The sequence below is a fragment of the Procambarus clarkii genome, chromosome 48 (assembly GCF_040958095.1).
Source record: "Procambarus clarkii isolate CNS0578487 chromosome 48, FALCON_Pclarkii_2.0, whole genome shotgun sequence".
In the NCBI taxonomy this organism is placed as follows: Eukaryota; Metazoa; Arthropoda; class Malacostraca; order Decapoda; family Cambaridae; genus Procambarus; species Procambarus clarkii.
In genome coordinates, this window is record NC_091197.1 from 20,356,880 (window position 1) to 20,428,968 (window position 72,089).

Genomic DNA, 72,089 nt, shown 5'->3' on the forward strand with positions numbered 1-72,089 from the left:
TTGGACATTTCTGTTACTATCCGAAGATTCCGTTTTAGTTAATTTTCTTGTAATATGATATTGTTACAAGTATGTACCACTTGTAGATATGTAATGTCATGCAAGTAGGTCATACAAGCATGTAACACTTGTACTCCTCCAAGGATTTCTTTAAAGGATGATTTGTATCTGTAATAATGTGTCTACATTATTTATGATGTGATGAAGCATTTTGTTTTCTATTTCTCGGCTTTGCCTTTTCTATTAAGTAAGTCTCTTTGAGATGCTTGATTGTCTTCAGATTTTCTGAGGCTGCTTTCACTCCAGTGAAAGCATGAGATTAGGTGGTCAAGATTATATTCTGGGATTAAGATAGTTGTCTTAGATGAATGATAATACTTGCATTGACATTGTCAATGGGCTGTTAACCTTAAGATTGTAGATTAGTGATGAGGGGTTGTTTAGCCATTCAGATTGTAGATGTGAGATTAAGATTGGTCTAAATCCCCAATGGTAGACTATCGTACCCAAGTGATGAGGACATTTGTCTTTCACCTGATTTAAATGGCCTGTAGGCTGTAGATTAAGATTAATGATTTGCTGTTTAGCTAAGTGATGACTTTGTCATTCAATTAATAGAAGTGGCCAGTAGGCTTTCGAGTTTCTTGATTAGTATCCACTGTACTTATCATTGTTATGGACCCGAATCCAGCGTCCGAGCCCGGAGCAATGACGACCACGCCATCTGTGGGTCAGATCCCGAAACCCCCTCCGAATGGACGCCGCCACCTAGTGAGGACGAGATATACTAGCCCCAAGGGTTAGTTTCCCGTCCTATTCAGCTCATAACACAGCCGCTGCTGACCTCTGGTGAGGTGGAGCTTAGACAGCAACGCCATCTATGGAATGGATACGTCGGGCGTTTGTGTCTAAGCCTGTAAGTGAGGTGCTTTAGAGTGTCCCTGTTACTGATGACGTGTCTGATTACAGAGTCGACCTGGGACTGCTGTAATGGAAGTTGGATCAGTCTACCCAAGGCAGCTGTTTCGTCACCAAGTGTTTGCTGCAGCAGCTGTGAGTCGCCCCCCAGATGAACACTGTGGTGTTACCCTGCCTGTGAAGTGGCAGTTGAAGGATTGTCATACCCGGGACTGACTGGTGGAGATGCTTAACCACTGGGGTGTTGTGGAAAGGAGAGTGACCTTAGTATCGATCATGGAGTGGCCTAGCCAGCGTCGCTGATTTGAACCTGCCAGCTACCGGCTGGACTTGTGGTTGATGGCCTCCACGATGGTGCCCCCAGTGGAACTGTGCTTTGGCTGGCCTGTGGCCGGGGTAGACTCAAGATTCTCGAAGGATTTGTCGTGAGGCCACAAGAGCACCAAGAGCTTGGCATTGTGAGCACCGTGAAGATCCAGAGTCTTCAGAAGAAGACAACAGTGTATATAATAGTGTTTATACCCCCCCCCCCCCCCGTGTAATCTTCTTATATATATTTATTGGTGGCGGTAATTATATTATTAAGTTTTTGACTATATTTCCCTTCCCCTTTAATTTAATTGCGTTACGGATCTTATCCCTTGAAAGCCACTACTGGCTTGGGGCCGGATACCCTTCCTCTAACAACATCAGAGTAAGAACCCGGTTGCGACCCGAGAGGGCCGTAACAATCATGTAATAATTGTTTGGCTTGATCATAATCTTCATCTGTTAATGACAAATTTGCGGTGCTCTGCAATGCCTCTCCCCTTACTTGGCCTTGTAAATATAAAAATTTAATCGCCTTGGTGAGAAAAGTACTAGAGTGTATTAAATAATCAAAAGATCTCCAGAAGGCATTCCCATTTTCTTCTTCCTTGTCCTCAAAACATGGCAATCGTACCTTTGGGAGCTCTGATGCTACATGTGGGATAGTTGAGGTACCAAACTGAGTGCATGTGCTCACATTTGGTTGGGCTACTGCTGGTAATGCAGGTTTGATTAAATGATCTAGTTGATCCTTGATTTTAATTTCATAAATTGCTGTTTCAGCTCTGATATCCTGAAGTTCCCTTTGGATTAAATCAGCATTAGCTCTTTCTGATAAATAAGTCTCAGAAATGTGTTTGATCTGATCAAATTTTTCAACTGCAGTTTTAACTCTGTTATTCAAGATGATTATATCAAGAACTACTTGATTAGCTAACTCTTGGCATCTGTCAAGCTGTTGAGTCAAGTTATTTTTTAGACACTTTATAAGTGTCCTTTTCTTTCCTGTTGCTGTAGCAGGTGAAGAATTAGAAGTCATCTGGATTTTTCAGAGTTTCTGAGATATTTTTCTTTTTGGTAAAAACATGTTTAAATGTTAACGTATTTTGATAAATTAGCTACTAAGGTAATGATTCCAAAGATCGTCATTCCTTTCCATCCTGGAATCTGGATGTAGTAGGCGCTCAAATATCAAAAGTGTAATAATTTGGTTTTTCATCCGAATGCATCAAATCGGTAAATTTTGTATTAATTGTTTAAAAATAGTAAATGACACTATTTTTGCAAAATTATTACAAGATCTATTACCCTAGTAGGGAGTTTGATAAAGTCCTGTAGAATGCCTACTGATTTTACCTGAAATAGGGTTTGATACAGTTGATTATGGATATATTGTAATGAAATGCTCTTAGTGTTAAAAAAACACTTTTTTAAAGAGTATTTTGTAATGAGCAGCTTTGAAAATCAGTTTATTAAAGATAATGCTGGATAATACACTTATATGTATGTATATAATGTTACCACAAGTGAGGTATATACAATGGTATATATGAAATAAGATGTAATTGTGTCTGTGACACTGATAAAATTAAGTACTGTGGTTTTTTAACACAGAACTGTTACTAGTATGCTATGAATGTTTACTAGGTAATGGATATGGTGGCCTTAAACCACTACAAACAATTTGTTCACTTAGATGTACAGATATTATATATATTGGCTGTTAGCTAGGTTAGGCTAGTATTATGTATTAATTATTCCATTGCAAAATAAAGAATTTTCTTATGTATTTGCTATTGAAATATGATTTAGTTTCTTGACTATCTAGGCTCAAAGGACCATAAATGTGGGAAAACCTGTTGGGATTCATATGAGAGGGGAACTACTAGGGACTTGTAATTTACTACATTAAAATTTACTGTATGCAAAATTAATTCAACTACAGTCTCTAGCTAGGGTCATAAATCCTAGCTCCTCTTTTCCTAGTGACAGACTGTGGGCTGTAAGGGGCAGGAGGGGGTCCCTCAGGATGAATGGAGAAGTTGATTGAAGATCAACAATCCACCTGCAGACAAGTATCTCACATCAGCTTGTATTGTTAATACAAGGATAAGATTTAATAATTCAGTTCTATAACTGAACACTGGTTCTGTTTAAATCAGGGATCTAAACATGTACACAGTCCAGCCTAGCACAGTAACTATAACAGCCAATATTCTTATACTAATAAACACAACAATGTATATTGTAGAAATATGATATATATATGAATATGCAATCAAATGACCTTAAATGTGGTCGAAGTGCTGTTAACTCTAGTACAAAAGATTATATTCAATAGGATAAACTTATATGATAACTAAGTAAGCTATTGTTAAGCTAATTTATTATCAATTATATACAAATATATTCAGTTTGTATGAAGAGATTCAGTCAGGCTTGACTTCCCAGACAAGGGACACTCATGAGGCGGTGTCTACCTCAGAAGTGTCTGGTCAATGAAAAGAGATTCAGTAACTACTATATTAATAAACATACGAGGCGTTGCCTCACCCTGTAATGACAAATAGACTTATTAGATATATCAAGGTTATAAAAGCATGCAATTGGCCAATTAACACTCTAAAATAACTCGATATACTTATGTCTAAATGCCGGGTGCCTGTCTGACAAGTGGCCAGACTGAATAACTCTCTTGTAGAGTTTAGGCACGATATTTTATATCAAAGCTTTGCTGTATAACGTTCTGGTAGCGTTGATAATTGATTATGTCCTTAATTGCGTTTGCAGTAGGCTAGATAGGTGTAGTGGAAGTGGAAACGGCATCACACTGGGTGAGTGAGCTCCACACTACACTCTTAATTAGATAATGTGCTAGGATTTTCCTTGTAGATATTGTCCAGGTACTTCCCCAGTTCTAGTGAGTAATTACTGGTGATAAAGATAATTTAATAAGGTGTCCTAAGCTGAATAATGTTCTCAAGGGCTCCATATCACTTGTTCATAGTTTGTAAACACATGCGTTCTGCCTTGTAGAGCTCCCATAGGTCACTTCTTTCGAGTTTGGCCCCTCCCAACTTGAGGAAGGTAGCCTTCAATGTATATTGATTGATTATTTTTTCTGTCTAGACATATGATTGAGATAAGATGTGATTATAATATAATTAGATATAGGATATAAAGATTATAAGTAGTTCATTCTAGTACTACTGATTCTTGTCAAGGATTTGATTTATTCCGTACCGGAAATCGATTGAATGTTCCAGTAGTTTTTTAATTAAGATATTCTTCTGGAAGCTTCTAGAACTTTGAGAAATCATGCACAAAGTCACGTAGGCAACCAAGGGCCCTTTGGTGTACGTGATCATAGGCATTGTCATGTAGGATCCAGATGTAGGATTTAATGAATCTGTAGTGATTCTAATATGATTTTTACATTGATTTTGGTATGATTTAGATATGAAATAGAAATAATACATTTCATAGATAAAAATATAGATATAGATGGTAAAATTTCTCACAGAAGACAGTGTCATGAAAAAGGAGGAGGGCGCGAGGAAGAGGCAGAGAGGAGAGGTCAGAGAGAGTAGCACGGAGAGTGAATAGGTTCCAGTCAGCTTTGGCAAACTGCCACCTAGGAAAGGAGAGGGGAGGGTGAAAAGAGAAAAAGGAAACAAGGATGGGGAAATGGTCACTGTTATGGAGGTCAGCAAGAACCCACGATGTTAGATCTAAGTAAAGGGACAACGTGCAGAGAGAGAGATCAAGACAGGAAAGGGTGCGAGTTCGAGAGTCCACATGAGTGGGCTCATCAGAATTCAGAAGAGACAGGGAAGAAGTGAGGACAAACGGTTCGAGAAGGCGGTCTCAGAACATCACCCCAGAGGGTATGTCGACAGTTGACAGCACCCAACAGGAGCACTGGCTCTGGCAAGGAGTCAAGAAGGTATTTAAGATCAGGAAGGGAAAGAGGGACATTTGAGGGAGATAAATGGAATAGACTGTATACCATTTACTCACAAAAACATAGACAGCAGGACAATGGATAGGCGATGGAAACAGTAAGGGGACGAAGGGAATATTCGTACGAATCAAGAGAGCAGTAGAGTTATGGGCCCCAGCAAGAGCTGGGGGGGGGAAAGAAAGATATAATAACCAGGAAAGTGACCAGGACGAGCACCAAGCATCGACTCTTGGAGACAAACACAAAGTGGTGAAGGCTGTGTAGTCAGATGTTGGAGTTCATGGAAGTTGGCATAAAATCCACGAATATTCCATTGAAGAATAGACATTATCAAAAAGAGAAAAGACAGCAACAAAGAAAATGAAGAAACAAAGGGAAAGAAGAACACAGCATATTAAATAAGCTCAAGATCAGACACAGGATCAGGATCAGGATCAGGGTCAGCAAAATCAGGGTTAGGGGGCATGGGTAAACTTAGTAAGGATGGAGGGAAGGGAGCAAGAGGACAGACCAGAGGCAGATGGATGTGGTCCGGAGAAGGGGGAGACAACTGAGAGGGGCTGTCAAGGACAGCAGGAGAAGGGGAGTGTAGAAACTAGGGAGCGCACCTCAGCAATGGTAGCAACCGAGAGGGAATCGGGGGCGAAAAAAACCTCCATATCTGGAACAGGGGGCCCGACCACCGAAATGGGAGGGGACGAAGCAATAGAGTCAGAGTTGGGGGACGAGGAAGAAGGCGATGCCTTCTTACCCGCTGGGGAGTAGGAAGGAGAGGAGCCAGGCTTACGTTTCTGACTCAGAGTGACAGGTGTTCCAGCAATAATGTACTGGGCGACAGACTCAAGGGTCTCAGCAGGAGAAGAAGAACGGGAGTGACCAACATGAAGATTGCTGGGAGGATGATGGATATCAACCTGGACAGACAGGCGGCGTGGAGGGTCAATAAATAGTGGGGAGGGACGGGAAGAAAGAGCGGGGGAGGAGAAGGAAAAGAAGACACGGAAGATATGGCGAACAGGGTAGGAAGGGGAAAAACTCCAGAAGGAGAATCAGGAGGGAGACCTTCTGGGACAGGATGTAAAGGAACAGGGAAGAAGGTGATGGGTGTGTCCGGGTCAAAGGCCTGGAAACGGTTGTGGGACTGAGGAAGGTGGGAAGGATGAGGAGAGTCGCTTGAGAGTTGAGTGTCGCTCCGAGGGCCACTCCAGGTGGGGGATACTGGGGAGAGCACTGTGTGGCTGTCCTGGTCAACTTCTCTCGTCAGCAGAGCAGCCCTGAGGAAAGCAACATTCATGCCACGTCACTTCTACATGGGAAAAGAGGTAAGTAATCAACATGAGAGATAGCTGAAGGTCTGGGAGACGTGCCAAATTCCAGTGGGATCTTCAAGGATCAGTCGACGGCCGTTTCAATAGTCGACGTTCTTCAATAGGAATACGGCATATTCAGTTCCCTTCCCATTTTCCTTGTTTGATAGGAAGTGAATATAATTTTTTTTTTATGAATGTGGACTGATATTCTTGAGCGAGAGAAAGCCATGTTAAGACATTTAAGTATATTTATAAATTACTGGTTCACTAGAATTTGCTTGATCGAGAATAATTGTATGTTATTGCTGAGGAGATCAAGGCAACTATTATGTGAATGGATTTATAGTAATATTCTCTACTTCAAAACGTTTAGTAGAGTAAAAGTCTAATGAGGTCTGATAATAATTGTTGAGAGGTGTTGCCATATAGAAACGGTTAATATATTTTCATCTCTAAGCAGTGTAACTTGATTTCTAGTAAATAATTTTATACTTATATTTATTGTGTTTCGATTCATTCCTATCTTCACCCTATATATTTTTTGCCTGGGGGTTGGTTAGAATATTGAACACAGTTAAGAAATCTATATGTTGAGGCTACTGTTGTGATCGCCATCTAAATAACAGTCCTTTCCGGCCTCAAGAGTCATTTTTACCCCCTCTACAAAGATCGCAGATGGCTCAAACTGTAATTTAAGTTAAGAAGGAACGAGTCTTATACACGATCTTGCATAATATTTGGCTGTAAAAGAGTAAATTGTGGCAGATTGCAAATCAAAATGACACCTGGGCAGACAGCGGGGGCATGGTGAGGCGCAGCAACACATGCCCTAAGCTCATATAACGTGAGAGATGAGTGGTGGGGGCTCAGGTACTCAGCCAATCAACGACAAGCTTTCTGTGACGTTATCGGCGGGCACCGGGCCCGGCTCACTGTTCGGTTAAACTTCGGACAGGGAAGTTGTGACCTTGGCCACTCTCGCGAGGATCGGCAGATTTATATGTTAAGTGGCGAGTTGAGCCAAGGAGAGAGGTAACAGGACTCTGACCATATTAAGGTGCCAAGGGGACCTTTTGGAAGAAGGTCCAGCGAATATTGTCAGTGAAAGGAACCTGCTGAAAGTGACAGACTCGATATCACACCAGATTCTGTGGAGGGAGCTGCAAGTATCTTCATTTGGACCTTGATGGGTCAACGTGAATGGCCTGACCGTCAAAGCCTAGTGACAGTTCCGACCAGGGAGCGTCAGAAGTAATAATGACTTGGAATCCATGAGGAATAATCCCAGAAGAGGCTGCTGAAGACACGACCGAGGTCATGGTAAGCGAGTTCTCCTTTTGATTTTAGCATGTGAAGAGTGAAGAAACAAGTGGAATGTCGACTGTACCCCTGGAAAGGGAATGTATTATTTAAATGTGCCAGCAAGTAACCAGTGAGGTGAGCAAGTGTAGCAGAATTTAATATCTCTGGTTACCTTATAAAGACAGAGAACATATTATTACAGGCTCACTATAGCCCGTGCTACATGGACATTTCGTTCTGAGTATCTTGAGGTTATCTTGAGAGGATTTCGGGGCTTTAGTGTCCCCGCGGCCCGGTCCTCGACCAGGCCTCCACCCCCAGGAAGCAGCCCGTGACAGCTGACTAACACCCAGGTACCTATTTTTACTGCTAGGTAAATGGGCATAGGGTGAAAGAAACTCCGCCCATTGTTTCTCGCCGGCGCCTGGGATCGAACCCAGGACCACAGGATCACAAGTCCAGTGTGCTGTCCGCTCGGCCGACCGGCTCCCCACTAGTAGTAGAGTAGCGTAGCTAAATAGTAGCTAAATCTAAAACAACAACAAACTGTGACGGCGCCCTGTATCGAAACTGACCCAACTAGTGAAGTCGGCCATTGTGATATCAACCTCCCTGGCAGTGAATCCGAACACTGCGCCCCTGACATAAGGCTGCCGGGAGATAGGGGTCTCCCGGCATAAGAGTCAAGGGAGATACAGTGTTGACACCGACGTTGGAGGCCCCACAGGACGTGTCCCTCGGTGTGTCGAAATGATCGACGCCATGTCTGTGTTACCCAAGGAAGGAAGAGGCTACGTGTGACGTCAGGGAGCAGCCATGGATGTGGTGACGGAACTTCAGTAAGCTGGCGAGACATGACAGCTACACACTACTGGAGATATCATCATTTCCTAGCTAAGCAATCTGGCCTCCCCTTCCCCCTTGTTGAATAGGCATTCCCAAGGGAACTTGTAGGAATTTATTATTATATATGTATACACTCATGTGGTAGGATACATTGAGACTATTCATGGGAATATAGTAACGTTAGTATTAATGAAGGTCGAGAGCACCCGTTGATGGCACACTTGACTGAGGCTATCTAAGAGATATCATTATTAATTTATGTATTTCTTTGGTCAGTAAAAGTTCTTTTTAGTTTTAAATGCTGTTTATATGTACCTTCAATATGGTTATGCCACGTTTAATATATATATATATATATATATATATATATATATATATATATATATATATATATATATATATATATATATATATATATATATATAATATATATTATATATATATTATATATATATATATATATATATGTCGTACCTAGTAGCCAGAACTCACTTCTCAGCCTACTATGCAAGGCCTGATTTGCCTAATAAGCCTAGTTTTCATGAATTAATGTTTTTTCGACAACCTAACCTACCTAACCTAACCTAACCTAACGTTTTCGGCTACCTAACCTAACCTAACCTATAGAGATAGGTTAGGTTAGGTTAGGTAGGGTTGGTTAGGTTCGGCCATATAGCTACGTTAATTTTAACTCCAATAAAAAAAAATTGACCTCATACATAATGAAATGGGTAGCTTTATCATTTCATAAGAAAAAAATTAGAGAAAATATATTAATTCAGTAAAACTTGGCTTATTAGGCAAATCGGGCCTTGCATAGTAGGCTGAGAAGTGAGTTCTGGCTACTAGGTACGACATATATATATATATATATATATATATATATATATATATATATGTCGTACCTAGTAGCCAGAACTCACTTCTCAGCCTACTATTCAAGGCCCGATTTGCCTAATAAGCCAAGTTTTCCTGAATTAATATATTTACTATAATTTTTTTCTTATGAAATGATAAAGCAACCCTTTTCTCTATGTATGAGGTCAATTTTTTTTTATTGGAGTTAAAATTAACGTAGATATATGACCGAACCTAACCCACCCTACCTAACCTAACCTAACCTATATTTATAGGTAAGGTTAGGTTAGGTAGCCAAAAAAAGCTAGGTTAGGTTAGGTTAGGTAGGTTAGGTAGACGAAAAAACATTAATTCATGAAAACTTGGCTTATTAGGCAAATCGGGCCTTGAATAGTAGGCTGAGAAGTGCGTTCTGGCTATTAGGTACGACATATATATATATATATATATATATATATATATATATATGTCGTACCTAATAGCCAGAACGCACTTCTCAGCCAACTATGCATGGCTCAATTTGCCTAATAAGCCAAGTTTTCATGAATTAATGTTTTTTCGACTACCTAACCTACCTAACCTAACCTAACCTAACTTTTTCTGCTACCTAACCTAACCTAACCGATAAAGATAGGTTAGGTTAGGTTAGGTAGGGTTGGTTAGGTTCGGTCATATATCTACGTTAATTTTAACTCCAATAAAAAAAAATTGACCTCATACATAATGAAATGGGTAGCTTTATCATTTCATAAGAAAAAAATTAGAGAAAATATATTAATTCAGGAAAACTTGGCTTATTAGGCAAATCGGGCCTTGCATAGTAGGCTGAGAAGTGCGTTCTGGCTATTAGGTACGACATATATATATATATATATATATATATATATATATATATATATATGTCGTACCTAGTAGCCAGAACTCACTTCTCAGCCTAGTATTCAAGGCCCGATTTGCCTAATAAGCCAAGTTTTTCTGAATTAATATATTTACAATAATTTTTTTCTTATGAAATGATAAAGCAACCCTTTTCTCTATGTATGAGGTCATTTTTTTTTATTGGAGTTAAAATTAACGTAGATATATGACCGAACCTAACCAACCTTACCTAACCTAACCTAACCTATATTTATAGGTAAGGTTAGGTTAGGTAGCCAAAAAAAGCTAGGTTAGGTTAGGTTAGGTAGGTTAGGTAGACGAAAAAACATTAATTCATGAAAACTTGGCTTATTAGGCAAATCGGGCCTTGAATAGTAGGCTGAGAAGTGCGTTCTGGCTGTTAGGTACGACATATATATATATATATATATATATATATATATATATATATATATATATGTCGTACCTAGTAGCCAGAACTCACTTCTCAGCCTACTATTCAAGGCCCGATTTGCCTAATAAGCCAAGTTTTCCTGAATTAATATATTTACTATAATTTTTTTCTTATGAAATGATAAAGCTACCCTTTTCACTATGTATGAGGTCAATTTTTTTTTGTTGGAGTTAAAATTAACGTAGATATATGACCGAACCTAACCAACCCTACCTAACCTAACCTAACCTATATATATAGGTAAGGTTAGGTTAGGTAGCCAAAAAAAGCTAGGTTAGGTTAGGTTAGGTAGGTTAGGTAGACGAAAAAACATTAATTCATGAAAACTTGGCTTATTAGGCAAATCGGGCCTTGCATAGTAGGCTGAGAAGTGAGTTCTGGCTACTAGGTACGACATATATATATATATATATATATATATATATATATATATATATATATATGTCGTACCTAACAGCCAGAACGCACTTCTCAGCCTACTATTCAAGGCCCGATTTGCCTAATAAGCCAAGTTTTCATGAATTAATTGTTTTTCGACTACCTAACCTACCTAACCTAACCTAACCTAATGTTTTCGGCTACCTAACCTAACCTAACCGATAAAGATAGGTTAGGTTAGGTTAGGTAGGGTTGGTTAGGTTCGGTCATATATCTACATTAATTTTAACTCCAATAAAAAAAAATTGGCCTCATACGAAATGAAATGGGTAGCTTTATAATTTCATAAGAAAAAAATTAGAGAAAATATACTAATTCATGAAAACTTGGCTTATTAGGCAAATTGGGCCTTGAATAGTAGGCATAGAAGTGAGTTCTGGCTACTAGGTACGACATATATATATATATATATATATATATATGTCGTACCTAGTAGCCAGAACTCACTTTTTGGCCTACTATTCAAGGCCCGATTTGCCTAATAAGCCAAGTTTTCCTGAATTAATATATTTTTTCAAATTTTTTTCTTATGAAATGATAAAGCTACCCATTTCATTATGTATGAGGTCAATTTTTTTTTATTGGAGTTAAAATTAACGTAGATATATGACCGAACCTAACCAACCCTACCTAACCTAACCTAACCTATCTTTATAGGTTAGGTTTGGTTAGGTAGCCGAAAAAGTTAGGTTAGGTTAGGTTAGGTAGGTTAGGTAGTCGAAAAACAATTAATTCATGAAAACTTGGCTTACTAGGCAAATTTGGCCTTGCATAGTAGGCTGAGAAGTGAGTTCTGGCTACTAGGTACGACATATATATATATATATATATATATATATATATATATATATATGTCGTACCTAGTAGCCAGAACGCACTTCTCAGCCTACTATGCATGGCCCGATTTGCCTAATAAGCCAAGTTTTCCTGAATTAATATATTTTCTCTAATTTTTTTCTTATGAAATGATAAAACTACCCATTTCATTATGTATGAGGTCAATTTTTTTTTTATTGGAGTTAAAATTAAAGCAGATATATGACTGAACCTAACCAACCCTACCTAACCTAACCTAACCTATCTTTATAGGTTAGGTTAGGTTAGGTAGCCAAAAAAGTTAGGTTAGGTTAGGTTAGGTAGGTTAGGTAGTCGAAAAACAATTAATTCATGAAAACTTGGCTTATTAGGCAAATCAGGCCTTGCATAGTAGGCTGAGAAGTGCGTTCTGGCTACTAGGTACTATATATATATATATATATATATATATATATATATATATATATATATATATATATATATATATGTCGTACCTAATAGCCAGAACGCACTTCTCAGCCTACTATTCAAGGCCTGATTTGCCTAATAAGCCAAGTTTTCACGAATTAATGTTTTTTCGTCTACCTAACCTACCTAACCTAACCTAACCTAGCTTTTTTTGGCTACCTAACCTAACCTTACCTATAAATATAGGTTAGGTTAGGTTAGGTAGGGTTGGTTCGGTTCGGTCATATATCTACGTTAATTTTAACTCCAATAAAAAAAAATTGACCTCATACATAGAGAAAAGGGTTGGTTTATCATTTCATAAGAAAAAAATTATAGTAAATATATTAATTCAGGAAAACTTGGCTTATTAGGCAAATCGGGCCTTGAATAGTAGGCTGAGAAGTGAGTTCTGGCTACTAGGTACGACATATATATATATATATATGTATATATATATATGTCGTACCTAGTAGCCAGAACTCACTTTTTGGCCTACTATTCAAGGCCCGATTTGCCTAATAAGCCAAGTTTTCCTGAATTAATAAATTTTTTCTAATTTTTTTCTTATGAAATGATAAAGCTACCCATTTCATTATGTATGAGGTCAATTTTTTTTTATTGGAGTTAAAATTAACGTAGATATATGACCGAACCTAACCAACCCTACCTAACCTAACCTAACCTATCTTTATAGGTTAGGTTTGGTTAGGTAGCCGAAAAAGTTAGGTTAGGTTAGGTTAGGTAGGTTAGGTAGTCGAAAAACAATTAATTCATGAAAACTTGGCTTATTAGGCAAATCGGGCCTTGAATAGTAGACCAAAAAGTGAGTTCTGGCTACTAGGTACGACATATATATATATATATATATATATATATATATATATATGTCGTACCTAATAGCCAGAACGCACTTCTCAGCCTACTATTCAAAGCCCGATTTGCCTAATAAGCCAAGTTTTCATGAATTAATGTTTTTTCGTCTACCTAACCTACCTAACCTAACCTAACCTAGCTTTTTTTGGCTACCTAACCTAACCTTACCTATGAATATAGGTTAGGTTAGGTTAGGTAGGGTTGGTTAGGTTCGGTCATATATCTACGTTAATTTTAACTCCAATAAAAAAAAATTGACCTCATACATAGAGAAATGGGTTGCTTTATCATTCCATAAGAAAAAAATTATAGTAAATATAGTAATTCAGGAAAACTTGGCTTATTAGGCAAATCGGGCCTTGAATAGTAGGCTGAGAAGTGAGTTCTGGCTACTAGGTACGACATATATATATATATATATATATATATATGTCGTACCTAGTAGCCAGAACGCACTTCTCAGCCTACTATACATGGCCCGATTTGCCTAATAAGCCAAGTTTTCCTGAATTATTATATTTTCTCTAATTTTTTTCTTATGAAATGATAAAGCTACCCATTTCATTATATATGAGGTCAATTTTTTTTATTGGAGTTAAAATTAACGTAGATATATGACCAAACCTAACCAACCCTACCTAACCTAACCTAATCAATCTTTATAGGTTAGGTTCGGTTAGGTAGCCGAAAAAGTTAGGTTAGGTTAGGTTAGGTAGGTTAGGTAGTCGAAAAAACATTAATTCATGAAAACTTGGCTTATTAAGCAAATCGGGCCTTCAATAGTAGGCTCAGAAGTGCGTTCTGGCTACTAGGTACGACATATATATATATATATATATATATATATATATATATATATATATATATATATATATATATATATATATATATATATATATATATATATATGTCGTACCTAGTAGCCAGAACGCACTTCTGAGCCTACTATTGAAGGCCCGATTTGCTTAATAAGCCAAGTTTTCATGAATTAATTGTTTTTCGACTACCTAACCTACCTAACCTAACCTAACCTAACTTTTTCGGCTACCTAACCTAACCTAACCTATAAAGATAGGTTAGGTTAGGTTAGGTAGGGTTGGTTAGGTTCGGTCATATATCTACGTTAATTTTAACTACAATAAAAAATAATTGACCTCATACATAATGAAATGGGTAGCTTTATCATTTCAAAGGAAAAAAAATTAGAGAAAATATATTAATTCAGGAAAACTTGGCTTATTAAGCAAATCGGGCCATGCATAGTAGGCTGAGAAGTGCGTTCTGGCTACTAGGTACGACATATATATATATATATATATATATATATATATATATATATATATATATATGTCGTACCTAGTAGCCAGAACTCACTTCTCAGCCTACTATTCAAGGCCCGATTTGCCTAATAAGCCAAGTTTTCCTGAATTAATATATTTACTATAATTTTTTTCTTATGAAATGATAAAGCAACCCTTTTCTCTATGTATGAGGTCAATTTTTTTTATTGGAGTTAAAATTAACGTAGATATATGACCGAACCTAACCAACCCTACCTAACCTAACCTAACCTATATTTATAGGTAAGGTTAGGTTAGGTAGGCAAAAAAAGCTAGGTTGGGTTAGGTTAGGTAGACGAAAAAACATTAATTCATGAAAACTTGGCTTATTAGGCAAATCGGGCCTTGAATAGTAGGTTGAGAAGTGCGTTCTGGCTATTAGGTACGACATATATATATATATATATATATATATATATGTCGTACCTAGTAGCCAGAACACACTTCTCAGCCTACTATGCAAGGCCCGATTTGCCTAATAAGCCAAGTTTTCATGAATTAATGTTTTTTCGACTACCTAACCTACCTAACCTAACCTAACCTAACTTTTTCTGCTACCTAACCTAACCTATAACGATAGGTTAGGTTAGGTTAGGTAGGGTTGGTTAGGTTCGGTCATATATCTACGTTAATTTTAACTCCAATAAAAAAAAATTGACCTCATACATAATGAAATTGGTAGCTTTATCATTTCATAAGAAAAACATTAGAGAAAATATATTAATTCATGAAAACTTGGCTTATTAGGCAAATCGGGCCTTGCATAGTAGGCTGAGAAGTGCGTTCTGGCTACTAGGTACGACATATATATATATATATATATATATATATATATATATATATATATATATATATGTCGTACCTAGTAGCCAGAACTCACTTCTCAGCCTACTATGCAAGGCCTGATTTGCCTAATAAGCCAAGTTTTCATGAATTAATGGTTTTTCGACGACCTAACCTACCTAACCTAACCTAACCTAACCTAACTTTTTCGGCTACCTAACCTAACCTAACCTATAAAGATAGGTTAGGTTAGGTTAGGTTCGGTCATATATCTACTTTAATTTTATTTCCAATAAACAACAATTGACCTTATACATAATGAAATGGGTAGCTTTATCATTTCATAAGAAAAAAATTAGAGAAAATATATTAATTCAGGAAAACTTGGCTTATTAGGCAAATCGAGCCTTGCATAGTAGGCTGAGAAGTGAGTTCTGGCTACTAGGTACGACATATATATATATATATATATATATATATATATATATATATATATATATATATATATATATATATATATATATATATATATATATTGGTGTATACTGGCAGCAGGTTTTCTTTCAAACATGTTTCATTGAATATGACCGCATATTCTGTATTTATTATTTTCTGGTTTAGGGCTTCTATCCCTCTAACTATTTTCTTAGCATATTTCAATTAAGCCCTGATGCTAAGAAAATAGTTAGAGGGATAGAAGCCCTAAACCAGAAAATAATAAATACAGAATATGCGGTCATATTCAATGAAACATATATATATATATATATATATATATATATATATATATATATATATATATATATATATATATATATATATATATATATATATATATAAATGGAAATGTTCGTTTGTTCAAAATCGCTAATCCCCGAAAGTTCTTCACCGATTGCTTTGAAATTTTCCCACAATGTTCCATTCGTACCCGAGCAGGTTTTTATATACATATTGATGTCACGTCTGTGACGGAAAAAAACATTTTTTTTTTGAAAAACTGTGTTTTCATGTGGTTTTCATGTGAGAGAAATCTTCGAAACCTCTTTACCGATTGGTTTGAAATTTTGACACGACGTTGCATTTGAATAGACGCGCCCCCTCCCCATCCGGCCCGTTGGCGTCGTGAGGGGGCTTGGTGGACGGCTGCCGGAGTGTGATGCTCCGTTGGGCAGTCCTCTGTCCTTTTCTGGCCTTGCACTCCTGCTGCTGTCTTCTCCAATTGTGCCGGATCGCTTTTCCTTTTCCTTATGTTTCGTTTTTCTCCCCCCTCTTCTCCTATCTGCTTGTCGTTTCCTGCCAACCTTTTGCTTGTTTTGGATTATTTCTTTGGACTTCTTCTATTTTGACGCCCGGGTGCTTGAGGAGGCATACTCTTGCACCCGTAGAACTGTAGTACCCAACGTCTCGAGCGAGGGGTACCTTTTATTGTCAATCCCCCTTTCGTCGCTGAACCCGATCTCGACGGACTGACGGTTCTTAAGGTGGCGTTTGTGGGGCGTATACTCATGACACACCCCTAGGGGGCCCCGGCATGATCGGCGATAGCTTCCTGTTGGGTGTCCTGCCTCTAATTGTGGCTCCATGGTGGGTATGGGGGCACATTCGTGGATGAATTCGTCACTTTTCGTCTCTATGTCGTTGAATGTTTCCGTTGTACCCTCTCAGGCTCGTGGGGTGGGCGACCAAGCCCCCGAGTCGGCCTGTATTGGAAGTCCAGGCTCTGTAGCTCCCACTGCGTTGGGCCCCGACCTTGCTCCTCCTTTGACCGTCCTGACTTCTTCCCCCAGCTCCCTTCCCTCCTCTGTGGTTGGGTCGAGCCTCCAGCCCCCGGTGGTGACCACTTCGTCCCCTGGTGTGGCTAAGTCTTTCGTTGTGACTACTGCGCCTTTTGACCCCTCTCTCTCTAGGGGTTCTCAACGCCGTTCGCGCCCCAACCGCACTCGCTCGATTCCTTCCCGTGCTGATGCGTATCAGGCCTTGTTTGGTCCTGCTTCATGGGCCAAATACTTTGATCTCCTCCCTCTTGATTCTGCGCCTCCTGACGATTTCTCCCTCCATCGGCATCTTGTAGATTCCGTGGATGCGTCTGTTACTTTCAACCCCACTCGTCTCGGTACACGTGTCGTTGCTGCTCCTTCTCAGGATGCGGCTTCCCGCTTGGCTGCCTTATCTTGCCTTGGCGAGATCCCTGTTCGGGTCTCCAAGAACGTTCAGATGAATGCCAGTGTTGGCACTATTCTCCTCCCACCCCATGTTGCAACCGGTGTTCGGAATCTGCAGGATTGCCACGATGATATTCGCCATGTCCTTGATGCCCAAGGCCATTCTGTCCTCCAGGTTGACTCGTTTACTCGTCCCCCTCGTGGTCGTCGCCGTCAACCCCTTCGCGTTGTGAAGATCACCTTTGATGGTAGGACCCTTCCATCCTCTGTCATTCTTGCTGGTGCTAGGTGCTCTGTCCAGGAGTATATTCCTTCTCCTCGACTTTGTAACAAGTGCTGGAGGTTTGGGCGTGGTGCCCTCCGCTGCTCTGGGACTGTCTCTCTCTGTCCTTTGTGTGGGAGTGAAGGTCACTCTAAGTCGGAGTGCACTTCTCCCCAGGCTCGTTGCCTCAACTGCGGTGAGGCCCATCCTACCTTCTCCCGTGCGTGTGTCCATTACAAGCTTGAGGCAGCCGTCCTCAACTTGAAGCACTGGGAGCGTTTATCTTTTCCTGAGGCGAGACGCCAGGTTCGCCGGCTCCCGCCTTTTGCTAATATCTCTTATGCTCGCGTGTTGCGCTCTTCCTCTCCTCGTCCTTCCCGCCTTCCTCAGACTCACAACCGTTTCCGGGCCTTGGACCCTGATGCGCCCACTGCCCCCTCCTTTGTTCCTTTGGGTTCTCTCCCGAAGGATCCTCCTCCTGGTCCTCTGTCTGGGGTTCCCCTTCCTTCTACCCGGTCTGTCGTGTCTCCTGTGTCGTCTTCCTCGTCCCCCTCCGATCCTCCTTCCCATCCTCTTCCTCCATCTATCGGCTCTCCCCACCGCCTGTCGGTGCGGGCGGATGTCCATCGCTCTCCTAACGGCCGTCGTGTGTGCTCTCGTTCGGCTTCTCCTGTTGAGGCACTGGAATCCGTTGCCCGATACGTAGTTGCTGGGACACCGGTCTCTTTAAGTCAGAAGCGAAAGCCTGGCTCCTCTCCTTCCTCTTCCCCGGCGGGTAAGAAGGCTTCGCTTTCTTCCTCAGCTCCTACTTCTGGCTCTGTTGCTCCTTCCCCTCCCGTTTCAGTGATTGCGCCCCCTGTTCCTGCTATGGAGGTTTCTTTGGCCCCTGCTTCCCTTTCGGTTGCTGCTCTTGCTGAGGTGCGCTCCCCTCTTTCTACTCCCCCTCTTCCTGCTGCTGTCCTTGACTGCTCCTCTCCGTTGTCTCCTCCTCTTCCTCCTCCTCCTCCGGACCCCGCCCGCCCTCCTCTGATCTGTTCTCCCGTTTCCTTCCCTCCGTCTTTGCTCAGTTTACCCATGCCCCCTAACCCTGACTTTGCTGACCCTGATCCCGACCCTGATATTCTTTAACGTGCTCTGTTGCTCTTTCGCCTTTGTTTCTTCGTTGTTCTCTGTTTTTGTCCTTTCTCTTCTCGTCGTTGTCCATTCTTCAATGGAACGTTCGAGGTTATTACGCCAATTTCCTCGAACTCCAACTTCTGCTTTCGCGGTTTTCGCCCCTTTGTGTCTGTCTCCAGGAGCCAATGCTTGGTGCTCGTCCTGGTCGTTTTCGTGGCTATTCCTTTCTCTCCCCCCCCCCCCCAGCCATTGCTGGGGCTTCTAATTCTTCTGCTCTCTTGATTCGTGCTGATGTTCCCTTTGTTCCTTTGCTTTTTCCTTCGCCTCTCCATTGTTCTGCTGCTCGTATCTTTGTGGGGAAATGGTACACAGTTTGTTCCATTTATCTCCTCCCGAGTGTCCCGCTCTCTCTTCCTGATTTGAAACACCTCCTAGACTCCTTGCCGGAGCCTGTGCTCCTGCTGGGTGACTTCAATTGTCGTCATTCTCTTTGGGGTGACGTTCTGACGAATACCCGGGGTCGCCTCCTTGAGCCGTTTCTCCTCTCTTCTTCCCTGTCTCTTCTGAATTCTGGTGAGCCCACTCATTTGGACTCTCGGACTCGCACCCTTTCTTGTCTTGATCTTTCTCTCTGCTCTTCTTCTCTTTACTTAGATTTCACGTGGCGGGTTCTTGATGACCTCCATGGAAGTGATCATTTCCCCATCCTTGTTTCCTTTTTCTCTTTTCGCCCTTCCCTCTCTTTCCCTAGGTGGCAGTTTGCTAATTCAGACTGGACCCTATTTACCCTCAGTGCTGCTCTCTCTGACCTCTCCCTTCTGCCTCTCTCTCGCGCTCTCCTCCTTTTTCATGACACTGTCTTCAACGCTGCCCTCCGCTCTATTCCTCGCTCTTCCTCTTGGGGTCCACGGAAGTGCGGTCCCTGGTGGAATGCGGACTGTGCTCGGGCTGTCCGCTGTAAGCGTGCAGCCTGGAAGAGGCACCGCCGTAGGCAGACGACCGATTCTTTTCTTTTCTTTCGGAAAGCGAGTGCGGTGGCCCGTAGGGCCATCCGTACGGCTAAACGTGAATGTTGGGCATCTTATGTCTCGACAATTACGTCCGAAACCCCTCTGGCCCAGATCTGAAAGCGTATCCGCAAGATAGCGGGTAAGTTCGTTCCCGATGTTTCACCGGTCCTTCACCTCCATGATACTCTTGTGGCGGACCCGTTGCAGGTCATCTCCGAACTGGGTTCCCACTTTTCTTCTGTTAGCTTTGGTCTTCATCTTCCCCAATCTTTCCTTCTTCGTAAACCTGTCCTTGAGTCTCGTCATTTAGATTTCTGCACTCATCTTCAGCTTCCCTATAATGATCCCTTCTCTCTCTCTGAACTTCGTTCTGCCCTGGCCCTCAGCGGTTCTACGGCGGCGGGCTCCGATGGTATTCATTATGAGATGCTTCGCCATCTCCCTCCGAGCACGTCTCAGTATTTACTGAGTCTGTATAATCGGATCTAGGAGTCGTCGTCAGTCCCTGAGGACTGGCTCGATGCCGTTGTCCTCCCTGTTCGCAAACCGGGGTCTCTGGGTACTTCCCCTAAGGACTTTCGCCCTATTGCTCTCACAAGTTGTGTCTGCAAACTCTTTGAACGTATGGTTAACGTTCGTCGGATGTGGTTCCTGGAACACCATCACCTCCTCTCCCCTTCTCAATTTGGTTTCCGCAAGTGCCGCAGCACGACAGATGTTCTGGTGAACTTGGAGGTCTATATTCGTACTGCTTTTGCTGCGAAGACCTCCGTTGTTGCCGTCCTTTTTGACCTGGAAAAGGCTTACGACACCACTTGGCGTTATCATATCCTATCTCAACTTCATTCTTTTGGCCTTCGTGGTCATCTCCCTCTCTTTCTCCGCAGCTTCCTCTCTCGTCGTTCCTTTCGGGTGCGCCTTGGTACCGCTCTCTCTGCCTCTTTTCAGCAATACGAAGGTGTGCCCCAGGGTAGTGTTCTGAGCACTACTCTTTTTCTGGTTGCCCTCAATGGTCTTCTTTCCTCTCCTCCTTCTGGTGCCTTCTCTGCTCTCTATGTCGATGATCTTACCCTTTGTTGTCAGGGTGATGATTCGCCTCTCCTTCAACGCCGGCTTCAACTTGCAATTGATGCCGTGTCGTCTTGGGCCACTGATCATGGCTTCAAGTTCTCTACTTCTAAGACTTTTACGCGGAAACGGGTTGTTCTTCGTCCCTCTTTGTCACTTTATGGTCATCCCCTTGAATACAAAGATTCCGCGAAGCTTTTGGGGTTATTCCTTGACACTCGTTTGTCTTGGTCTCCCCATATCTCTTACCTCCGTGTTGAGTGCTCTAAGGCCCTTACCCTCCTTCGGGTCTTGTCCCATACTTCTTGGGGGCAGATAGGCGCACTCTCCTTGCTTTACATTCCTCTCTCGTCCTGTCTAAGCTCGATTATAGTTGCCCTGCTTACTCGTCTGCTTCTCCTTCTACTCTTCGCCGTCATGATGCTTTGCACCATACTGGGTTGCGCCTCAGTTCTGGTGCCTTTCGTTCGACTCCCGTCCTTAGCTTGTATGTTGACACTGGCTTCCTGTCTCTCCAGGACCGCCGTGATCGCTACTGTCTTCGCTATCTTGCGCGGTCCTTGCAACATCCTTCCTCTCGCCTCTGTCGTGCTTTAACTTTTAACCCTCCTGCGGTTCCTGTTCCTCTTCACCACCTCCCTCTTTCTGTCCGGTTATCTCGCCTGCAGGATTCTCTTTCCGTTCGTATTTCTGATGTTTCTCCTCGTGTTGTTCCTTCTTTGCCCCCGTGGATGGTCCCTCTTCCGCGGTTTTGTACATCCTTGACCCGTATCACTAAAGCTTTTACCCCTCCTACGGTTCTAAAACGCCTTTTCCTGGAGCACTTTCCTTCTCACTCCCGCTCCGTTTCTGTCTTCACCGATGGGTCTAAGTCAGCGGACGGTGTTGGCTACTCTGTTGTTTTTCCTGATCGCACTTATATGTGTCGCTTGCCTCCGGAGACTAGCATCTTTACAACGGAACTTTATGCTATTCTCTATGCTCTTCGTCTCCTGCTTTCTCGTTGTCAGTCTTCCTTTGTAGTTGTTGTTGACTCTCGTAGTGCCCTCATGGCTCTCGGGTCCTTTAATCCGGTTCATCCAGTGGTTGTCGAGATCCAGCATTAGCTGTTTCTCGTTCACAGTAAATTTAAGTCGGTTGAGTTTTGTTGGGTTCCCAGCCATATTGGTGTGTCTTTAAATGAGCGTGCGGATGCTGCCGCCAAGGAAGCTGTCCGCTCTTGTCCCATCTCTCGTAAGGGCATTCCGTATTCCGACTTTTACCCGGTTATCCATTCCTCAGTCCTTACCCGTTGGCAGGCTTCTTGGTTGTCTGTTACTGGTAACAAGCTACGTACTCTTAAATGTTGTGTTTCCTCGTGGCAGTCCTCCTTCCACCGTAACCGGCGGTGGGAAACAGCTCTGGCGAGGTTGCGTATTGGCCATACTCGCTTAACCCATGGTCACTTGATGGAGCGCCGCCCTGCTCCTTATTGTCCTAGTTGCATTGTCCCTCTTACGGTCGTGCATGTCCTTCTTGTAAGTCCTGACTTCCAGGACGAGCATGTGTCTTGCTTTCCGACCGCCCCTCGCGGTCACCTGTCCCTCGATAGAATTCTTGGTGACTCGGATACTTTTGATATCGTTCGCCTTATGCGTTTTTGTTCTCGTATTGGCTTCCTTGGTGATATTTAGCGCCCTCTGATTATTTTGCGTATTTGATGGTGCTACATAGCCTTCCCGGTTTGGTGCCTTCTTTTGATAATTACTTACTTACTTGAATAGACGCATGTTTCTATATACCTACTATATACATGCTTAACCTGTGACAAGAGAAAACATGCTTTTTTGAAAAACAACACCATCTATTGGATGTAAGAGCAACACACTCTGTAATCTCCCAAAGTTCTTCACCGATTGCTTTGAAATTTTGACACAACTTTCCATTCGTATATGCGCATCTTTTTGTATACCTACTACATAGATACCACCTTTGTGACAGGTAAAAACTTGCGTTTTTAAAAAACTATTCCATCTGTTGCACATAATAGCAACATGCACGCTATACTAAATATGTCACGAATTCCATTTGAATGTTTCCCATTGCATTGATAAATTATATTTTCATACATTTTGATTTATTTTATTTTTTATTGAATTATTTTGTGTGACATAGTGTTGGAATTGAGCTGTGTTGTTTACCATAACGTTCATTTCATATGTATAAACATAGCTGCCACACCTGTTACAGGTAAAACGATGCATTTCTTGAAAAACAGTGCCATCTGTTGCATGCAAGAGCAACACACATGCTATACTAAATATGTTATAATTCCATTTCAATGTTTCTGACTGCAATGATAAATTGAATTTTCATACATTTTTTATTATTATCATTTTGATTTAATTATTTTATGTGAATTGCATTGGAATTGAGCTGAGTTGTTTACCAGACCGTTCATTTCGTGAGTATAGTTTATTTTTTTACCTTTTCATATTTTCATTTCATTTTTTACTGTTTTTCTTATATTTCAGTGATGGGAACATCAGATCACTTGATGTTCCCAATTTTCTGATGGGAACATCAGACCATTTGGGAAGGCATCGGACGAGGGAGTGGGGAATGATGGGAATGACGAGGGGGGACGGAAGTGAGAGATGGTGGGGAGGACGATGGGAGAAGGGAGGGGGTAATGGTGGGGAAGGACGAGGGGACGGGGGAGTTTAGGATGGTGGGGACGAGGGGATGGGGGAATGGAGAATGGTGGGTAGGACAAAGGGACCGGGGAGTGGGGCATGGTGGGAAGGAAGAGGGGATGGGTGAGTGGGGAATGGTGGGGAGGACGAGGAGACGGGTGGGGGGGGAATTGTGTGGGGGGACTGGGGGACAGGGAAGGTTCCAGGGGGACAGGAATATATACTAGCAATACCCGGCCAACACATGGCCAGGTACTGGTAGCATATACATATATCTATATAAATAAAAATGTAAATGTTTCTATACCTATATATATGTAAATAAAAATGTAAATGAAAGTTCTTCACCGATTGCTTTGAAATTTTCACACAACGTTCCATTCACATTTGAGCGGGTTTATATACACATATTATCTAGATGTCACGTCTGTGACGGGAAAAATCATACTTGTTTTGAAAAACTGTGTTTTTTCATGTGATTTTCATGAGAGGGAAATCTTCGAAACCTCTTTACCAATTGCTTTGAAATGTTGACACAATGTTGCATTCGAATAGGCGCGTGTTTTTATATACCTCCTTATATGCATGCCACAACTGTGACAGGAAAAATCATGCTTTTTTTTTTAAACAGCGCCATCTGTTGGACGTAAGAGCAACACACGCTGAAATCTCTGAATGTTCTTCATCGATTGCTTTGAAATTTGGATACAACGTTCCATTTGAGTACACGCATGTTTTTATATGCCGACTATAGAGATGCCACACCAGTGACATAAAAACATGCTTTTTAGAAAAACAGCGCAATCTGTTGCACGTAATAGCAACTCACGATATACTAAATCTGTTCCAATTCCATTTCAGTGTTTCCAATTGCATTGATAAATTTAATTTTCATGAATTTCGATTTATTTTCGTTTCGATTTAATTTATTTTGTGTGACATTGCGTTGAAATTGAGCTGTGTTGTTTACCATACCGTTCATTTCCAGAGTATATTTTATTTTGTTTATTTTTCATTTTTTCATTTCGTTTTTTATCTGTTTTTCTTATATTTTAGTGATGGAAACATCAAATCACTTGATGTTCCCAATTTTCTGATGGAAACTTCAGATCATTTGAGAAGGCATCGGACGAGGGAGTGGGGGAATGGTGGGGATGACGAGGGGATGGGGGAGTTGGGATAGTGGGGACGAGAGGATGGGGGAATGGAAAATGGTGGGGAAGACAAAGAGACAGGGGAGTGGAACATTATGGGAAGGAAGAGGAGATGGTGGAGTCGGGAATGGTTGGGAGGCCGAGAAGACAGGTGAAGGGGCAATGGTGGGGAGGACTGGGGGATAGGGATGGTTGCTGATATGCGTTGCTGAGCCACAGTGTGACGGTAATCTCTTTCAAGAGAGATTGAACCTGCTTTTCCCTACGTAAAGTTACTTATATATATATATATATATATATATATATATATATATATATATATATATATATATTTATATATATATATATATATATATATATATATATATATATATATATATATATATATATTTATATATATGTCGTACCTAGTAGCCAGAACGCACTTCTCAGCCTACTATGCAAGGCCCGATTTGCCTAATAAGGTAAGTTTTCCTGAATTAATATATTTTCTCTAATTTTTGTCTTATGAAATGATAAAGCTACCCATTTCATTATGTATGAGGTCAATTATTTTTTATTGTAGTTAAAATTAACTTAGATATATGACCGAACCTAACCAACCCTACCTAACCTAACCTAATCTATCTTTATAGGATAGCTTAGGTTAGGTAGCAGAAAAAGTTAGGTTAGGTCAGGTTAGGTAGGTTAGGTAGTCGAAAAACAATTAATTCATGAAAACTTGGCTTATTAGGTAAATCGGGCCTTGCATAGTAAGCTGAGAAGTGCGTTCTGGCTACTAGGTACGACATATATATATAGATATTTATATATCTATATATATATATATATATATATATATATATATATATATATATATATATATATATATATATATATATATATATATATATATATATATATATATATATATATACACAACACTAAGATGCTACCTTCAAGATACGTCTACCTGTAGCACAAAACGTTTTGACCAGGAGGCAAACGTACCCTAAACTCCCCCCACTCCTCACTCCCTCCATGCCGGCTCGCCACCGTCGTCAACCAGCAAACTACCATTGCTTGCTTCTGATTGGTGACCCGCCGACTGCACACCTGCACCTCTGCACCTCAGCGCCCTCTACCAAGTTGATGTCTGGGCTTGAACCAGCCATTGAAGTTAGAACATCCTTGTGCTCTCAAGCTGTGAACAACCAACTGATATACGCTCTGTTTATTGATGGAGGTTCTCAGCACCTGTTTATTCATTCTTTTGTCTTTATTTTATGTGTAGAGTAGCGTCACCCTTGTTCTTAATTTTTATGTTATATTTCTTCACATGTTTGTTTGCACTGTACATAGCCAAGGGATTCTCTTTGTTCATAATTTTTAAAGTTAATTAAAATTTCGTTGTTCATACTATGTGTTTTGCGTGTCTTCCCTTACTTTACCACAGACAACAGCCAAGCAGTCGATCTATTTTTTTCTTAAATGTGATAGGCATTGACACCAGCCATTAGGAGGACTGCCGAACACCTACACTTCTAAACTTTCCCGTAACGCGTGGCTGGGTACTGCTAGTGTATGTGTGTGTATATATATATATATATATATATATATATATATATATATATATATATATATATATATATATATTTATATATTTATATATATTTATATATTAGTATATTTTGGTAGCAGTCTTTCCTGTAGACATATATTATTAAATATGACCGAAAAAGTAACATTAATAATTCTAACACGAATTTTCTCAATATTTCTTATATTTCTTTTCACTGATGGTAACTGAAAAATCAGTTCTCCAAAATTCATTTTTATTTCTAGTCTGACGCGACACTTGAACGCGTTTCGTAATAACTTATTACATTTTCAAAGACTTTAGTTTACACACACACAACTATAACTAAACAGAGTTTAAACAGCTTCGATTTTATACCTGCATTTGGGTGAGGTGATATGTTACAACAGTTTTGGACGAGGTGAAAACAAACTTTCAACACAAGACAGAACACGAAAAAATGGGTATAATATTTTGTAAGTTAAAGGGAAGAATGGAAGTAACTGCAAATGGCCTATTGGCCCATATTTCTTGATGCTTCTGTATGGGTGCGGAGTTTTGAAGTGGGTAGAATATTGTTGTGCATTAATTAGCTGTTGATTGCTGGTGTTGACTTCTTGATGAGTAGTGCCTCGCAGATATCAAGCCGCCTGCTATCGCTGTATCTATCGATGATTTCCATGTTTTTTGTTAAGACTTCTCTGGTGATGGTCTGGTTGTGGGAAGAGATTATGTGTTCCTTAATGGAGCCCTGTTGCTTATGCATCGTTAATCGCCTGGAAAGAGATGTTGTTGTCTTGCCTATATACTGAATTCTTTGAGGCTTACAGTCTCCAAGTGGGCATTTGAAGGCATAGACGACATTGGTCTCTTTTAAAGCGTTCTAATTTGTGTCTGGAGAGTTTCTCATGAGTAGGTTGGCCGTTTTCTTGGTTTTATAATAGATCGTCAATTGTATCTTCTGATTTTTATGTGTAGGGATAACGTTTTTATTAACAATATCTTTCAGGACACTTTCCTCCGTTTTATGAGCTGTGGAAAAGACGTTCCTGTAAAATAGTCTAATAGGGGGTACAGGTGTTGTGTTAGTTGTCTCTTCAGAGGTTGCATGGCATTTCACCTTCCTTCTTATGATGTCTTCAACGAAACCATTGGAGAAGCCGTTGTTGACTAGGACCTGCCTTACCCAACAGAGTTCTTCATCGACTTGCTTCCATCCTGAGCTGTGGCTGAGAGCTCGGTCGACATAAGTGTTAACGACACTCCTCTTGTACCTGTCTGGGCAGTCACTGTTGGCATTGAGGCACATTCCTATGTTTCCTTAGTGTAGACTGCAGCGTGGAAACCTCCGCTCCTTTCCATGACTGTTACATCTAGAAAGGGCAGCTTCCCATCCTTCTCCATCTCGTAAGTGAAACGCAACACAGAATTCCGCTCAAATGCCTCCTTCAGCTCCTGCAGATGTCTGACATCAGGTACCTGTGTAAAAATGTCGTCAGCATACCTGCAGTAAAGGCCGGTTTCAAGTTCATGTCGACTAAGACCTTTTGTTCGATGGTACCCATGTAGAAGTTCGCAAACAGGACACCTAGGGGAGGACCCATGGCGACCCCATCTACATGCTTATACATGTGCCCATCCAGGCTCAAGAAGGGTGCCTCTTTAGTACAAGCTTGGAGTAGTTTCCTTAGAATGTTTTCTGGTATGTCAAGAGGAGTACAGACCGGATCACGATACACTCTGTCCGCTATCATCCCGATTGTCGCTATCATCGACTTCCTCACAGATCGACATCATCTCAGACCGAAACCAGGATAGTCAAGAAACTAACAACGTTATATGGAGGACCTATTGCAATTCCACGACCAAGAGACAGCTTCCTGAACCTGGCAGGAATCAACCTCACTGAGGACCAAGTCGCTCTACTAAATCTGGGTATAAACTGTCACGTTATGTCCAGACCAAGTGAGATGGCCCGGAAAGTGGAGTTGGAGATCCTGTTGGACGACATATTCGACCTCGAGACACAAAAGAAGGTCACCACCAAAGACACCTTACAAGCAGAACTTATTGCGGAAGGAGGAAAGAATCGAGGCAATTACAGAAGCACCATACTGTCCCCCGAGCTCAAAGCGGCAGCTAAGAGCCTTTGTGAGAACAAGGAGATAGTCGTCAGGAGAGGTGACAAGTCGCCAATATATGTCATTCTTAAAAAAGACGAATATCAGGCGAAAATGAACCTCATACTCTCTGACCAAACTAAATTCCAAAGGGTAACGAAGGACACTACAGCCGAATTGAAAGCAAAGGTCAACAAATTGATTGAAGCTGTGAACGCCAAGAAATCCGGACTCCACCTGCCAAAGATTATTGGGGAATATAAACCTGGATACACATATGGAAATGTCAAGACACACAAGCCTGGAAACCCACTTTGGCCAATCATCAGCCAGATACCCACACCCACGTACAGACTGGCAAAGCGACTCAACGGCTTGCTGACTCCTTATGTCCTTTGCACCTTCAGCCTGAAGTCTCCAAAGGATTTTGTTGACTTACTGCTGGGAACACGGGCCACAGGGATAAGAGCCTCGTTGGACGTAGAATCACTGTTTACCAACGTACCTGTGGATGAAACAATCGGGATGATAGCGGACAGAGTGTATCGTGATTCGGCCTGTACTCCTCTTGACATACCAGAAAACATTCTAAGGAATCTACTCCAAGCTTGTACTAAAGAGGCACCCTTCTTGAGCCCGGATGGGCACATGTATAAGCAAGTAGATGGGGTCGCCATGGGTTCTCCCCTAGGTGTTCTGTTTGCGAACTTCTACATGGGTACCATCGAACAAAAGGTCTTAGTCGACATGAACTTGAAACCGACCATATACTGCAGGTATGTTGACGACATTTTTACACAGGTACCTGATGTCAGACATCTGCAGGAGCTGAAGGAGGTATTTGAGCGGAATTCTGTGTTGCGTTTTACTTACGAGATGGAGAAGGATGGGAAGCTGCCCTTTCTAGATGTAACAGTCATGGAAAGGAGCGGAGGTTTCCACACTGCAGTCTACACTAAGGAAACAAACATAGGAATGTGCCTCAATGCCAACAGTGACTGCCCAGACAGGTACGAGAGGAGTGTCGTTAACGCTTATGTCGACCGTGCTCTCAGCCACAGCTCAGGATGGAAGCATGTCGATGAAGAACTCTGTAGGGTAAGGCAGGTTCTAGTCAACAACGGCTTCTCCAATGGTTTCGTTGAAGACATCATAAGAAGGAAGGTGAAACGCCATGCAACCTCTGAAGAGACAACTAACACAACACCTGTACCCCCTATTAGACTATTTTACAGGAACTTCCTTTCCACAGCTCATAAAACGGAGAAAAGGGTCCTGAAAGATATTGTTAATAGAAACGTTGTCCTTACAGACAAAAATCAGAAGATACAATTGACGATCTACAATAAAACCAAGAAAACGTCCAACCTACTCATGAGAAACTCTCCAGACACAAAGCAGAACGCTTTAAAAGAGACCAATGTCGTCTATGCCTTCAAATGTCCACTTGGGGACTGTAAGCCTCAAAGAATTCAGTATATAGGCAAGACAACAACATCTTTTTCCAGGCGATTAACGATGCATAAGCAACAGGGCTCCATTAAGGAACATATAATCTCTTCCCACAACCAGACCATCACCAGAGAAGTCTTAACAAAAAACACAGAAATCATCGATAGATACAGCAATAGCAGGCGGCTTGATATCTGCGAGGCACTACACATTAAGAAGTCGACACCAGCAATCAACAGCCAATTAATGCACAACTATATTCTACCCACTTCAAAACTCCGCATCAATATAGAAGCATCAAGAAATATGGGCCAATAGGCCATTTGCAGTTACTTCCATTCTTCCCTTTAACTTACAAAATATTATACCCATTGTTTCGTGTTCTGTCTTGTGTTGAAAGTTTGTTTTCACCTCATCCAAAACTGTTGTAACATATCACCTCACCCAAATGCAGGTATAAAATCGAAGCTGTTTAAACTCTGTTTAGTTGTAGTTGTGTGTGTGTAAACTAAAGTCTTTGAAAATGTAATAAGTTATTTCGAAACGCGTTAAGTGTCGCGTCAGACTAGAAATAAAAATGAATTTTGGAGAACTGATTTTTCAGTTACCATCAACAGTGAAAAGAAATATAAGAAATATTGAGAAAATTCGTGTTAGAATTATTAATCTTACTTTTCGGTCATATTTAATAATATATATATATACACACACACACACACACATTATATATATATATATATATATATATATATATGTCGTACCTAGTAGCCAGAACGCACTTATCGGCCTACTATGCAAGGCCCGATTTGCCTAATAAGCCAAGTTTTCATGAATTAATTGTTTTTCGACTACCTAACCTACCTAACCTAACCTAACCTAACTTTTTAGGCTACCTAACATAACCTAACCCATAAAGATAGGTTAGGTTAGGTAGGGTTGGTTAGGTTCGGTCATATATCTACGTTAATTTTAACTCCAATAAAAACAAATTGACCTCATACATAATGAAATGGGTACCTTTATCATTTCATAAGAAAATAATTAGAGAAAATATATTAATTCAGGAAAACTTGGCTTATTAGGCAAATCGGGCCTTGCATAGTAGGCTGAGAAGTGCGTTCTGGCTACTAGGTACGACATATATATATATATATGCTCAGCCTACTATGCAAGGCCCGATTTGCCAAATAAGCCAAGTTTTCCTGAATTAATAAATTTTATTTATTTTTTTTTCTTATGAAATGATAAAGCTACCCATTTCATTATGTATGAGGTCAATTTTTTTTTATTAGAGTTAAAATTAACGTAGATATATGACCGAACCTAACCAATCCTACCTAACCTCACCTAACCTATCTCTATAGGCTAGGTTAGGTTAGGTAGCCGAAAAAGTTAGGTTAGGTTAGGTAAGTTAGGTAGTCGAAAAACAATTAATTCAGGAAAACTTGGCTTATTAGGCAAATCGGGCCTTGCATAGTAGGCTGAGAAGTGCGTTCTGGCTACTAGGTACGACATATATATATATATATATATATATATATATATATATATATATATATATATATATATATATATATGCCGCCTAGGATCATCCCTAAACGTACACAGTACCGTGACCACCGCACAAATGATCGTTTAAAAGATTGGTCAGTCCTGGTGCTTATTAACTAAGCTCCCTGACTGACCAACCCCCGACGACACTCATGGATCCATTTGGGTACAGTTTTTATCAAATTCTGGCGCATGCACGGGCCGCACTGAGTTTAATGCGCCAGAATTGCATTTAATGTGCCGTGCATGCGCCAGAATTGATTGAAAAACTGTACCCAAATGAATCCATGAGTGTCGTCGGGGGTTGATCAGTCAGGGAGCTTAGTTAATAAGCACCAGGACTGACCAATCCTTTAAACGATCATTGGTTTTTGCGAGGGTGGTGACGGTACTGTGTACGTTTAGGGGTGATCCTAGACGGAATGGGTTCGAATCCTGGCCGGGTCAAAGAGTTCTTAGTGATCTATGGCTTGCGCGTTCATGCAGCTTTCTCACAAATATATATATATATACATATATATATATATATATATATATATATATATATATATATATATATATATATATATATATATATATATATATATATATATATGCGAACAAGCCTGAATGGTCCCTAGGTTATCACTCTAGCACAAAGAGTGATAACTCTGTAACTACTATCTAGTTTTAGTAGGACTCCTCTTACCTTTGTTCTCGTCATTTAGAGACCAGGTAAGAAATCCCTCCAATTTTTGGATTAGCTTTAGAGACAATTTTGTTTCAACTATTCAAATAGAATCCTTCTTGCCCTTATCCTCGTCATATAGAGTACCGGGTACAAGATTCTCTACGTCCTCGAAACGCTTCGTTTCACCCTTTGATCTAAGTAATCAATTGAATTCAATTACTAAAGTTAATTGTTGTAACCTTGACTATTAAGTTTAAACAGGATAGTTTACAGTTGCCACGTCATCCTGTCAGTCTGACATCTCATATTTTAGTACATCATCTGAAGTATTTTCTTTGCATATTATTTGCTATCATTTCATTCACCATGTTTCGCCTAGCCGCATTCCGGCGTACTCCAGAAGATGAAGTGGACTTACTAATTCGTACCACCAAGGCGGAGTTGCTAACTCTTGTAAATGAGTACCACATCACTGCCCCACATGGAGCCACTAAAACTGATCTCCATAATCTTATTTTGGACCATCTATTAGACAATGATCATATTACATCTGAGACTCATGAACAACACTTAATTGCAGATAAGAGCACCTTGGCAGCCAAGAAATTGAAGATAGAGTTCACTAACATTGAACGCGAACGTCTGAAGGAACAAGCTGCCCTTGAGAAGGAAGCCCTTCAGAGGAAGGAACGAGAAGCTGAACTTCAACTCAAGCTCGCTGAAAGCCAACGTGAACATGAGAGGGAACAAGCTGCCCTCCAACAGGAAGCTCTTAAAGTAAGAAAACGAGAACTTGACCTCGAATGTGAGAAAGCAGCTCTCCAGGTAAGAGAACGTGAAGCCGAACGTCAACGTGAGAAGGAAGCTCTCCAGGTAAGAGAACGTGAAGCTGAACATCAACGTGAATGTGAGAAAGCAGCTCTCCAGGTAAGAGAACGTGAAGCTGAACATCAACGTCAACGTGAGAAGGAAGCTCTCCAGGTAAAAGAGTGTGAAGCCGAACATCAACGTGAACGTGAGGGAAGGACAACTTAATTTCCAGGAAGAACAAGCAGCCATCGCTCTAGAGCTTCGACATAAACAGCTTGAACTTGAGACCGCTCACATCATTCAGCGCCAGGTAGCCGAAGCTAAACTTCCGGTATGTTTTAAGATTTATCATGCAATTAAGTTGATGCTGTCTTTTGACAAGACAGAAATAGATGCATTCTTTACTTCGTTTGAGGACCTAGCTAACCAGCTCAGCTGGCCTCAAGATCAGTGGTCTGTATTTATAAAGTCTCATTTGACAGATAGAGCCGCCTTGACCCTCAGTACCATACCTACAGAAACGGACTACAAAGTGTTGAAACAGGCAGTGCTTCATACATACATCCTACCCGTTGAGAGTTATAGACGTAAGTTCAGAGAATATGTAAAATCCAGTGCTACCACGTACCTAGAATTCGCTTACATAAGAAAAGATATTTCATGAAGGGGCTAGAAGCAGCACAAGTCAACACCATTGCAGATCTCGTCAATCATATTTTGGTGGAGGAATTCCTTTGTCACATTCCTATTCCCATTCGTCTCTACCTTTCAGACAAGGAAGAGACCAACTTTACTACGTGTGCGCATTTGGCCGACTCCTACAGTCTCCATCACAGAGTGCCATCCGACACACCTCATGGTAAATCTCTATCCAGTCTTACAAAAGTCAGTATTAGTGATAAAGACTACTCACTTTTTTGCCAATACCGTAAAGAATATAGACGTACCTTAGAAAAGTGTTCCAGTCCTCCATATCAGATCAGCAGTGAGACCAAACCCAAATCTCCTCCTAAACCAGTAAGCCTGTTATGAATATTCATGTTTCATCCACTGATCTCTCTCTCTCTTCAACAGATACCTGTACTCTGGAACTGTTTCTGCCAGTGATGAATCTTCAGAGGGAAGGTTCCAAATGAATATCTTGAGGAACACAGCTGTTCTACAATCGATACTTCTCAAACCAGCTGTACTCAGCGTCACTTATACCGGAGACTGTCCTCATCACCGACCTCACTGCAACTACTCCTTATCCACTTGCAAGAGTCCGCCTGGCTTGTTCGTTCATTCAAGGTGAAGTCCAAGTCGCCATCCGGGAAAAGCCTTTCCCCATCCCAGGAGTTCAACTTCTCCTGGGCAACGACATGGCAGAAGATCAACAACCTTCAAACCTCATCATTACAGAAGAACCCCAGGTATGTGACTCATCTGTGGAAAATCCTATCATGAAATTTGTCACAGAGGAGGTCCCATCAACTGATGATTCCGAGGACGTCTCCCATCCTCTCCTGGTGATGACACGCGCACAAGCCGCACTCCCCCTGTCCCTCAAGATTCTCAGAGCCTTCCACCGAATCTCACCATGCTGGAGTTCCATAAGTTTCAAAGAAAGGATCTCTCATTAGCGTCTTTATTCTTTCAGGATGAGACACAGACTGTATCCCTGGGTTCTTTGTAGAGAATCAAATACTCTACCGTAGATACAGACCCAGCAAATTGAAGGAGGGCGACGATTGGGCTAACGTCAACCAGCTGGTAGTTCCTACCAGCCAACGACCAGATATCTTGTATCTGGTCGATGGATCTCACTCACATTACGGCTTCTATAAGACCTACAAGGCCCTGAAATCTATAAGGCCTACAAGGCCCTGAAACAGGACTACTACTGGCAAGGTATGATTAGAGATATAAAAAACTTCGTGAAAAATTACCACACGTCTCAGATGACAGGAAAGCCGAACGCTCCTCTATTCAAGGCAACACTGATGCCGGTACCAGTGTCTTCTGAGCGATTCAGCCATTCCATCAACAACCATGTCGAGCCCCTGTCCAAGACAAGCTCGGGTAACGTGCATGTAAGTAATATCCCATATTCTACCATCAGGTTTTCTACAGCAGTTTCCGTCCAGAACAGTACGGCTGCTAATGCTGTGAAGCACCTCGGGAAGCAGTTCCCACAGTGCAAACATCTTAGGAAAGTCAGAACAAGTGTGACATCTCCAACGACCTGTGTAAGACAATCAACATCACCAAGGTGTTAGAAAACCCTTCGTCTTCCACCCTGGCGATAGGAACACCATCACACCACAGCGAGATGGGACCGTGCACTCCAGTTACAACCGTCATAGAGGAGCCACTCAACATCCTGCCCGACGTGCAACACAACGAACCATCAAATATACAAGGTTACAACTTCAACATTCTTCGGTTTCTGCAGCAGACCCAGTTAAACAAACAGCACCAGCACTTGCTACGCTGGGCCCTGTATCTGCAGATATATCAACATTTTTTTTTTATCAAGGGCTCGCACAACGTCGTCGGCGACGTGCTCTCCTGAGTCCACTTAGGTGCACTCTTCCACATCAACTCTACTCTCCACTGCAGTCAAACAGACAATAGGAACAGGCTTCGGGGGGCGGAGTTGTCACAAGAATCTCCCTAGAGAAGGAGATTGAGCCTATTCCATCATCACCTGTTCAACCATGTAACGTCTGCATGTGTATGAATAGAGAATTAACAAGCAACAGCAACAACAATTATACGTCTAGACTAGATTCCACCACTCTCTACACCCTAGTCCTCTACCCCCCCCCCCCCCCCCTGCACACCTGGCGTTGCCACAATCACGCCACTGGCTGGTGAACAAGCACCTTGCTCATTTCTACTTGCCGGCTCCCAGTTATCGCTACAACAGTGCCACCTAGACGGTCACTGTCCTGTATATATAGAAGCCAGCCAGCCACCTCCAGTCAGAATATTCTTAGTGTTCATACGGCTACCTCTGCTCTCACACTACCCTGTGTGGTGGTAGATCTAAGCTGTTTGTACTTAGTATTTTCAGCACCATTTATTTCTTGTTCTCTAATGTAACATTAACTTGTCTGTTTGATTCTTTTTTATATTTTGCACCTTGTAAGTAAGCCAAGTCTTGATGGAACTATTTTTGTTTTTGTTATTTGTTGAAGTTAATTTTTTCATATTAAAGTATTTAAATTTTTTCATTTCCTGTATTTTATCCTGCATTTACCACACTGTGAAGAAGTCAACTTAGGAGTTTTATTTTAATTTTGTTAATATTTTTTTTATTTATATGTGCTTTGCATTCCAACTGCCCTAAGCCAAAGCTCTTAGTCACTTTACTGTCATAATATAAATACATATATATATATGTCCTCGGAATCATCAGTTGATGGGACCTCCTCTGCGACAAATTTCATGATAGGATTTTCCACAGATGAGTCACATACCTGGGGTTCTTCTGTAATGATGAGGTTTGAAGGTTGTTGATCTTCTGCCATGTCGTTGCCCAGGAGAAGTTGAACTCCTGGGATGGGGAAAGGCTTTTCCCGGATGGCGACTTGGACTTCACCTTGAACGAACAATCCAGTCAGATTCTATATACCGACTATAGGAGTCGGCCAAGTAATTTGAACATTAGCATAGGTTCATGTAACTTAGATTCATTTTTGATAGATCAATTAAAGGGCGATTTGAGTAGGATCATTGGAACACATTTGTCTCACTAATTCATTGTAAATATTTACTATCTCATGCTATTATAATCCATGTGTGGGCCAGTTGGTGGGTATGGACAGGAGCTGCATTGTACTGGCCAATAGGCCTTCAGCATTTCTTGTGCGGCTCATATTTGTGTCCACCTAATTCCCATTCATTTGTTATTGTACCTCACCTCACTCCACCATTCTCTCCTGCCTATTTATGTCCAATACTTGACCTGTAAAATCACTCCGTCTGAAGATGTATTAATATACGAAAGTACTTAAGGAAATTCCTGTTTCAATTTTCCTCCGTGGTCTAACACTGTCTATATATATATATATATATATATATATATATATATATATATATATATATATATATATATATATATATATATATATATATATATATATATTAGTATATTTTGGTAGCAGTCTTTCCTGTAGACATATTTTATTAAATATGACCGAAAAAGTAAGATTAATAATTCTAACACGAATTTTCTCAATCTTTCGTACATTATGCTTCACTGTTGGAGGTAAATCAAAAATCACTTCTCCAAAATTCATTTTTATTTCTAGTCTGACGCGACACGGGCGCGTTTCGTAAAACTTATTACATTTTCAAAGACTTCACAAATACACAACTGATTAGAACTTGCGTTTCCCTGATTTTATATCTACATTTGAGTGAGGTGGGAAGGGTGATGTGGCATTACATTTGAGTAAGGTGGGAAGGATGATGTGGCATTAGAGGATATTAATAGGGTATTAAAAGTATCAACACAAGACAGAACACGAAACAATGGATATTGAATAGAAGTGTTTGTAGAAAGCCTATTGGTCCATATTTCTTGATGCTTCTATATTGGAGCGGAGTCTTGAGGTGGGTAGAATATAGTTGTGCAATAATTGGCTGTTGATTGCTGGTGTTGACTTCTTGATGTGTAGTGCCTCGCAAACGTCGAGCCGCCTGCTATCGCTGTATCTATCGATGATTTCTGTGTTGTTTACTAGGATTTCTCTGGCGATGGTTTGGTTATGGGAAGAGATTATATGTTCCTTAATGGAGCCCTGTTGTTTATGCATCGTTAAACGCCTAGAAAGAGATGTTGTTGTCTTGCCTATATACTGGGTTTTTTGGAGCTTACAGTCCCCAAGTGGGCATTTGAAGGCATAGACGACGTTAGTCTCTTTTAAAGCGTTCTGTTTCGTGTCTGGAGAGTTTCTCATGAGTAGGCTGGCCGTTTTTCTGGTTTTATAGTAAATCGTCAGTTGTATCCTCTGATTTTTGTCTGTAGGGATAACGTTTCTATTAACAATATCTTTCAGGACCCTTTCCTCTGTTTTATGAGCTGTGGAAAAGAAGTTCCTGTAAAATAGTCTAATAGGGGGTATAGGTGTTGTGTTAGTTGTCTCTTCGGAGGTTGCATGGCTTTTCACTTTCCTTCTTATGATGTCTTCGATGAAACCATTGGAGAAGCCGTTATTGACTAGAACCTGCCTTACCCTACAGAGTTCTTCGTCGACTTGCTTCCATTCTGAGCTGTGGCTGAGAGCACGGTCGACGTATGCGTTAACAACACTCCTCTTGTACCTGTCAGGGCAGTCGCTGTTGGCATTTAGGCACATTCCTATGTTTGTTTCCTTTGTGTAGACTGCAGTGTGGAAACCTCCGCCCTTTTCCATGACTGTTACATCTAGAAAAGGCAGCTTCCCATCCTTTTCCGTCTCGTAAGTGAAACGCAGCACGGAACTCTGCTCAAATGCCTCCTTCAGCTCCTGCAGATGTCTGACATCAGGTACCTGTGTAAAAATGTCGTCAACATACCTGCAGTATATGGCCGGTTTCAAGTTCATGTCGACTAAGACTTTTTGCTCGATGGTACCCATGTAGAAGTTTGCAAACAGGACACCTAGGGGAGAACCCATAGCGACCCCATCTACTTGCTTATACATGTGCCCATCCGGGCTCAAGAAGATACAACAGAGGATACAACTGACGATTTACTATAAAACCAGAAAAACGGCCAGCCTACTCATGAGAAACTCTCCAGACACGAAACAGAACGCTTTAAAAGAGACTAACGTCGTCTATGCCTTCAAATGCCCACTTGGGGACTGTAAGCTCCAAAAAACCCAGTATATAGGCAAGACAACAACATCTCTTTCTAGGCGTTTAACGATGCATAAACAACAGGGCTCCATTAAGGAACATATAATCTCTTCCCATAACCAAACCATCGCCAGAGAAATCCTAGTAAACAACACAGAAATCATCGATAGATACAGCGATAGCAGGCGGCTCGACGTTTGCGAGGCACTACACATCAAGAAGTCAACACCAGCAATCAACAGCCAATTATTGCACAACTATATTCTACCCACCTCAAGACTCCGCTCCAATATAGAAGCATCAAGAAATATGGACCAATAGGCTTTCTACAAACACTTCTATTCAATATCCATTGTTTCGTGTTCTGTCTTGTGTTGATACTTTTAATACCCTATTAATATCCTCTAATGCCACATCATCCTTCCCACCTTACTCAAATGTAATGCCACATCACCCTTCCCACCTCACTCAAATGTAGATATAAAATCAGGGAAACGCAAGTTCTAATCAGTTGTGTATTTGTGAAGTCTTTGAAAATGTAATAAGTTTTACGAAACGCGCCCGTGTCGCGTCAGACTAGAAATAAAAATGAATTTTGGAGAAGTGATTTTTGATTTACCTCCAACAGTGAAGCATAATGTACGAAAGATTGAGAAAATTCGTGTTAGAATTATTAATCTTACTTTTTCGGTCATATTTAATAAAATATATATATATATATATATATATATATATATATATATATATATATATATATATATATATATATATATATATATATATACATATATATATATATATATATATATATATATATATATATATATACATATATATATATATATATATATATATATATATATATATATATATATAAATATATATATATATATGTCGTACCTAGTAGCCAGAACGCACTTCTCAGCCTACTATGCAAGGCCCGATTTGCCTAATAAGCCAAGTTTTCCTGAATTAATATATTTTCTCTATTTTTTTTTCTTGTGAAATGATAAAGCTACCCATTTCATTATGTATGAGGTCAATTTTTTTTATTGGAGTTAAAATTAACGTAGATATATGACCGAACCTAACCAACCCTACCTAACCTAACCTAACCTATCTTTATAGGTTAGGTTAGATTAGGTAGCCGAAAAAGTTAGGTTAGGTTAGGTTAGGAAGGTTAGGTAGTCGAAAAACAATTAATTCATGAAAACTAGGCTTATTAGGCAAATCGGGCCTTGCATAGTAGGCCGAGAAGTGCGTTCTGGCTACTAGGTACGACATATATATATATATATATATATATATATATATATATATATATATATATATATATATATATATATATATATATATATATATATATAAATATATATATATAAAAAATCTGGGGTGTGAGTTTTCAGTTGCATATTGTCCTGGGGACCATTCAGGCTTGTTCGCATATATATATATATATATATATATATATATATATATATATATATTATATATATATATAATATATATATATATATATATATATATATATATATATATATATATATATATATATATATATATATATATATATATATATATATATATTAGCGAAACAACTAAAAAATCTGAAAGACGTAACAATAAGAAAAGCCGACAAAACAGCAGCATATGTATTGATTCCTACCCATGAATACATGAACAAAATTAGCGACATCCTAAGTGACGACTCCAAATTTCAACGAATCACGAGGAACCCCGTAGAAGACCTTAAGCGGAAAGTAAACAAAACAATTACAGCAATCAACGCAAAGAAAGGTAGTGTGCATTTCAATAAACTTCAAGGCGACTATGGCTTAGGATATGCCTACGGCAATGTTAAGACGCATAAACCAGGTAACCCACTACGCCCTATAATCAGCCAAATACCAACCCCAACTTATCACCTGGCAAAGAAACTCAATGAACTCCTAACTCCATACACTCCAAGTAAGTTTAGTCTACAATCATCAGCAGATTTCCTAGAATTGATCAAATCTACCCAGCCCGATGGAATCATCGCTTCCCTGGACGTTGAATCCCTTTTTACCAACGTCCCAGTCGACACAACCATAGGAATGATACTGGACAGAGTATACAGAGACGAGAGCACCCCCAAATTAGACATACCTGAGCCACACTTGAAAAGTCTTCTCGAAGCATGTACAAAGGAAGCCCCTTTCATCAGTCCACAAGGAGACATGTATTTACAAATAGACGGAGTAGCAATGGGCTTCCCCCTTAGGAGTTTTATTTGCTAATTTTTATATGGGAACCATCGAAGATAGGGTCTTCAGTAGCAGACAAAAACCAACTGTATACTGCCGTTATGTAGATGACATATTCGTAATAGTAAAAGACTCAGATGAACTAATTGACCTAAAAAGACACCTAGAGAGAGAGTCAGTACTCCGATTTACACATGAAAATAGTGAAAATAACAGTCTGCCATTCTTGGATGTACTAATAACAAAAACAGGAACCTCTTTAATCACCAACGTATATACCAAGCCCACCAACATAGGATTATGCCTGAACGGTAGAAGTGAGTGCCCCCAAAGATACAAAGCCAGTGTTCTCAATGCTTATATTCGTCGAGCGCTTACCCACTGCTCTGAATGGAGCAACGTGAGTAGAGAGTTTGAAAGAGTAACTCAGGTATTGGTGAACAACGGATATAGCAACGCGGAAATAAACGCTGCTATAAGAAGACACTTGGACCGTTGGTATAATTCAGAACCTAGAACAGAAACCACAACACCCCCAATAAAATTATATTACAAATCAACCATGCACAGTGAACATATAAAAGAGGAAAGAATAATGAAAGAAATAATCCGTAAAGGAGTAAAAAGCACTACTCCTAACCAAAACATAAACCTGATAATATTCTACAAAACCAAGAAGACTTCCGAACTCCTTATCAAAAACAGCCCGAAGCCGACGGAGAACCCTCTACAGCAGTCAAGCGTTGTATACATGTACACTTGCCCCCACGAAGGATGTAACCTTCAATGTAAGTACATAGGTATGACGTCGACCAAGCTGACGAGGCGTTTGACATGCCATCTTTAATCTGGTGCCCCTAGGAATCACATGAGACAAGCCCATGACATTACTCTAACAAGAGAAATGTTGAACAAGAATACTTGCATAATAGACAAAACCCAAGATTCAAGAAGATTACAAATTCTTGAGGCAATTCACATAAGAATAGAGCGACCTACCATGAACACCCAAATCACGGAACTATTTACTCTACCCACCATGAGAGTAAGGACAAGACAAGAACATATCGATGCCAACACAGAAGACAATGTCCAACATAACAGGCCAATTACACTGGATTAATCTTTGTGTTTAGATAGGAGATGCCTCGTATGGGCCAATAAGCCTTCTGCAGCCCCTATGTTTATCCCTTATGTATCCCCCCATGTTTTCACCTTCATTGTATTATCACCTGACCTAATGCGGGTATAAAATCAACTAGTATTGTAAGATCTGTTCACTTGAGAATGAACCATGGAGGTTCGAAACGTCGTGCAAATTATACAAATAAGTGTAATACACTCTATAGTAAATCACTTCTTTTCTTCACCTTAAAAGTACGAAAATGAGTTTTGGAGAGCTCCTATTTCAATTAAGCCCTGATGCTAAGAAAATAGTTAGAGGGATAGAAGCCCTAAACCAGAAAATAATAAATACAGAATATGCGGTCATATTCAATGAAACATGTTTGAAAGAAAACCTGCTGCCAGTATACACCAATATTATATATATATATATATATATATATGTGTGTGTGTGTGTGTGTGGATTTGTTCATTTGATGCATCACGTTAGTGTGATCTCTGTGTGTGTGTGTGTGTGATATATATATAATATTATATATATGCTACCCCAGTGTATTATTATATATATGCTATTTCTCACTGTATCAACAGAAATTATCTGGCCTTGATTAAAGTACAAGCCAGATTGGCGACCTAGGCTACTGACTTTCTGTGGCGGGCAAATCGGCCAGCCCGTCCTCCTAAGGTTTCCCAACGTCAATAAAACGGTCAATTTAAAGTGTCCTCTCCTAACCTACCAGAGAACCCAACACAGAAAACAGTACAGTATGTCACTTTCGCGAGCCGCTTCCATTTTCTAGTACGACAATTTTTGGCCTTATGTAATGCATACGGTCGAAATGCGACGTTCGTAGTAAGAGGACAGGTTGAATGGGCAGCAAGGAGCCTGGGTCAGTGTATACATAGATTGAAGACCTGGGAGTGGCCGGTTTACTGAACTCAGCAAGTGTACAAGGCTGAGTGAGGGACACCCCCGTGAGTGACTTTGGTGCTTCTCTTAAGTGGACAATGGCACTGTAGGAGGGAAGTAAATCCCGGAGGCTGCCAGAGTATGTGTGTGTGTGTGTGTGTGTGTGTGTGTGTGTGTGTGTGTGTGTGTGTGTGTGTGTGTGTGTGTGTGTGTGTGTGTGTGTGTGTGTGTGTGTGAGTGTGTGTTTACTAGTTGTGTTTACTAGTTGTGTTTTTGCGGGGGTTGAGCTTTGCTCTTTCGGCCCGCCTCTCAACTGTCAATCAACTGTTTACTAACTACTTTTTTTTTTTTTTTTCCCACACCACACACACACACACACCCCCCAGGAAGCAGCCCGTGACAGCTGACTAACTCCCAGGTACCTATTTACTGCTAGGTAACAGGGGCACTTAGGGTGAAAGAAACTTTGCCCATTTGTTTCTGCCTCGTGTGGGAATCGAACCCGCGCCACAGAATTACGAGTCCTGCGCGCTATCCACCAGGCTACGAGGCCCCCGTAGTGTGTGTGTGTGTGTGTGTGTGTGTGTGTGTGTGTGTGTACTCGCCTAGTTGTGTTTGCGGGGGTTGAGCTCTGGCTCTTTGGTCCCGCCTCTCAACCGTCAATCAACAGGTGTACAGATTCCTGAGCCTATTGGGCTCTATCATATCTACACTTGAAACTGTGTATGGAGTCAGCCTCCACCACACAGTTTGCAAGCCAGATTGTGTTGTGTGTGTGTGTGTGTAATTATCTAAGTGTTGTTACAGGATGAAAGCAACGCCCGTGGTATCCCGTCTTCCCAGTACTCTTTGTTGCATAATGCTTTGAAACTGCTGACGGTTTTGGCCTTCACCACCTTCTCACTGAGCTTGTTACAATCGTCTACCACTCTGTTTGCAAGGTAATTATCAGGAGAAAGCATTAGTCGTTACGACTATATAGCTTAATGTTTAGAAATCACCTCTCTAAAGAAATCTTTCTAATATTTTATAGGCATTTTTGTTTCCTTAACTTGAATCAGTGTCCTCTTGTTCTTGAAATTGCTGGTTCAGGAATTCCTCTTTGTCAATGTGGTAGATTCCTGTTAGTATTTTACAAGTGGTGATTATATCTCCTCTTTTTTCTTCTATCTTCTAGTTTTGGCATGTTTAACACCTCTAGTCTCTCCTCGTAACTCTTATTTTTCAATTCCGGAAGTCATTTTGTAGTATGTCGTTGCACCTTTTCCAGTTTAGTTGTGTGTTCCTTGAGATTTGGGCACCATACAACTGCTGCATATTCCAATTTTGGTTTCACAAAAGTCATGAACAATTTCTTTAGTATTTCATCATCCATATAATTAAAAGCAAGTCTGAAGTTGTAAAGTGACGCATTCGCTCCTCTCACAATGTTCTTTATGTGTTCCCTCTGGCGCAACCCGTTCTCGCAAATTCGTAAAGTCAATATTGACTTATTAACTACGTGCATAGGTGATATACTAAACATAATAAATACCCTTAAAAAGATTCATAGAAAACACCGACCTTACCTAACATTGTTAGTATCTTAAGATAAGCATCTTATTGCTTCGTAATTACAATTATTACTTAACCTATACCTATTATAGGTTAGGTAATAATTGTAATTACGAAGCAATAAGATGCTTATCTTAACATACTAAGTAGGTTAGGTAAGGTCGGTGTTTTCTATGAATCTTTTTAAGGGTATCTATTATGTTAAGTATGTCACCTATGCACATATTTAATAAGTCAATATTGACTTATTAAATTTGCGAGAACGGGTTGTCTGGCGACAGCTTACTATCCAAAACCACCCCGCCCCCCCCCCCCTAGGTCTCGTTCTTTATTAGACTTCTGTAATTCCTTTATACATAATTTGTAAGTTGTGTGTGGTCTACTTTCCCCGATTCCACATTCCAGAACATGGTATTTATTTACAATGAATTTCATTTGCCACTTGACGCTTCAAGCACTTATTTTATCTATATCAATTTGAAGGGCATTACGATCGTCTGGGTCTCTTGTCTTCCCCAGTGTCTTAGCATCATCCACAAACATGTTCATATAATTCTGTATTCCTTCTGGTAGATGGTTTATGTTGACGATGAACATTACTGGTGCAAGAACTGAACCCTGAGGTACTCCGCTAGTAACACTCCTCCAGTCAGCTATATTGACTCCCTGCTGTGTGTGTGTGTGTACTCACCTAGTTGAACTCACCTAGTTGTGTCTGCAGGATCGAGCATAGACTCTTGGATCCCGCCTTTCGAGCATCGGTTGTTTACAGCAATGACTCCGGTCCTATTTCCCTATCATAACTAGTTTTAAAATTATGAATAGTATTTGCTTCCACAACCTGTTCCTTAAGTGCATTCCATTTTTCCACTACTCTCACGCTAAAAGAAAACTTCCTAACATCCCTGTGACTCATCTGAGTTTCCAGCTTCCACCCATGTCCTCTCATTCTGTTACTATTTCGTGTAAACATTTCGTCTATGTCCACTCTGTCAATCCCCCTGAGTATTTTATACGTTCCTATCATGTTTCTCCTGTCCCTTCTTCGTTCTAGTGTCGTAAGGCACAGTTCCCTCAGGCGCTCCTCATACCCCATGTGTGTGTGTGTGTGTGTGTGTGTGTGTGTGTGTGTGTGTGTGTGTACTCACCTAATTGTACTCACCAAATTGTGCTTGCGGGGATTGAGCTTTGGCTCTTTGGTCCCGCCTCACAACTGTCAATCAACTGGTGTACAGATTCCTGAGCCTACTGGGCTCTATCATATCTACATTTAAAACTGTGTATGGAGTTAGCCTCCACCACATCACTACCCAATACATTCCACCTGTTAACTACTCTGACACTGAAACAGTTATTTCTAACGTCCCTGTGGCTCATTTGGGTACTCAGTTTCCACCTGTGTCCCCTTGTTCGCGTACCACCAGTGTTCAATAGTTTATCCTTGTCTACCCTGTCAATACCCCCTGAGGATTTTGTAGGTAGTGATCATGTCTCCCCTTACTCTTCTGTCTTCCAGTATCGTAAGGTGCATCTCTCACAGCCTTTCCTCGTAACTCATGCCTCTTAGCTCCGGTACTAGTCTAGTGGCATACCTCTGAACTTTTTCCAGCTTCGTCTTGTGCTTGACAAGGTACGGGCTCCATGCTGGAACCGCATACTCCAGGATTGGTCTTACATATGTGGTGTACAAGATTCTGAATGATTCCTTACACCAGTTCCTGAAGGCTGTTCTGATGTTAGCCAGCCTCGCATATGCCGCAGACGTAACTCTCTTTACGTGGGCTTCAAGAGACAGGTTTGGTGTGATATCAACCCCTAGATCTTTCTCTCTGTTCGTTTCGTGAAGGACTTCTCCCATTCGGTATCCAGTGTCTTGACTCCTAATTTTCTCCTCCTAGTTTCATTACCTAACATTTACTTGGGTTGAACTTTAATTAATAGCCATTTGTTGGACCATTCCTTCAGTTTGTCTAAGTCATCTTGTAGCCTCATACTATTCTCCACTGTCTTGATCCTCCTCATAATTTTTGCATCATCAGAAAACATCGAGAGGAACGAGTCTATTCCATCTGGAAGATCATTTACGTATATCAGAAACAATATAGGTCCAAGGACTGATCCCTGTGAGACTCCACTGGTGACTCCCCACCACTCTGAGACCTCACCCCTCACGGTGACTCGCTGTGCCCTGTTGCTTAGGTACTCCCTTATCCAGTGGAGTACCTTCCCTTTCACTCCCACCTGCATCTCTAGTTTGTGCACTAGACTTATGTGGTACTGTGTCAAAGGCTTTCTGGCAGTCCAGAAATATGCAGTCTGCCCAACCCTCTCTCTTTCTTGCCTGATTTTTGTTGCCTGGTCATAGAACTCAATTAAACCTGTTAGGTATGATTTGCCATCTCTGAACCCATGCTGATGTTGAGTTACAAAGTTCTTTCGCTCCAGATGTTCTACTAGTTTTGTTTGCACTATTTTTTGCACTATCTTACATGGAATGCAAGTTAGGGACACTGGCCTGTAGTTCAGTGCCTCCTGTCTATTACCCTTCTTGTATATTGGGACTACTTTGGCCGTCTTCCAAATTTTTGGCAGTTTACCTGTTGCCAGTGATTTGTTGTACACCATGGAGAGTGGCGGGCACAGAGTTTCTGCTCCTTCCTTTAGAATCCATGGTAAGATTCCATCCGGGCCTATAGCCTTTGTCACGTCCAAATCTAGCAGATGCTTCCTCACCTCCCCACTGGTAATCACAAACTCCTCTAGTGGTGTCCGGTTTGATATTCCCTCCCTTATCTCTGGGACCTCTCCTTGCTCTGAAGTGAAGACCTGGAATTTCTTATTGAATTCCTCGCACACTTCCTTGTCGTTTGTTGTGAATCTTTCTGCCCCTATCCTCAGTTTCATTACCTGCTCCTTCACTGTTGTTTTCCTCCTGATGTAGCTATGCAGCAGTTTGGGTTGAGTCTTTGTCTTGCTCGCTATGTCATTTTCATATTGCCTCTCTACCTCTCTTCTCACCCTGACGTATTTATTTCTGGCTCTCTGGTATCTTTCTTTGCTCTCTAGTGTTCTGTTGTTTCTATAGTTCCTTCACGCCCTTTTACTTAGCTGCTTTGCTAGCTTACAACTCTGATTAAACCATGGGTTTCTTCTCTGCATTTATTTTTTTTTCCTTTTGGCTTGGGACGAACTTGCCTGCTGCCTCCTTACACTTCTGTGTGATGTAGTCCATCATATCTTGAGCCGTCTTTCCTCTGAGCTCTGTTTTCCAGCTATATCAGTTAAAAATTTTCTTATCTCCTCATAGTTTCCCTTCCGGAATGCCGGCCTCTTGCTTTCTAGTCCCTTCCTTGAGTACATTAACCCTTCTTCGACCAGATACTCAAACAACAGTACACTGTGATCACTCATACCCACGGAAGCTTCGAGACCGATTTCCCCTTATGTCTGAATCGTTCAGAGTGTATACTAGGTAGAGTCTTACTCGTTCATTGTTGCCTCTCATTCTCGTGAGACCCTTGACATGCTGACTTAAAAAGTTTCTAGTCGTCACCTCTAGCAGTTTCGCTCTCCATGTTTCCTCACCTCTATGTTGTTTCTTGTTTTCCCAGTATATTCTTCCGTGATTAAAGTCCCACATGATAAGCAGATGGGATCGATTTCTACAGGCAGCAGCGGCTGCTCTGTCAATGATAGTGTTAACTGCCATGTTGTTTCAGTCATACTCTTGCCTGGGTCTTCTATCATTTGGTGGAGGGTTATATATCTCTGCTACTACTTCTCCTGGTCCTCCCATCGCCATGGTGCCTGGTATGAAGTCTCAAGTCCATTACACTCAACAGTCGACCCCACAGAAGCATTCATAAATTTTTACATGATGTTCATTCAAAACAGAAATTTTCTCAAATATAAATTAATATTATAATATATTAGCACATTGTGCATATATTGGCATAGATTAGGTTAGGTTAGGTGTTTAGGTTCTGTTGGCGATTATTTGTATTTGTAGTACGTGGGTGAAGCATTTACTGCGTTGTGGTTCGAACAAAATTCCTCAGTGAAGCACTTTTTCCGGAAGTGTTCGAACGTCATCAGTTGTGAGTCGTGTGTAAACAGTTTATCATTCATAAACAGGGGGTTTGGCAGGTGCATGGAATCACTTTTGTGTCTTTGTTTGGAGGACGGGCTGATTTTTAGACAATCGCTAGTCGAGGGGTTACAGCACTGGACTGCTGGGGGTATGGAGACTTTGGATGACCGGGTCATTTACCATTGAGGTAAATACTGTTAGGTAAGCATCGCCACCACCGCCATTCATCAAGTTACATTTATCAGACATCTTTAATATTAAGGCTTGTAACTCAAGGTTTCACTCCGTGACAAATAGAAGTGTGTTTCTAAGCTTATTTGTGATCATGACCACCACCGCTCGTCCCACTCAGTAGCCACACGGCCAGAGGTGCAGTGCAGGCACCATTATATTTATGGAAGGCCTCGCATTGGTTGGATGAAGTCTGAACTACATTTACGATGCGGTTTAAAGTGTGTTTGAAGGAAGTATATGGAATATATTAACTAGGGCTAGTCGTAGCTTAGCGCCTTGAATTACTTGAGTTTTTCTACTGCGCAAAATGGATATTTAGTTGGCCAATAGGCCAACTGGAGATGTGAAAACAAATTTGCAGTTGGATTATTAAGTGTGAAGCTTGTTTGGTAATTTAGTGCTGTTCCGACCTTGTCAATGTTAATTACAATGTCTTCTAGTTTTATTTAAAGCTAATTGCTTGTCGTGTAGTTTAATCAGATGTCGACCTTCTTTACTTTTGGATATATGTTGAAGCTGCATCAGAGATAGCTGTAATGGGTATAAACTGCATCAACAAAAAGATAGGTGTAATGGGTATATAGTGCATCAGCAGCAGAGATAGCTGTAATGGGTATATAGTGCATCAGCAGCAGAGATAGCTGTAATGGGTATAAACTGCATCAACAAAAGATAGGTGTAATGGGTATATAGTGCATCAGCAGCAGAGATAGCTGTAATGGGTACATGTTGTGAAGGAGTAATAACACTGGTACATAAGCTTCATGTTAAATGTTTAGTGCCCTTCCAGGTTATGTAGAGTCAGTAATATTGATCCTTATATCGCATGTTGTTATACAATGCTGTTCATATTACATTGGTCATCATGATATTAAAGTTCCTCATAGAGAAGTGGACTGATGTATAACACCAACATACAGCTAAAATTGTTGCATAATGTGGTCAAGATTCTATGTTATGATAATTCATTGTGTCGTTGGACAGGCAGCCAGTGTGTATATATATTTTAAGCTTATTTCGAGGCCTTCCCCCCCCCAGGTTGAACTACTAACTCTACCCAGGATGCAACATGTTGACAAGCTCCTGGATACCTATTTACTGCTAGGTGAACAGGGCATCAGGTGATATGAAACGCACCCAACCATTTCTGTCCCGCCAGGAATTCAAACCCGGAATGTCGATTGTGAGTCGAGAAAGACCCCTACTATACTCACCTAATTGTGCTTGCGGGGGTTGAGCTCTGGCTCTTTGGTCCCGCCTCTCAACCGTCAATCAACTGGTGTACAGGATCGTGAGCCTACTGGGCTCTATCACATATACATTTCAAGCTGTGTATGGAGTCAGCCTCCACCACATCACTGCCTAATACATTCCATCTGTTAACTACATATTGACACCGAAAAAAATTCATTCTAATGTTTCTGTAGCTCATTTGGGTACTCAGTTTCTACCTGTGACCCTTTGCTCGAGTGTCACCCGTGTTAAATAATGTCTTCATCTACTCTATTAATTCCCCTGAGAATTTGTATGTGGTGATAATGTCTCGCTTAACTCTTCCGTCTTGCAACAAAGTGAGGTGCTATTCACGTCGCCTTTCCTTGTAACTCATACCTCTTATTTCTGGAACTCGTGATCTTGTGATCCTGTAATGTTACATTTCTGTAGGAAATCCAATTCTGTTAATATTAAGTGGGTTTAAGGAAGAATTATTGAGTGGGGAAGGAAATGTGTGGAGGAGAGGAACGGGTCCGTCCGCTAGTGCTCAAAATATTGCCAGCTTTACTTCCAAACTTTGGTTTAGTAGTTCATTATTGTGGGATTCATAGCATTAGAATGTTTAGCGCGTGTGGTCATCTATGTAATACTGTTTGTCAGTCAATATTCACCTGTAAAATGAGTCGGAAAGATTTGTACGGGGCAGGATAAGTGTTGGAGTAATGCTGTGTTGCAGCGACGGGGAGGGATAGTGCCCAGGAGTGGGTGGTGGGGACAGTGGCAGCCACGACTCGTGGGGACAGTGGCAGCCACGACTCGTGGGGACAGTGGCAGCCACGACTCGTGGGGACAGTGGCAGCCACGACTCGTGAGGACAGTGGCAGCCACGACTCATGGGGACAGTGGCAGCCACGACACGTGAGGACAGTGGCAGCCACGACTCGTGGGGACAGTGGCAGCCACGACTCGTGGGGACAGTGGCAGCCACGACTCGTGGGGACAGTGGCAGCCACGACTCGTGAGGACAGTGGCAGCCACGACTCGTGAGGACAGTGGCAGCCACGACTCATGGGGACAGTGGCAGCCACGACTCGTGAGGACAGTGGCAGCCACGACTCGTGAGGACAGTGGCAGCCACGACTCATGGGGACAGTGGCAGCCACGACTCGTGAGGACAGTGGCAGCCACGACTCATGGGGACAGTGGCAGCCACGACTCATGGGGACAGTGGCAGCCACGACTCGTGGGGACAGTGGCAGCCACGACTCATGGGGACAGTGGCAGCCACGACTCATGGGGACAGTGGCAGCCACGACTCATGGGGACAGTGGCAGTCACGACTCGTGAGGACAGTGGCAGCCACTACTCATGGGGACAGTGGCAGCCACTACTCATGGGGACAGTAGCAGCCACTACTCATGGGGACAGTGGCAGCCACGACTCGTGAGGACAGTGGCAGCCACGACTCATGGGGACAGTGGCAGCCACGACTCGTGAGGACAGTGGCAGCCACGACTCATGGGGACAGTGGCAGCCACGACTCGTGGGGACAGTGGCAGCCACGACTCATGGGGACAGTGGCAGCCACGACTCATGGGGACAATGGCAGCCGAGACTCGTGGGGATAGTGGCAGCCACGACTCATGGGGACAGTGGCAGCCACGACTCGTGGGGACAGTGGCAGCCGAGACTCGTGGGGAAAAAATATAGTAGGCCGCTCTGGCAGGAAGGCGTAAGTTTTCATCCAGCCACCATGGCTGGTGCAGGTCCTCCTCCTCCCTGTCACGCACTCTGCCTCACGCCTCAGATGTGCTAACTGATGACAAAATTAGGAGATTTTGATGATTCAGACATAAAGACTATGGAGATGTCTCACCAGGTGGTGGACATCACTCTGCACTCACGGTACAGTGATGTCATGCTCGTGTGTCCTCCCCGAGGCTGAGGCTGCACCCCGTGTGTCCTCCCCGAGGCTGAGGCTGCACCCCGTGTGTCCTCCCCGAGGCTGAGGCTGCACCCCGTGTGTCCTCCCCGAGGCTGAGGCTGCACCCCGTGTGTCCTCCCCGAGGCAGAGGCTGCACCCTGTGTGTCCTCCCCGAGGCTGAGGCTGCACCCCGTGTGTCCGCCCCGAGGCTGAGGCTGCACCCTGTGTTTTCGCCCCGAGGCTGAGGCTGCACCCCGAGTGTCCTCCCCGAGGCTGAGGCTGCACCCCGTGTGTCCGCCCCGAGGCTGAGGCTGCACCCCGTGTGTCCTCCCCGAGGCTGAGGCTGCACCCCGTGTGTCCTCCCCGAGGCTGAGGCTGCACCCCGTGTGTCCTCCCCGAGGCTGAGGCTGCACCCTGTGTGTCCTCCCCGAGGCTGAGGCTGCACCCCGTGTGTCCGCCCCGAGGCTGAGGCTGCACCCTGTGTGTTCGCCCCGAGGCTGAGGCTGCACCCCGAGTGTCCTCCCCGAGGCTGAGGCTGCACCCCGTGTGTCCGCCCCGAGGCTGAGGCTGCACCCCGAGTGTCCTCCCCGAGGCTGAGGCTGCACCCCGTGTGTCCTCCCCGATGTTGAGGCTGCACCCTGTGTGTCCGCCCCGAGGCTGAGGCTGCACCCTGTGTGTCCGCCCCGAGGCTGAGGCTGCACCCTGTGTGTCTGCCCCGAGGCTGAGGCTGCACCCTGTGTGTCCTCCCCGAGGCTGAGGCTGCACCCTGTGTGTCCTCCCCGAGGCTGAGGCTGCACTCTGTGTGTCCGCCCCGAGGCTAAGGCTGCACTCTGTGTGTCCGCCCCGAGGCTGAGGCTGCACCCTGTGTGTCCGCCCCGAGGCTGAGGCTGCACCCCGAGTGTCCTCCCCGAGGCTGAGGCTGCACCCCATGTGTCCTCCCCGAGGTTGAGGCTGCACCCCGTGTGTCCGCCCCGAGGCTGAGGCTGCACCCTGTGTGTCCGCCCCGAGGCTGAGGCTGCACCCTGTGTGTCCGCCCCAAGGCTGAGGCAGCTGCACCCCGTGTGTCCTCCCCGAGGCTGAGGCTGCACCCTGTGTGTCCGCCCCGAGGCTGAGGCTGCACCCTGTGTGTCCGCCCCGAGGCTGAGGCTGCACCCCGTGTGTCCTCCCCGAGGCTGAGGCTGCACCCTGTGTGTCCTCCCCGAGGCTGAGGCTGCACCCTGTGTGTCCGCCCCGAGGCTGAGGCTGCACTCTGTGTGTCCGCCCCGAGGCTGAGGCTGCACTCTGTGTGTCCGCCCCGAGGCTGAGGCTGCACTCTGTGTGTCCGCCCCGAGGCTGAGGCTGCACCCTGTGTGTCCGCCCCGAGGCTGAGGCTGCACTCTGTGTGTCCGCCCCGAGGCTGAGGCTGCACCCTGTGTGTCCGCCCCGAGGCTGAGGCTGCACCCCGAGTGTCCTCCCCGAGGCTGAGGCTGCACCCCATGAGTCCTCCCCGAGGTTGAGGCTGCACCCCGTGTGTCCGCCCCGAGGCTGAGGCTGCACCCTGTGTGTCTGCCCCGAGGCTGAGGCTGCACCCTGTGTGTCCTCCCCGAGGCTGAGGCTGCACCCTGTGTGTCCTCCCCGAGGCTGAGGCTGCACCCTGTGTGTCCGCCCCGAGGCTGAGGCTGCACTCTGTGTGTCCGCCCCGAGGCTAAGGCTGCACTCTGTGTGTCCGCCCCGAGGCTGAGGCTGCACTCTGTGTGTCTGCCCCGAGGCTGAGGCTGCACCCTGTGTGTCCGCCCCGAGGCTGAGGCTGCACCCCGAGTGTCCTCCCCGAGGCTGAGGCTGCACCCCATGTGTCCTCCCCGAGGTTGAGGCTGCACCCTGTGTGTCCTCCCCGAGGCTGAGGCTGCACCCTGTGTGTCCTCCCCGAGGTTGAGGCTGCACCCTGTGTGTCCTCCCCGAGGCTGAGGCTGCACCCTATGTGTCCTCCCCGAGGTTGAGGCTGCACCCTGTGTGTCCTCCCCGAGGCTGAGGCTGCACCCTGTGTGTCCTCCCCGAGGTTGAGGCTGCACCCTGTGTGTCCTCCCCGAGGCTGAGGCTGCACCCTGTGTGTCCTCCCCGAGGCTGAGGCTGCACCCTGTGTGTCCGCCCCGAGGCTGAGGCTGCACCCTGTGTGTCCGCCCCGAGGCTGAGGCTGCACCCTGTGTGTCCTCCCCGAGGCTGAGGCTACACCCTGTGTGTCCTCCCCGAGGCTGAGGCTGCACCCTGTGTGTCCTCCCCGAGGCTGAGGCTGCACCCCGTGTGTCCGCCCCGAGGCTGAGGCTGCACCCTGTGTGTCCGCCCCGAGGCTGAGGCTGCACCCTGTGTGTCCTCCCCGAGGCTGAGGCTGCACCCTGTGTGTCCTCCCCGAGGCTGAGGCTGCACCCCGTGTGTCCGCCCCGAGGCTGAGGCTGCACCCTGTGTGTCCGCCCCGAGGCTGAGGCTGCACCCTGTGTGTCCTCCCCGAGGCGGAGGCTGCACCCTGTGTGTCCGCCCCGAGGCTGAGGCTGCACTCTGTGTGTCCGCCCCGAGGCTAAGGCTGCACCCTGTGTGTCCGCCCCGAGGCTAAGGCTGCACTCTGTGTGTCCGCCCCGAGGCTGAGGCTGCACCCTGTGTGTCCTCCCCGAGGCTGAGGCTGCACCCTGTGTGTCCTCCCCGAGGCTGAGGCTGCACCCTGTGTGTCCTCCCCGAGGCTGAGGCTGCACTCTGTGTGTCCGCCCCGAGGCTGAGGCTGCACCCTGTGTGTCCTCCCCGAGGCTGAGGCTGCACCCCGTGTGTCCTCCCCGAGGCTGAGGCTGCACCCCGTGTGTCCTCCCCGAGGCTGAGGCTGCACCCCGTGTGTCCGCCCCGAGGCTGAGGCTGCACTCTGTGTGTCCGCCCCGAGGCTGAGGCTGCACCCTGTGTGTCCGGTGGTAAGGTACACTGGTGGTAGTGGTACACTGGTGGTAGTGGTACACTGGTTGTAGTAGGTATACTGGTGGTAGTGGTACACTGGTGGTGGTGGTACATTGGTGGTAGTGGTAGTGGTACACTGGTGGTGGTGGTACATTGGTGGTGGTGGTACACTGGTGGTAGTGGTACACTGGTGGTAGTGGTACACTGGTGGTAGTGGTACACTGGTGGTAGTGGTACACCGGTGGTGGTGGTTCACTGGTGGTAGTGGTACACTGGTGGTAGTGGTGCACTGGTGGTGGTGGTACACTGGTGGTAGTGGTATACTGGTGGTAGTGGTACACTGGTGGTAGTGGTACACTGGTGGTAGTGGTACACTGGTTGTAGTGGTACACTGGTGGTAGTGGTACACTGGTTGTAGTAGGTATACTGGTGGTAGTGGTACACTGGTGGTGGTGGTACATTGGTGGTAGTGGTACACTGGTGGTAGTGGTACACTGATGGTGGTGGTACATTGGTGGTGGTGGTACACTGGTGGTAGTGGTACACTGGTGGTAGTGGTACACTGGTGGTAGTGGTACACTGGTGGTAGTGGTTCACTGGTGGTGGTGGTGACGGCCAGCCCTACAGGTGTACACGGTGGTGGTGGTTGTGGTGGTGGTGGAGGTGACGGCCAGACCAACAGGTGTACACGGTGGTGGTGGTGGTGGTGGTGGTGGTGACGGCCAGACCTACAGGTGTACACGGTGGTGGTGGTGGTGGTGGTGACGGCCAGACCTACAGGTGTACAAGGTGGTGACGGCCAGACCTACAGGTGTACACGGTGGTGGTGGTGGTGGTGACGGCCAGACCTACAGGTGTACACGGTGGTGTTGGTGGTGGTGACGGCCAGATCTACAGGTGTACACGGTGGTGGTGGTGACGGCCAGACCAACAGGTGTACACGGTGGTGGTGGTGGTGGTGGTGACGGCCAGACCTACAGGTGTACACTGTGGTGGTGGTGGTGACGGCCAGACCTACAGGTGTACACGGTGGTGGTGGTGGTGGTGGTGGTGGTGGTGGTGGTGGTGGTGACGGCCAGACCTACAGGTGTACTCTGTGGTGGTGGTGGTGGTGACGGCCAGACCAACAGGTGTACACGGTGGTGGTGGTGACGGCCAGACCAACAGGTGTACACGGTGGTGGTGGTGGTGAGGGCCAGACCTACAGGTGTACACGGTGGTGGTGGTGACGGCCAGACCTACAGGTGTACACGGTGATGGTGGTGGTGGTGGTGACGGCCAGACCTACAGGTGTACACGGTGGTGGTGGTGGTGACGGCCAGACCTACAGGTGTACACGGTGGTGGTGGTGGTGACGGCCAGACCTACAGGTGTACACGGTGGTGGTGGTGGTGGTGGTGACGGCCAGACCTACAGGTGTACACGGTGGTGGTGGTGGTGGTGGTGACGGCCAGACCTACAGGTGTACAAGGTGGTGACGGCCAGACCTACAGGTGTACACGGTGGTGGTGGTGGTGGTGACGGCCAGACCTACAGGTGTACACGGTGGTGGTGGTGGTGACGGCCAGACCTACAGATGTACACGGTGGTGGTGGTGGTGTTGGTGGTGACGGCCAGACCTACAGGTGTACACGGTGGTGTTGGTGGTGGTGACGGCCAGATCTACAGGTGTACACGGTGGTGGTGGTGACGGCCAGACCAACAGGTGTACACGGTGGTGGTGGTTGTGGTGGTGGTGGAGGTGACGGCCAGACCAACAGGTGTACACGGTGGTGGTGGTGGTGGTGGTGACGGCCAGACCTACAGGTGTACACGGTGGTGGTGGTGGTGGTGGTGACGGCCAGACCTACAGGTGTACAAGGTGGTGACGGCCAGACCTACAGGTGTACACGGTGGTGGTGGTGGTGGTGACGGCCAGACCTACAGGTGTACACGGTGGTGGTGGTGGTGACGGCCAGACCTACAGATGTACACGGTGGTGGTGGTGGTGTTGGTGGTGACGGCCAGACCTACAGGTGTACACGGTGGTGTTGGTGGTGGTGACGGCCAGATCTACAGGTGTACACGGTGGTGGTGGTGACGGCCAGACCAACAGGTGTACACGGTGGTGGTGGTGGTGGTGGTGACGGCCAGACCTACAGGTGTACACTGTGGTGGTGGTGGTGACGGCCAGACCTACAGGTGTACACGGTGGTGGTGGTGGTGGTGGTGGTGGTGGTGGTGGTGGTGACGGCCAGACCTACAGGTGTACTCTGTGGTGGTGGTGGTGGTGACGGCCAGACCAACAGGTGTACACGGTGGTGGTGGTGACGGCCAGACCAACAGGTGTACACGGTGGTGGTGGTGGTGAGGGCCAGACCTACAGGTGTACACGGTGGTGGTGGTGACGGCCAGACCTACAGGTGTACACGGTGATGGTGGTGGTGGTGGTGACGGCCAGACCTACAGGTGTACACGGTGGTGGTGGTGGTGACGGCCAGACCTACAGGTGTACACGGTGGTGGTGGTGGTGACGGCCAGACCTACAGGTGTACACGGTGGTGGTGGTGGTGGTGGTGACGGCCAGACCTACAGGTGTACACGGTGGTGGTGGTGACGGCCAGACCAACAGGTGTACACGGTGGTGGTGGTGGTGGTGACGGCCAGACCTACAGGTGTACACGGTGGTGGTGGTGGTGAGGGCCAGACCTACAGGTGTACACGGTGGTGGTGGTGGTGACGGCCAGACCTACAGGTGTACACGGTGGTGGTGGTGGTGAGGGCCAGACCAACAGGTGTACACAGTGGTGGTGGTGGTGGTGGTGGTGACGGCCAGACCTACAGGTGTACACTGTGGTGGTGGTGACGGCCAAACCTACAGGTGTACACGGTGGTGGTGGTGGTGGTGACGGCCAGACCAACAGGTGTACACGGTGGTGGTGGTGACGGCCAGACCTACAGGTGTACACGGTGGTTGGTGGTGGTGACGGCCAGACCTACAGGTGTACACGGTGGTGGTGGTGGTGGTGGTGACGGCCAGACCTACAGGTATACACAGTGGTGGTGGTGGTAGCGGCCAGATCTACAGGTGTACACGGTGGTGGTGGTGGTGGTGACGGCCAGACCAACAGGTGTACACGGTGGTGGTGGTGGTGACGGCCAGACCTACAGGTGTACACGGTGGTGGTGGTGGTGACGGCCAGACCTACAGGTGTACACGGTGGTGGTGGTGGTGACGGCCAGACCTACAGATGTACACGGTGGTGGTGGTGGTGTTGGTGGTGACGGCCAGACCTACAGGTGTACACGGTGGTGGTGGTGGTGGTGACGGCCAGATCTACAGGTGTACACGGTGGTGGTGGTGACGGCCAGACCAACAGGTGTACACGGTGGTGGTGGTGGTGGTGGTGACGGCCAGACCAACAGGTGTACACTGTGGTGGTGGTGGTGACGGCCAGACCTACAGGTGTACACGGTGGTGGTGGTGGTGGTGGTGGTGGTGACGGCCAGACCTACAGGTGTACTCTGTGGTGGTGGTGGTGGTGACGGCCAGACCAACAGGTGTACACGGTGGTGGTGGTGGTGAGGGCCAGACCTACAGGTGTACACGGTGGTGGTGGTGACGGCCAGACCTACAGGTGTACACGGTGATGGTGGTGGTGGTGGTGACGGCCAGACCTACAGGTGTACACGGTGGTGGTGGTGGTGACGGCCAGACCTACAGGTGTACACGGTGGTGGTGGTGGTGACGGCCAGACCTACAGGTGTACACGGTGGTGGTGGTGGTGACGGCCAGACCTACAGGTGTACACGGTGGTGGTGGTGGTGGTGACGGCCAGACCAACAGGTGTACACGGTGGTGGTGGTGGTGGTGACGGCCAGACCTACAGGTGTACACGGTGGTGGTGGTGGTGAGGGCCAGACCTACAGGTGTACACGGTGGTGGTGGTATTGACGGCCAGACCTACAGGTGTACACGGTGGTGGTGGTGGTGAGGGCCAGACCAACAGGTGTACACAGTGGTGGTGGTGGTGGTGGTGGTGACGGCCAGACCTACAGGTGTACACTGTGGTGGTGGTGACGGCCAAACCTACAGGTGTACACGGTGGTGGTGGTGGTGGTGACGGCCAGACCAACAGGTGTACACGGTGGTGGTGGTGACGGCCAGACCTACAGGTGTACACGGTGGTTGGTGGTGGTGACGGCCAGACCTACAGGTGTACACGGTGGTGGTGGTGGTGGTGGTGACGGCCAGACCTACAGGTATACACAGTGGTGGTGGTGGTAGCGGCCAGATCTACAGGTGTACTCGGTGGTGGTGGTGGTGGTGACGGCCAGACCAACAGGTGTACACGGTGGTGGTGGTGGTGACGGCCAGACCTACAGGTGTACACGGTGGTGGTGGTGGTGACGGCCAGACCAACAGGTGTACACGGTGGTGGTGGTGGTGACGGCCAGACCTACAGGTGTACACGGTGGTGGTGGTGGTGGTGACGGCCAGATCTACAGGTGTACACGGTGGTGGTGGTGGTGTCGGCCAGACCAACAGGTGTACACGGTGGTGGTTGTGGTGGTGGTGGTGGTAGTGACGGCCAGACCAACAGGTGTACGCTGTGGTGGTGGTGGTGGTGACGGCCAGATCTACAGGTGTACACGGTGGTGGTGGTGGTGGTGGTGACGGCCAGACCTACAGGTGTACACGGTGGTGGTGGTGGTGGTGACGGCCAGACCAACAGGTGTACACGGTGGTGGTGGTGGTGGTGACGGCCAGACCTACAGGTATACACGGTGGTGGTGGTGGTGAGGGCCAGACCTACAGGTGTACACGGTGGTGGTGGTGGTGACGGCCAGACCTACAGGTGTACACGGTGGTGGTGGTGGTGAGGGCCAGACCAACAGGTGTACACAGTGGTGGTGGTGGTGACGGCCAGACCTACAAGTATACACTGTGGTGGTGGTGACGGCCAAACCTACAGGTGTACACGGTGGTGGTGGTGGTGGTGACGGCCAGACCAACAGGTGTACACGGTGGTGGTGGTGGTGGTGACGGCCAGACCAACAGGTGTACACGGTGGTGGTGGTGGTGAGGGCCAGACCTACAGGTGTACACGGTGGTGGTGGTGGTGGTGACGGCCAGACCTACAGGTGTACACGGTGATGGTGGTGGTGGTGGTGACGGCCAGACCTACAGGTGTACACGGTGGTGGTGGTGGTGACGGCCAGACCTACAGGTGTACACGGTGGTGGTGGTGGTGACGGCCAGACCTACAGGTGTACACGGTGGTGGTGGTGGTGGTGACGGCCAGACCTACAGGTGTACACGGTGGTGGTGGTGGTGGTGACGGCCAGACCATCAGGTGTACACGGTGGTGGTGATGGTGACGGCCAGACCTACAGGTGTACACGGTGGTGGTGGTGGTGGTGACGGCCAGACCTACAGGTGTACACGGTGGTGGTGGTGACGGCCAGACCAACAGGTGTACACGGTGGTGGTGGTGACAGCCAGACTTACAGGTGTACACGGTGGTGGTGACGGCCAGACCTACAGGTGTACACGGTGGTGGTGGTGGTGACGGCCAGATCTACAGGTGTACACGGTGGTGGTGGTGGTGGAGGTGACGGCCAGACCAACAGGTGTACACGGTAGTGGTGGTGACGGCCAGACCTACAGATGTACACGGTGGTGGTGGTGGTGGTGACGGCCAGACCTACAGGTGTACACTGTGGTGGTGGTGGTGGTGGTGACGGCCAGACCTACATGTGTACACGGTGGTGGTGGTGGTGGTGGTGGTGACAGCCAGACCTACAGGTGTACACGGTGGTGGTGGTGGTGGTGGTGACGGCCAGACCTACAGGTGTACACGGTGGTGGTGGTGGTGACGGCCAGACCAACAGGTGTACACGGTGGTGGTGGTGGTGACGGCCAGACCTACAGGTGTACACGGTGGTGGTGGTGGTGGTGACGGCCAGATCTACAGGTGTACACGGTGGTGGTGGTGGTGTCGGCCAGACCAACAGGTGTACACGGTGGTGGTGGTGGTGGTGGTGGTGGTGACGGCCAGACCAACAGGTGTACGCTGTGGTGGTGGTGGTGGTGACGGCCAGACCTACAGGTGTACACGGTGGTGGTGGTGGTGGTGGTGGTGACGGCCAGACCTACAGGTATACACAGTGGTGGTGGTGGTGACGGCCAGATCTACAGGTGTACACGGTGGTGGTGGTGGTGGTGACGGCCAGACCAACAGGTGTACACGGTGGTGGTGGTGACAGCCAGACCTACAGGTGTACACGGTGGTGGTCGTGGTGACGGCCAGACCTACAGGTGTACACGGTGGTGGTGGTGGTGGTGACGGCCAGACCATCAGGTGTACACGGTGGTGGTGATGGTGACGGCCAGACCTACAGGTGTACACGGTGGTGGTGGTGGTGACGGCCAGACCTACAGGTGTACACGGTGGTGGTGGTGGTGGTGGTGACGGCCAGACCAACAGGTGTACACGGTGGTGGTGGTGACAGCCAGACCTACAGGTGTACACGGTGGTGGTCGTGGTGACGGCCAGACCTACAGGTGTACACGGTGGTGGTGGTGGTGACGGCCAGATCTACAGGTGTACACGGTGGTGGTGGTGGTGGTGACGGCCAGATCTACAGGTGTACACGGTGGTGGTGGTGGTGGTGATGACGGCCAGACCAACAGGTGTACACGGTAGTGGTGGTGGTGGTGACGGCCAGACCTACAGATGTACACGGTGGTGGTGGTGGTGGTGGTGACGGCCAGACCTACAGGTGTACACTGTGGTGGTGGTGGTGGTGACGGCCAGACCTACATGTGTACACGGTGGTGGTGGTGGTGGTGGTGACGGCCAGACCTACAGGTGTACACAGTGGTGGTGGTGGTGGTGGTGGTGGTGACGGCCAGACCTACAGGTGTACTCTGTGGTGGTGGTGACGGCCAGACCTACAGGTGTACACTGTGGTGGTGGTGGTGGTGACGGCCAGACCTACAGGTGTACACGGTGGTGGTGGTGGTGGTGACGGCCAGACCTACAGGTGCACACGGTGGTGGTGGTGGTGGTGACGGCCAGACCTACAGGTGTACACTGTGGTGGTGGTGGTGGTGGTGACGCCCAGACCTACAGGTGTACACTGTGGTGGTGGTGGTGGTGACGGCCAGACCTACAGGTGTACAGGGTGGTGGTGGTGGTGGTGGTGACGCCCAGACCTACAGGTGTACCCGGTGATGGTGGTGGTGGTGGTGACGGCCAGACCAACAGGTATACACGGTGGTGGTGGTGGTGACGGCCAGACCTACAGGTGTACACAGTGGTGGTGGTGGTGACGGCCAGACCAACAGGTGTACACGGTGGTGGTGGTGGTGACGGCCAGACCTACAGGTGTACACTGTGGTGGTGGTGGTGGTGACGGCCAGACCTACATGTGTACACGGTGGTGGTGGTGGTGGTGGTGACGGCCAGACCTACAGGTGTACACAGTGGTGGTGGTGGTGGTGGTGACGGCCAGACGTACAGGTGTACTCTGTGGTGGTGGTGACGGCCAGACCTACAGGTGTACACTGTGGTGGTGGTGGTGGTGACGGCCAGACCTACAGGTGTACACGGTGGTGGTGGTGGTGGTGACGGCCAGACCTACAGGTGCACACGGTGGTGGTGGTGGTGGTGACGGCCAGACCTACAGGTGTACACTGTGGTGGTGGTGGTGGTGGTGACGCCCAGACCTACAGGTGTACACTGTGGTGGTGGTGGTGGTGACGGCCAGACCTACAGGTGTACAGGGTGGTGGTGGTGGTGGTGGTGACGTCCAGACCTACAGGTGTACCCGGTGATGGTGGTGGTGGTGGTGACGGCCAGACCAACAGGTATACACGGTGGTGGTGGTGGTGACGGCCAGACCTACAGGTGTACACGGTGGTGGTGGTGACGGCCAGACCTACAGGTGTACACGGTGGTGGTGGTGACTGCCAGACCTACAGGTGTACACGGTGGTCGTGGTGGTGACGGCCAGACCAACAGGTGTTCACGGTGGTGGTGGTGGTGATGGCCAGACCTACAGGTGTACACAGTGGTGGTGGTGGTGACGGCCAGACCTACAGGTGTACACGGTGGTGGTGGTGACGGCCAGACCAACAGGTGTACACGGTGGTGGTGGTGACGGCCAGACCTACAGGTGTACAGGGTGGTTGGTGGTGGTGACGGCCAGACCTACAGGTGTACACGGTGGTGGTGGTGGTGGTGGTGGTGACGGCCAGACCTACAGGTATACACAGTGGTGGTGGTGGTGACGGCCAGATCTACAGGTGTACACGGTGGTGGTGGTGGTGGTGACGGCCAGACCAACAGGTGTACACGGTGGTGGTGGTGGTGACGGCCAGACCTACAGGTGTACACGGTGGTGGTGGTGGTGACGGCCAGACCAACAGGTGTACACGGTGGTGGTGGTGGTGACGGCCAGACCTACAGGTGTTCACGGTGGTGGTGGTGGTGGTGACGGCCAGATCTACAGGTGTACACGGTGGTGGTGGTGGTGTCGGCCAGACCAACAGGTGTACACGGTGGTGGTGGTGGTGGTGGTGGTAGTGGTGACGGCCAGACCAACAGGTGTACGCTGTGGTGGTGGTGGTGGTGACGGCCAGACCTACAGGTGTACACGGTGGTGGTGGTGACGGCCAGACCTACAGGTGTACACGGTGGTGGTGGTGGTGGTGACGGCCAGACCAACAGGTGTACACGGTGGTGGTGGTGACGGCCAGACCTACAGGTGTACATGGTGGTGGTGGTGGTGAGGGCCAGACCTACAGGTGTACACGGTGGTGGTGGTGGTGACGGCCAGACCTACAGGTGTACACGGTGGTGGTGGTGGTGAGGGCCAGACCAACAGGTGTACACAGTGGTGGTGGTGGTGGTGGTGACCGCCAGACCTACAGGTGTACACTGTGGTGGTGGTGGTGGTGACGGCCAAACCTACAGGTGTACACGGTGGTGGTGGTGGTGGTGACGGCCAGACCAACAGGTGTACACGGTGGTGGTGGTGGTGGTGACGGCCAGACCTACAGGTGTACACTGTGGTGGTGGTGGTGGTGACGGCCAGACCTACAGGTGTACACGGTGATGGTGGTGGTGACGGCCAGACCAACAGGTATACACGGTGGTGGTGGTTGTGACGGCCAGACCTACAGGTGTACACGGTGGTGGTGGTGACGGCCAGACCTACAGGTGTACACGGTGGTGGTGGTGGTGGTGACGGCCAGACCTACAGGTGTACACGGTGGTAGTGGTGGTGACGGCCAGACCAACAGGTGTACACGGTGGTGGTGGTGGTGCCGGCCAGACCTACAGGTGTACAAGGTGGTGATGGTGGTGACGGCCAGACCTACAGGTGTACACGGTGGTGGTGGTGGTGGTGACGGCCAGACCAACAGGTGTACACGGTGGTGGTGGTGACGGCCAGACCTACAGGTGTACACGGTGGTTGGTGGTGGTGACGGCCAGACCTACAGGTGTACACGGTGGTGGTGGTGACGGCCAGACCTACAGGTGTACACGGTGGTGGTGGTGGTGGTGACGGCCAGATCTACAGGTGTACACGGTGGTGGTGGTGGTGTCGGCCAGACCAACAGGTGTACACGGTGGTGGTGGTGGTGGTGGTGGTAGTGGTGACGGCCAGACCAACAGGTGTACGCTGTGGTGGTGGTGGTGGTGACGGCCAGACCTACAGGTGTACACGGTGGTGGTGGTGGTGGTGGTGACGGCCAGACCTACAGGTGTACACGGTGGTGGTGGTGGTGGTGACGGCCAGACCAACAGGTGTACACGGTGGTGGTGGTGACGGCCAGACCTACAGGTGTACATGGTGGTGGTGGTGGTGAGGGCCAGACCTACAGGTGTACACGGTGGTGGTGGTGGTGACGGCCAGACCTACAGGTGTACACGGTGGTGGTGGTGGTGAGGGCCAGACCAACAGGTGTACACAGTGGTGGTGGTGGTGGTGGTGGTGACCGCCAGACCTACAGGTGTACACTGTGGTGGTGGTGGTGGTGACGGCCAAACCTACAGGTGTACACGGTGGTGGTGGTGACGGCCAGACCAACAGGTGTACACGGTGGTGGTGGTGACGGCCAGACCTACAGGTGTACACTGTGGTGGTGGTGGTGGTGACGGCCAGACCTACAGGTGTACACGGTGATGGTGGTGGTGACGGCCAGACCAACAGGTATACACGGTGGTGGTGGTTGTGACGGCCAGACCTACAGGTGTACACGGTGGTGGTGGTGACGGCCAGACCTACAGGTGTACACGGTGGTGGTGGTGGTGGTGACGGCCAGACCTACAGGTGTACACGGTGGTAGTGGTGGTGACGGCCAGACCAACAGGTGTACACGGTGGTGGTGGTGGTGACGGCCAGACCTACAGGTGTACAAGGTGGTGATGGTGGTGACGGCCAGACCTACAGGTGTACACGGTGGTGGTGGTGGTGGTGACGGCCAGACCAACAGGTGTACACGGTGGTGGTGGTGACGGCCAGACCTACAGGTGTACACGGTGGTTGGTGGTGGTGACGGCCAGACCTACAGGTGTACACGGTGGTGGTGGTGACGGCCAGACCTACAGGTATACACGGTGGTGGTGGTGGTGACGGCCAGACCTACAGGTGTATACAGTGGTGGTGGTGGTGACGGCCAGACCAACAGGTGTACACGGTGGTGGTGGTGGTGGTGACGGCCAGACCTACAGGTGTACACAGTGGTGGTGGTGGTGGTGACGGCCAGACCTACAGGTGTACACGGTGGTGGTGGTGGTGGTGACGGCCAGACCAACAGGTGTACACGGTGGTGGTGGTGGTGGTGAAGGCCAGACCTACAGGTGTGCACGGTTGTGGTGGTGGTGGTGACGGCCAGACAAATAATGGTGACGGCCCATTATTATCAAAATATGATAATAATGGGAATTTTCTCTACATCAGTTCAACTTAACCATCCTTAACCTAACCTTAGTTAGAAAGGGATATAACTTACCAAAACTATTTAATTACCATTTACCCAATTTTCCTTATCCTAACCTATAACTAGAGGGTTTAGACCCCCCTTTACCTCGAAATTATACTATATATTTAAGGTAGGAATATATTTTCACATATAAACCTAACATTCCGTAATTTAACCCTATACTATAAATTGGGGATAATTTTTCGTAGATAGTAGTGTAAACCGGGCCAAGTCATGTCCGTTTTTTTTTTTCAGCGGACACGACTTGGCCCCATGTTTTTTCGTTACCCCAGTGAGATTTGACGGACACGACTTGGCCCCATGTTTTTTCGTTACCCCAGTGAGATTTGACGGACACGACTTGGCCCCATGTTTTTTCGTTACCCCACTGACCCATGCACGGGCATTGCTAATGGTCAATGACGTCATCAACTTACCTGGGGATTAAAAGGCCGGCTCCTGGTCCCATCGTTTTTCGTTACCTCAGCGACCCCGCACAGGCATTGCTAATGGTCACCCCGTATTCTTCTTCCCTGAATAAGTCCGTTTTCTGTTGTAGTGTGTTTATTCCCATTTTTAATGTTTATAGCAAAGGGGGATTCAAATGCTGCCTTCTTTTGTGCCTAATGTGCAATGGCGTTAATCATTATAAGCTCGTTTTTTCTCAATAAGGTATTACCGTACCGTTTCCCATTCTCTAAGATCATTTTATAGCTAAGATTACATATTAACATAAGAAATGAGTTCAAACCCTGTTACAGAACCAGTATTTACCCAAGTCTTTTTCCTAAATCTAAAACTTATTCCAATTTATGCCCATTGTTTCATGTTCTGTCTAGTGTTGATAATTTTAATAGCCTATTAATATCCCCCTTTATCATGTCCATTCATTCACAGCTCTATCATGTCACATCTATTTCTTCGCCTTTCTAGAGAATGTAATTTAAGCTTTGTCAATCTTTCTTCAGAGATTGCTTATTGAGCATAGGACAAAATAAAAATGAAAACCTACTATCATCTATTTGTATGAAAACAGTCCCCTGCCAGGCGTGGTGACTTCAATGCGATTTCAGTAGTAATCCAATATTGCTTCATAACGCATAAATGTATTTGCATGTACATAAATATATATATGCACATCTCACATTCGCTCAAAAACATGCCTCCCCACACCTTGCTATAGCATATAACAAATCAAAAATACTCATTCAGTAAAAAGCAAGCTTTTCATGTTTTGAAATAAGGCCTTCTGCAGTTACCTTCTTTTCTGACGTCATCATCCCTAATACGGCGCGAGGCGTCAATGCGCTAAATGCGGATCCCAGGAGGTTCACACATAAGTGTGAACTCTTAATCAGGCTTAATACCTCAACTGTACTCTGTGCTTCATCAGAGATGATATTCGGCTACAGTGGCTCGTATTTTCACTCATTGCTCATATTTTCCATTATTCATTTCATTAACCCAATCAAACCATCCGAACCTAACTTGTTATATATAACAAACAAATACATTCTACAGACCAGTTGTTGTTGTTTAGTGACATCACAAAAAGCGACCTCAGGTATAGGGATAAGGTATTGATGGCCATTAGCATATAAGTGTCAAGGTATCACAGCACCTGTCTAGTCAACTATGTATGACGTCACCAGATAACCAATGCCACCTTTAGCGTCCTACTGGCATGTGAATTTGATATTATTATTCAAAAATGACTGAGAAAATGTGGGTAACAATGGGCTTTGGCAGTGTTATGATACACAACATTGGGGTATATTTGGTGGAAATTGCCTTAAATTAGATTGAATTTAGGTGGCATAGCTTAAATTTTACCAACTTGAACTAAATCTAGGTTTGGATATGCTAGGTCAGGTTAGATGAGGTCGTGTAGGGAAGGACATATATATATAATATCTTAGGGGTCATGAATTAGCATGTTTATGAAATAGTGTTAATTTTCCTATTTGGGGTTCGAGCTATATGGCCAACTCATGTAATGTATGGACAGAGGTGACATAGGCTTGTATGTGAGGATATGGGATGCTCATATTTAGTTAGTTTAGCTTTTGCTAGGTTAAATTTAGTCAAATTTGTGTAGTATAAGTATATTTTTTTGATAGATTTAGATGAGTTTAGGTTTTAATAGGATGCATTTTTGATAAGATATAGCAAATTTGCTTAAAATTATCATAGAAAATATTGACTTCACCTAACCCTACCTGCCCTAACATAACTAAGGCTAGAATAAATAAGTCTGTTAGATGGTTTGCATAAATATATATGGGCGGCCTGATTGGAGAGGATGTGACAAGGAAGGTATTAATAAGACATTAAAAACAATGGACATATGTTAGATGAATAGTTTAGCACTAATAATGTTGAAATATTATTGGAAAATGAATGTCTTATATTGAGCTCATCGGAAGTCATATGTACCTTTTTTATATGTGAAATTCTGACTTTTGGGGAGTTGGTTAAACTCAGCATATTGTAATTAATGTCCTAAATATACTTAAAAAAATATCATGCAAATTGTGTATTGTTTGACCCAGTTGGCTGTGTTTGTATTTGTACATATATAGCACAATTAATATACTTGTGTATTAATTGTGCAGATTATGTATTTTGCATTAGTTGTATGATTATTGCAATTATGTATTGATTATATTTCTATAAATTGTATATTGTTCTGTGCAAGTCGTATGTATTAATTGCATATGTATTTGTGGAAATTTTCTAGTTGTGTATTTAATGAATATGTGCTAGTTATGCGTTGTTCAGTTGTGTATTGATTTTATTTTTGAGCAATTTGTGTAAATGTCGCAATTGTATTTGTGTAAATCGTGTATTTATGCTAGTTGTGTATTTTCATATTTGGGGTAGTTATGTATTGTACGTACTTGTGCTAGATATGTATTTGTGCAAGTTGTGTAATAATAATGAAAGATGTGTAATATATGTGAAAGTTGTGTGTATTAATTGCGCATGTTGTGTAACTGCATATGGACGAATTGTTTATTTATACCTTTGTTTATTGATTGTCATTGCGCAAGTCGAGAAATTATATAGCAAGTTTTCTTGTATTAATTGTGCAAAGATGTACAATAATTACACAAATTGTGTAATAATTGTCCATGTTTTATAATAATTTTTGTGCTAATAGTGCATTTATGCAAGTTGTGTTTTTAATTTGTTGAAGTGGAACTGGTGCAACTGTATTTTTGTGTGCAAATTGTGTATTTTGTGTAAGCTCTGTAATCTGAAAAAATAGACCTTAATGTTGTGAGCGTATTTTGGTTTATGAGACAATGTATGAGTATTTTGTGAAAATTATGTATGTGGAATTGTGGAATTTTAGTGAAAGCGCATTTTTGATTGTCTAAATGCATAAGCATTTTGATATATTTGTGCAAATACCATGCTCTGTGTAAATGTCATACTCTGAGTGTACATGCAATATTGTGTAAATGGAATATTTTTGTGTGCAACTGACATATTTCGTATGTAAATGTCATATTTTTGTGTGGTGGTATATTTTGAGTGTAAATAATAATATATTTTGTGCATAAATGGCATATTTGGCGTGTAAATGCTGTATTTTCTGTGTATGGCATAAATCACATCTGATTAATAGGGGAAATGGTGGCAAAAAACTAGGCTATTCTCCATGAATGTATGGGTTGTGGAGTATGTGTTGGTATGTATGCATGCATGTATTTGCGAGTGTTGGTTTAGAAACTAGAATTTTTTATTTTTGAGGTGTAGAAATGATTAGGCTATGAATACAGTGACTAGCATCCAGCCAAGTTGCTAGATGGATGAATTGAGGTGCGACATTTGGATAGCTATTTGATGGATGTGAGGCCAGTTGACTAGCCTATCAACACAGCTAATAATCCGCTGTGCTGCCAGATGTGTGGTAGCTACTTGTGGATTACAGTACGATATCCAGCTATAGGGTTTCATAATTGCTGTTGTGTATAAAACTAGAATGACAGCTATTTATTAAAACTGTTATTGTAAACTAATACCTTAAGTGGATCCCCTGGTTGTTTTAAGCATAGGGTGGACATGAATATGAATGAGATTGGGTGGAGATATATAGAAGCCTCGTATGGGCCAATAGGACTTCAGCAGTTACCTTTATTCTTATGTTCAGCTCACCTACAATGCTGCCAGATGTACGATTCTACAAAAATTGCGGTATGACATTTGGGTTACTGTTATACTTTTGAACTTATCACCGAATAGTGATTACAGTTGTGGATAATTAAAATGTATATTCTTAAACCTCTGATTAGGTTAGGTGGGGATGGATTGTCTAGTCATTTTTGAATAATAATATCAAATTCACATGCCAGTAGGACGCTAAAGGTGGCATTGGTTATCTGGTGACATCATACATAGTTGACCAGTCAGGTGCTGTGATACCTTGACACTTATATGCTAATGGCCATCAATACCTTATCCCTATACCTGAGGTCGCTTTTTGTGATGTCACTAAACAACAACTGGTCTGTAGAATGTATTTGTTTGTTATATATAACAAGTTAGGTTCGGATGGTTTGATTGGGTTAATGAAATGAATAATGGAAAATATGAGCAATGAGTGAAAATACGAGCCACTGTAGCCGAATATCATCTCTGATGAAGCACAGAGTACAGTTGAGGTATTAAGCCTGATTAAGAGTTCACACTTATGTGTGAACCTCCTGGGATCCGCATTTAGCGCGTTGACGCCTCGCGCCGTATTAGGGATGATGACGTCAGAAAAGAAGGTAACTGCAGAAGGCCTTATTTCAAAACATGAAAAGCTTGCTTTTTACTGAATGAGTATTTTCGATTTGTTATATGCTATAGCAAGGTGTGGGGAGGCATGTTTTTGAGCGAATGTGAGATGTGCATATATATATTTATGTACATGCAAATACATTTATGCGTTATGAAGCAATATTGGATTACTACTGAAATCGCATTGAAGTCACCACGCCTGGCAGGGGACTGTTTTCATACAAATAGATGATAGTAGGTTTTCATTTTTATTTTGTCCTATGCTCAATAAGCAATCTCTGAAGAAAGATTGACAAAGCTTAAATTACATTCTCTAGAAAGGCGAAGAAATAGATGTGACATGATAGAGCTGTGAATGAATGGACATGATATAGGGGGATATTAATAGGCTATTAAAATTATCAACACTAGACAGAACATGAAACAATGGGCATAAATTGGAATAAGTTTTAGATTTAGGAAAAAGACCTGGGTAAATACTTGTTCTGTAACAGGGTTTGAACTCATTTCTTATGTTAATATGTAATCTTAGCTATAAAATGATCTTAGAGAATGGGAAACGGTACGGTAATACCTTATTGAGAAAAATGAGCTAATAATGATTAATGCCATTGCACATTAGGCTCGACAGAAGGCAGCATTTGAATCCCCCTTTGCTATAAACATTAAAAATGGGAATAAACACACTACAACAGAAAACGGACTTATTCAGGGAAGAAGAATACGGGGTGACCATTAGCAATGCCTGTGCAGGGTCGCTGAGGTAACGAAAAATAATGGGGCCAGGAGCCGGCCTTTTAATCCCCAGGTAAGTTGATGACGTCATTGACCATTAGCAATGCCTGTGCATGGGTCAGCGGGGTAACGAAAAAACATGGGGCCAAGTCGTGTCCGTCAAATCTCACTGGGGTAACGAAAAAACATGGGGCCAAGTTGTGTCCGTCAAATCTCACTGGGGTAACGAAAAAACATGGGGCCAAGTCGTGTCCGTCAAATCTCACTGGGGTAACAAAAAAACATGGGGCCAAGTCGTGTCCGTTAAATCTCACTGGGGTAATGAAAAACCATGGGGCCAAGTCGTGTCCGCTGAAAAAAAAAAACGGACACGACTTGGCCCGGTTTACACTCACTG